This window comes from Strix uralensis, chromosome 1, assembly GCF_047716275.1.
Source record: "Strix uralensis isolate ZFMK-TIS-50842 chromosome 1, bStrUra1, whole genome shotgun sequence".
NCBI lineage: Eukaryota > Metazoa > Chordata > Aves > Strigiformes > Strigidae > Strix > Strix uralensis.
In genome coordinates, this window is record NC_133972.1 from 130,421,944 (window position 1) to 130,494,032 (window position 72,089).

At 38.1% G+C, this 72,089-nt stretch overlaps 1 protein-coding gene and 1 long non-coding RNA gene across 11 annotated transcripts; one reads left to right on the forward strand and one right to left on the reverse strand.

Annotated features, from left to right (window-relative positions):
* Positions 1–8,364: 8,364 nt before the first annotated feature.
* On the reverse strand, positions 8,365–55,049 carry PCMTD1 (protein-L-isoaspartate (D-aspartate) O-methyltransferase domain containing 1). 10 transcript variants are annotated; one of them, XM_074880954.1, is made up of 9 exons: positions 51,973–52,192; positions 51,813–51,875; positions 47,962–48,121; positions 34,363–34,789; positions 30,302–30,404; positions 18,178–18,349; positions 17,609–17,629; positions 16,468–16,591; positions 8,365–11,029 (listed from the first exon to the last, which is right to left on the reverse strand). In XM_074880954.1, the coding sequence occupies exons 4-9, from the start codon at positions 34,667–34,669 to the stop codon at positions 10,659–10,661; spliced, it is 1,098 nt and encodes a 365-aa protein (XP_074737055.1). In that variant the 5' UTR covers positions 34,670–34,789; positions 47,962–48,121; positions 51,813–51,875; positions 51,973–52,192; the 3' UTR covers positions 8,365–10,658. The 10 variants fall into 10 exon arrangements, with proteins under 10 accessions (XP_074737055.1, XP_074737037.1, XP_074737047.1 ...); XM_074880936.1 differs by lacking the exons at positions 47,962–48,121; positions 51,813–51,875; positions 51,973–52,192 and adding exons at positions 53,027–53,277; positions 53,549–53,980; XM_074880946.1 differs by lacking the exon at positions 47,962–48,121.
* Positions 55,050–55,171: 122 nt separating this feature from the next.
* LOC141948488 (uncharacterized) lies at positions 55,172–57,591 on the forward strand. The gene is made up of 2 exons (XR_012630490.1): positions 55,172–55,473; positions 57,014–57,591. It is a non-coding gene; the product is annotated as an uncharacterized LOC141948488 (long non-coding RNA).
* The last annotated feature ends 14,498 nt before the right edge of the window (positions 57,592–72,089 follow it).

A 72,089-nucleotide genomic window follows, 5' to 3' on the forward strand; every position in this document is an offset into this window, starting at 1 on the left:
CGACAATCTCTGCATATCTGGCTATCTTTCACCTGTTTACATTCAGAATGGTCTCTATTTTTGTGGCTCTGCCCCTGCCTTGTTCCCACCACATTCCCCATCTCTAGCTTCCATCACCCCTGCTAGGAACTACATTTAGAGATGTCTCAACCAAACCCTTGTCTCTCCATTACTCATTCTCCCCTTTTTGGATAGAAAACCTGCCTGGCTTTTTCTGGATTTAGTTTGTTTCTTGTGAGGGTGTTTAAAATAAAATATTTAAACACACATTGGATTGCAGGTTGAAATTCAAGTCCCTTCTCTCCCAGTGAGGAACCTATCCACCAAAAAAGTTGTTAGTTGTCTCTGACCTAATGCTTCCTGAATTATTCCATTAAAATGAAAATAATTTCAGTTGAAGAGACTCAGAAAAATCGTATTTTCATCTTCCACACAGAATAATCTACAGCTCAAAAGTTAGCACATTCAAAAGACAAAGAGGATTTTCAAGCACTCTGATCTAGCACAGAAGTGCAAGGGCACATCACATACATTCAGTGGGCTATTGTTTCAGGTTTTTTTCTTTGAGGCGTTACATTTTAGATTGGATGCTGAAAGCAATAGAGTTGGAGAAATGAAATTTGCAAAACTGCGGGGTTTCAATGCGAACAAGACCAACCCACTTAAGATGTAAAGACTTGTGTTAGTGAAATGTTTTAAGTATCTGAATAAACTTTCTTGCCGTCCTCCAAGTTATTTGGATAAATCTGGGAGAATTAATTGGTATCCCTTTTAGATAGAATAGGTCAGAAGTCAAGCAAAGCTGTGCCACAGCAGCCCAACGACCGCCTACCAGAGTCAACAGGTCCCGCTGGGGCTTACTGAGCCTCAGGAGCTTCCCATGCAGGGTACAAAAATCGGCAGCTTGCTCTTCCAAACTACTATGCTATCAACACCATTTTGCATCTTCTTTCATGTTCATTGGTCCCACTCGTCTCCTACTAGTAGAATCCTGGAGAAAACCAGGTCCATCCTTTGTGCGTGTTACAGTTCCCTCTCCCATTTTCCTCCTTCTCACTTTCTGCTTCATCTGCTCAGCTCATATTCTAGTGAAACCCTCATGCTTCTATGAAGGCTCCAGTTCACATACTTAAGAAAAGGCCTTGCTTTAAATTTGAACAAATTATTTTAAGAAAAAATGAAACATAAAAACAAATGTGACATTGAACTGGTTACACACTACTTGCATACTGTATTCCTTTCCTACATACTTCATCTCTTCTTTGTCTTATACTATAAACTCTTCAGAGACAGAAAATATTTTTTGAATGGTGAAATCCAGTATTTATTGGAGGTAATAGTAGAATCCCTAATGACTCAAATGGCATCAGGATTTCATCTTTCTCAGTTACTCCTGAATAGACTGCTCCTCTTTATCAAAATAATTTAGATTTATATTTGCAACTGCTAGCACACTGATGTTATAGGTAAAATTCAAGCCAGAAATTTATATTCTGCTTAAAGAGGTAAAGTTTCTAGAATATTTATTTCTAATATGTCAGAAAATAACAGTGAGAAGCTTACTGTTCAGCTATTTTCGTTAATGATTTTATTGTCTGTTCTTAGCTATATCCCCAAGCACTAATTAGGAAATTGCTTTGACACAGGGTTTTAAAAATTGTCAAAGAAGCATAGTTGGCATTTTTGTCATTCTTGTGACCAAATGCTTTCAACAGTCTTTTCAATCTCTCTTTTTTTATATTGATTCTGAAATATACCAGCAACGCAAGGCTGCATCATTAAAGACAATTGACTTTTTTTTCCTCCAGAGATGATAGCTTTGTATTTGAACCTAACATAAAGCACATGCAAGCAGATACACATTTTGTTCTGTGGTGCAAAGGCTATGGTGGGCCTTTTTTCCCCCAGAAGGGTTAAATAGATTGAGACCTGGTATCCTGCTACCTGTCCACCACACATCTGAGATAACCTTTGGGTAACAGCATATGATTCACTGCAATTAGCATGATGACACGGGAACTAATTCAACCAGCCACAAATATTGAAACCTAAGAGAGGAAAAGATGGCCGTCATTCGCTTCCATAAATTCTCCCAACGTGGAAGTTAGATCTCTTACCTGTCACATGGGAACTTTCATTGAAGACCTTTGTCTTCCTGGTTTTGAGAGAGCACTTGCATCAGTATCTCTCTGTTTGCAATAGCATAATTCACCTTTTCCGAGGTCTGAGGCCTAATTCAGGAGTGTTTTGAGCTTTCAGGACAAACTGAACTGGGGAATACCTGCTCTGTGACCCTTCTTGGGACTTAGGTGACAATTAAGTTATATTAAACCCCATGGCAGGCAGTTGGGAATTGGAGGTGGCAGTTGAAAAGCTATGGACATACAAAATTTTATTTTAGGTGCCTCAAGAGACAGCTGGACACTTGAACTCTTTTGTGGACCTCCACGTATATGATTTGCAAGTCCTTTGATCATTATTTTAATTTGTGTTTGCCTGAAAAGGATCTCGTAACTCCAGTATCCACTGGCATTCAATGTTTCATCTGTGCTCAGTTCCTAGAGATGACGTTCTCCTCCCAGCATCTTACACAGGCACTGGCTTACAATTAGTGACCACTGGAGTCCATAGATTAAAGTGAAAGATCAGTAATGCATAAAAAAAAAAAAGCAAGGTTCCTGTGACAGAACTAAATCTGTCTCACCACAATTGCTACCACCACTGCAGAGAAAAGGACATTAGTGTGATGATTTTAATAGCAGTAAAAGGAGGTATGTTTACAGGAAAATAGTTATATCAGAATTTATTATTAATTTCAAGTTAGTATTACATCACTATCACTCCTCAAAACGGCAGTTACCTCCCCTTCTCCACAAAAAAAAAAAAAAAAAAAAAAAAAGGGATTTATTTTTGTGCTCAAGGGGAAACAAAATAGTGTGGTTGATCTTTAAACCAAATTTCTTGAAGTGAGTTACAGTCATGGAGATGCATGTCACTATTGAATATATTTAGTAAGGGTTAAAGAAAACTTAAAATCCCAGTTTCTGGATAGAGGAGAAGTCACTGAGTGCAGGTACTGAAGAGGATGATCCTGTAACAGCTTTCCACAACATATCCACACTATCCCTATTTTAGGGAGAATCTGAGAGTAGAAAAGAGGAGCTGTAGAATGAAGCACTAAAGGTTTTCATAAGGAGATGGCTCTTGTTACCCCTTTCCCACATTTAAGCGTGTACAAACTCTGGTCTGAAAGCAGCTTAGCAGCACTTTGTGTACCTTGGGCTATTTGAGCTAACAAGCCTGCCAACCTTTGCATCCATGCAAAACCTCACTCTGGCCTTTGAACATTCAGCATTCATGTCCTCCCTCTGCTATCACTATAGTTTAGAAATGTGTTTTCGTTTTTCAAGAGAAGTTGAAACCGCATACGAATAAGATTGTTGCCAATGCTCATCTCAGCACTGGCATTATTAGCAAAACCGAGATTACGCTGTGGAAACAGTATGACAGATCTGCTTGACTCATGCTTTAAACACAACAGTTGCTTTTTTGGCCACCACATATTTTTCCCAATTTTCAGAAGTAAATAAGCAACTGCCAGAGACTATAAACTCTCAGGACTGCAAAACTGTCAGTTCGCATAATCCAGAGGCTTGGACAGCTAGCTTAGTTATTGCTGCAAACACTGAAGGTACGACTGGGATCTGTTTGTGGCATAACTAGAGAATCTAGAATGGACAAAATTCTTGTTGGGGCTCTTGGCAGCAGAGCAACAAGCAGTGCTCAAGGTGCTTCTCAGGTTACACCTCTTTCTCCAAGACATGTTGGCCAGGCTTTAGCGCCACACCCTTTGTAACATTTAATGCCTATTTGCTTCACAACTCCGGCCTCCCTTCCAGCCAATGCCTCTGCAACACACGCTGCTCTTCATGTCAGATGAGCAGCAGCACTGCACAGCAGGCACAGCAGCAGCTGGCTACTGCATTACACGGGTCTGTAAGAGTCACACACAGGCATAGATGGTACCATGCATGGCAGTTTTCTGCACAGCCATGCTTTCCTCACATGCCCAAATGTCCAGTACTCACATATGGTCTCAAGTAAGCATTAGTACAAATTCCGAAACAACTCTGGCAGCTGAAGACATCTAATGCCCAATTAAACAGCTAGTCAGGCCCTTACAGACCCTTTTACAGTGTGGTACCTTAAATTTCTACGAATGGAGGACTTTATCCACATCAGCAACTCTGGAAAGGTCTCATTACATTAAAGAATGCCCCAGAAAAAAAATTATAGTACTATACCCCTAAAACAGAAAATTCAGATATTTGGAAAAATCATCATGTAGATAACGTAGAAAATGATTCTACATCTTCCAGATATATATCTAAGCAAGTTACTCAAATAAATATTTCATTATAAACACATCAATGTAGGTATTTTCTCCTCTCTACTAGTTGTCAGCACAGACCTTTAAGCTTCCCATAAGGCAATACTGCCCTCTCTTGGTGTAATTTACGTTTTTGATAGAATTCTCAGCAAGGTTACAAAGCATTTCTAAAGGGATGTACTAACTTTTTATTTTGTAAAAAAAGACCCTCTGAGTTTAAAAAAAAAAGCTAAAACAAAGTACTACAAATAACAGAGTTTTGTAGGATGTTGATCTAAAAAGGTCATTACTGTTAACAGACTACTGAAAGCCAACGTCACAAAATTTGTAGATGTGGAACACAGTACAAAAATTATGCATTATACGTTTGCTCTTAGTGATTACGGCACAAATACACACTGTGGCATTTAGCAGAGACAAACCAAAGGCAGAAAGTTAAGTTACAAAGATTAAAACCAGGTATTTAAAGTGGTTAAAACACAGAGCAGAATCTCCTTTCAATCTTACACACAGAGACTATTGATTGTACAGACCCGGGAACTGGCAGAAATTAAAGATTTCGAAACAGGAATCAAAACTGGATAAATTTTTTATGATATGAACTGATCCGTTGCTACTGTTTACTTACCAGTCAGCTCCTCCTATACTAATTTCCCACCTCTCACTCCTTTATCCCTGCTACTGGCCCAACCCTTAAAAAAAAAAACAATAAATGCTTTTTTGATCACTTAAGTAAAGATACAAAAGCTTGTCTTCACCCTTGTGTAACCCTGTAATATGGTACTCACATTACCAACAGCAGGCCATATACTTTGCAAGAGTTTGCAAGGCCTCTGGACTGGCTACATAAGTTTTTCTTCACCTGCCCGTATCATTTACTCAGTTTAGCTGTAACAGCAACCTCTCTAGTTGATATGGTGTCTGTAGGTAACCCCTTCCACTCATGTTTATCTTTGTGTGGTACAAGCCTAGTTTTATCTAGATAACAGTAACAAACCATTACTGTTGTCAGAACAAGGTATTTATGATTCTCACACAATGCCATAGTGCAGAAAATGCAGCCCTAGTATGAGAGCAGAGGGACTGAGAAGTGAGAACACAGGAAGCAGCGCAGGTGAATACTGGCATGGGGTGGCAGAGATGGGGCCCACACTTAGTACTGGAGATCCCACAGCTGTACACACCTCTGTAACAGCAAGCTTAAAAAAAAATGTAGACCCAAAGCTTAGTAAAACTGGCTTTAGGATTAACAAAATATAGTTTCTAACATATACAGATTATCATATATAGAAAACCTGGATACAAGCTGTAGCTGCAGAACAATAAAGCAAGAAGTTACAAAAGCACATTATCCAACATACAAATGACTCCCAAGCTGATCCTGGGGAGAGAATGAACCAGCAACATCAACAAAATATTCCTCTGATGAAGGACTGCAGAGGCATAGAACTCTGTGCTACACTCTCCAGCAGTTGCAAACTGTGGATTTAACACTTGGGGGAAATGACGGGAGGTTGAGCATAACTCCACAACAAGGAACAGACACAAAGAAGTGCATGTGCTACAGTTTTAATTGTATTACTGTGATTTTCTTTCCTCTATATAAATGTAGTTGAACTGAACTATTCTTTTCTAAAATATTTAGATCTAGACTAACCATGATTCTTAAATGAGACTGTTAAGATCTCTGCAAGTGTATGTGTATATATACGTGTGTATAAATATTCCTCTACCTAAAACAATGATTTTGAGTGCAACACCTTCCAAAGAGAAAAACTACCTACCCCTTTCTAGAAGTACAAGTTAGTGAGCCTCTAGATCTTGACTAGGAACCAGGTGAAAGCTTCAGTAAAAATAACCATTTCAGTCATGATGGTTTATACTGTTTTACTGTTTTGGACACAGATTTGTAATAAATATCTGCAATATGCCAACACAATTTCAGAATGAGAGTCTAAAGTAATGCTCCTGAACTAGTCAGTTTCCTTACCTAAACTGCTGGATTTTCAGAGATGTGACATGAATAGAAGCCATTGGGCTTTAAAATAAAAGTATACAGAAACCTGATCAAGCTGAATATACTGGTGCAAGAAGTCAAAAGGATATGAGAGAGAAGACTACCAAAGCGTGTGTCAACAAAAAAAGGTGTAGGTCTATTTGCCTGCAAGGAACATTTCTCAGTTTGTGGAGATCATCCACATGTACTAAAGATGTCTGAAGTCAGGCAGTCAAGTCAGCAATAAAGAGTAGGAAACCTTAATGAATTATTTTTCAGTGAGAAGCGGCTAGCAAAACATCAAGGAAATGCTCATAAAAAGAAAATACAGCCTTTAGCATGTACTGATATATTTCTGCCCTCTGTTCCTTCTTCGAGCCTACGATCACCATGGCTGCTTGTGAATGCATGAAGGAAGAGGGAGAGAAAACAATTCAGTGCTTTTGCTTCTCTCCAGCACTAAAGTATTTTGCAAAATATCCTGGCAAGGTATTACATAGATTCCTAGATCACAGCAGCAGCGGATAGAGCTTTAACAGAGAGGTGCAAATTCCCTTAGCTCCCCTGACAAATCTCTTTAAAGCATCACAGAATACAAAGGATGACAAACAGAAGACTCTAGAAAGAAAATGTTACCATCATGTTAAAAAACATAAAGATTCTTGGTTCCATACTGACCATAAACACAGTGCAAGCCTGTGGCTAAACAAGCCAGCTTTACTTGAACAGAGTAATTCAACAGGTTGACATGTGACACTGAAGCTACAGAAACCAGACAGGCATTTATCAAGCCAGCCATCTAGATTTTACTGAAGTTAATTTTACTAAAGGATATCGAGAAACAGACAACTTTAAAACCTTACTGTTCCAGTTACACTCCAATGACCTTCTCAAAACATGTTTATGGAAAGGACCTCATACATGATTCAAGTGTTGTCAAAATATGTGACGGCTCATTAAGGTGGAGTTCTGTATACACCTCTAAGAGGAACATAGCACACAACTCCTTAATCTTTTATAATTGATTAGTAAATCACACAAAGGTAGAAGCCTTCAGTTTTACTCAATTACATGAATGATGAGACACTCTTGAGGAGATATGGATTAATATTTAATGAGTTAAAACAGCTTTAATTAGAACACAGAACATTTGATTACATTCCCTATTTGTTTTCAAACTGACAAGATGCATTTTAAAAAGTAGCTTGGAGAACAGATGACAATTGGAAAAAAAGGAAATAGACTAAGTTGCCAGCACCTAAACAAGCAAGAGTGCACTCAGCTGAACCGAGCTGGTCAGGTTCATTTCAATGAAAACTGTTCCCAGGTTTTTTTGAAGGCAGCTGTTCAGTTTTTCCTTAACAACATGGGCTTAAAAGCTCCAGGTCTTCTGAAATGACTGCACTGGTCTCAAGTTCTCCTCCAGACCAAAGGAAAAAAATCCCTGGAAGTTCCAATTCATCACACCCTTCCTTACAGAGACCACAATTACAGTATTGCTAGTCAGCTGAGCCTACCCACCCTGTATGAGGTAACAAAAGTAAGGCTGCACCCAAAGGGAGTTTCAATAGGAAGTGTGACTTGCTAGTTGCTCACCACCCTTGCTGTTCTTACCTCAGAGTTTTCCTTATTTATTTTCACCCAGATAGTTGCACTGTCAAGGATGAAAACAATCTCAATATTTAGGAAAAAAACCCATGAAATTGTTCTTGAGTATATAGCTCAAGTATAGCTTCTGAGCTCTGCAGAGGAAACCAACTCTCCACATGAGTACTTGAAAAGTAGTGCCGGGCCCAAAACTGCTTTCCTGTATCATGAATAAATCTCATTTTCCAACCTTTGAAAAATTCAAAGTTTAGCAAGAGGGTGTATTACTCTATTTCTAAACTTCAAGAACACCCTTTATTAAGAAGTTACTGACCTAAATATGAACTGGTATCTGAGTTTCCAAATAAATACTTGCACAGAAACACAGAACTTCAAGCAAGCAGAAACCACAATAAATGTTTTATTGCAACAATGTCCCCATCATCAACTGAGATGGCAAAAATTAAGTTTTACATCATTTTGCGTTTTTACCTTTTTATTTATGTAAATATAAATTCAAGAGTGTAAAATAAATCCACATATAAAACACAGGAGAAACATTCTCTTTCAGTGACTCCAAAAAAAACTTACATACTGAAGAATCATGACAAGTCATCCGCTGTCCATTTTTCCAAGTATACAGGCATGAAAGAAAGCAGAAATTTATTCCCCAAAAGCATCCTGTATAAAGTCCTTAAAGTATTTAAGTAATATTTAGTAATCTCATACTCTTGAGTTTATGGATGTAGATTCCAAGAAAAGGAGAGACAAGAAACATCTCACACTTCAGATTATTTAAACTCCATCTAAAATAATCCGTTTAAAACAAGATTATGTTCAATTCTTATAGCTGAAGCATCACAATTACTTTATTAATATCACTGGTTTGGAAAACTTTATTAGTTTTTCTTGCCTTTAAAATAAAGTCAGAATATTTATTCCAAATAGTTTTGTTTACTTATACTGTAAATCTATTGCGGAAAGTAACTCCACATGCTGGTACAACAGGCCTTCATGAATTTCCACTTAAACATTACTATGATGTACCTTAAAAAACAGGGACTACAGCATAAAATGCACCATAAAGAATCAAGTGTCATGGGATTATGGTATTATCTTCCTTCTCAGATGCAACAAAATGCTTATATATTTTGAAGTCAACATTGGACTGTTAGACCATGTGAATATTGGCTCGTTATAAATACTTGGACTAGGAACGTTTATTGTTTCAGAAATATGTAACTATTTTTATTGTTATTACACAAGAAAATTGTTACCAGTATTATAAAACGTATTGTGCAGGATATTTCAAGAGGAATGTTTTTCACTGGGTCCAACGGGCATGTGTTTCCGACGACTGTGGCTTTTAATGCGTATCATGGCAAGTTCTTAATAAACAGTGTTTTGCCCCTCATGGTTACTTTACAACAGAATGAAGAAATTAAGATGGTAAAAGCAAACAAAGTTATGAGAACTGCAAGTAACTCCACAACTAGAAGAGGAAAAAAATCATAGAAGGATTTAAATCAGCACTATTGTGGGTCCCCACAGTTGCACTGCTACTCTTAGGTTTCCAGGAGATGCATATGATTTTATAAATACTTTTGTGCTAAGAGCCATGCTCAGAAACAAAATATAGGCTAGCACAAGTCTACCTTTTTGAAGATGCATGTTAAGTATAAAATTCACTTACTAAAGTGCATTTGCTGAACAAACTCTAACTTCTACTATTATAGCTATCCCAATAAGCAATACAAACTAAACTTTGTTGAAATTCTACCTCTACTTAAAAGCAGTAAATATAGATGACTGAAATCTAAATTACAATCTTGTATTACCAAACATTACTCAATGCTGTGAGCTGTAGAAATAAACAAAATGTACTGTCCCAAGCTTCCCACAAATGAGGAAGTGCCTCTAGTTAGAAATACTGAAAGTGTAGAATGGAGTTAAATATAAGCAGAGCTGAAGTAAGCATTGCTTTCTTATTCAATATGATGTTTCTTTAAGGCTCTGAGAGAAGCTGTTACTTTTCTCAAGATCTTTTGGCAAAAGATAAATGCAGAAATAGGAGGGTCGTCTGACATTTCAGAACTTGTATTTTCATATTTCATTAAAGCCCGCTCATTCAGTGTCTGTATACATTTATTGCACTTGTGTTGTTGGAATACATCTATACCAACATAGTAATAATGATTGCAACAAAGCCGTAGTAAAATAAACTTTAAAAGGGTCTGATTCTGACATTAGAGGATAAGTGTCTGCATGTTTAAAATGTTCCCCTAATAATTACATACAAATTGTTCATCAAGTCAGATGCACATTTTTAACAATTATTTAGCATATATAAAATTTCACTCATCCTTTTATCAATACAAATCTGTTAGGGATCAAAAAAGACTTACCATGCAAAATATTGATTAGTGCTGCATAATGGAATATATATTTCTATCAGAGTTAAAACAGCATTTTCAAAATTTAAAGAAAAATAGATTTTTAAAAAGGGATTCTACTGTTGAATGCAAGTCTTCCTTGTAGCAAAGACCGGATAGACACAAGTTATGATTTATCGCTGTACTTCAGTCTTGATGAAAAACTAATAATAATTTGTCCACCTACTTAATAAATGCTACATTTTCAAGAATAAAGGAACTATCAGTAGGCATTATTTCTACTTAAAACAAGTTATTTCTCTCTGTAATAGGTCAAGTATGCTTTTAAAGATTCAGGTAATGGTAGACTCATAATTTTCTCTCTCAACAGATTTCGAGGAGGCTCTTCGGGCTTCAAGGTCTCACTGTGATCTTTATCCTCCTCCTCTTTGTTATCATCTTCCATTCTTTCATCTTCTTCACTATCTAGAGGCTGAGGAATGAGCTGATTACCAACAAACACATAGGTGTTAATCCTGCGTCTACGACATCTCCTGCGTTTTCGTTTCGGAGGAGCCTTCTGAGTAATACCCTTGGCTTTCATCTCCTCATTTATGAAGTTTCTAAGGGTGCGTCTGATATATATTCGAGCTAGGTCCTGCAGATTCCTAACAGCACATGGAGCTAAAATGAAAGAAAAGTAAGTTTACTAAGTGAAATTTCCCTCTAGCAAAAAAAAACCACAGATGCACGGCAGTAAGACTAATGTTCAAGAACAATTGAAATTTTAGTCCATGATACAATATGCAAATGAAACAAGGGTAGAGTCACCTTGACAAACCCTGTGGCACAATCCAAGAAATTAAGAGGTCTTTTGACAGATGTGCAAGGTAAGTAGTAAGCACAAATATAAGAAAGCATACAACAAATACTGTCACCTTTTAGCACCTGGCATGTCTTGGGACCGACTGCTGGCAGTGTTAAGATACTGCTGCTGGAAAACAATTTCTACCCCTACGTCACATTTGTTTAGGCAAGTTCCTTTCTTCTGCCTTTTTCTTCCACTCACTATGCTTTTCCCTACTTCCTACTGAAACCAACTGATGAGGGAGGGTCATGTCAACTTCACAGCTGATCAACCACGTAAGTCACCCATATCTTTACAGCAGAAAAGGAATCAAAATTACTGAAGCCCTGAAGAAAAAATAAAAGCAAGTAACAAAAAGCCAAAAGCCACGTATTTTCCAATGACAGATAGGCAGGTGATGACTAAGTATTGCTGGGCTGGTGGATGCCTGCCCTTGATGAGCTACGGCTGGCTAATTCCATGGAAAACAATAACAAAAAAAGCACACCAACCAAAACTGAAGCATGTTCAACTTACTTTCTTGTTATCTTTCTTCCTATATGAAATAGCATAAAATTAATGGTGACTACACAGCAGGAAAGAAGGTAGTGAAGAAGTAAGTTTGATAATTACACTTCCAATATTGCATTCAGCTTAGAAAACACTCAGCGTATTTCAAACAAAATCTGCTGTTTCATACACTGACTTCAGTTGCATGCTAGTTGCTCATATCTGAGACAGAAAGAATGTTTATGACTGATAATACTGATTTTAGCTGATGCCAACAGAAATAAAAATCCCCAAGCCCCATTTGTTTAATATAAAACCAACTCAAAATTCATGAACAAAACCCTAACCATACAAAACACATTTACAAGATCAGGCTAAACAAGCCGTGATTGCAGATTTATGCCAATCATAGTAAATGCAAACACAAGGTATATAAAGTTGAAGTAATGGACTAGCAAGCATTCATCCCATATACAGAATTGTGTAAGACAGACTTCATAAAATCAGAAGAAGAAAAAAATTATTTCTTTCAAAAAAGGATGGAATAAAATTTTCAAAACACTGAGTCCTGAAAAAGGTGTAAAAGCAGTAAGCTCTCAGCTTTCTTATCCTGTAAGATAGTATTAAACAACCATACTCTTTTTAGTGGTAGTTATGATTGATTTGATATTCTATTTGATTTTGAAGACAACAGAATCTAAAATGTTTAGACAAAATAAGCTCCTCACAGTCACATCCCAGATCGTAAGCTGTAACTGGTAAGTACCAACAATTCATAAAGGAAGTCAAGGCCTAAAGCTCCTGCACTTCTGTTCAGGAATCCCAGACACTCACACAGATAGCATAAAGAAAATGAGCTTTTAGAAAGCTTCAGACTTGCTGCATTTTTGAAAAAAAAAATAAAAATCTTGGTAGTAGGACAGATAGTTAGAAGTCCTACAGCGAGACAGTCAGAAAGCTTTCCTATGCAAGGTAATATAAAATCTGTTTGAATACAGAACTACTCAGAAGGACACCTAGGGAAGATGTCAAACCACAGGAGTAGCCTTAAGTTCCACTGATATTCATGAATTTAAGCCAAATTGACCAAGAAATCCAACTCACTTTTGTTTTGATTAGTGATCTCAAACTTGCTTGATGTTTGTAAACATAGTAAAATTGAACTGAATCTAAGAAGTTTCAGCTTTTCTCCGTTATGATTATATAAAAAAGAGAATTAGACTTCAATAAAAAAATCTATCACTGTGACATATCAGTGAGGTATTGGGCTCATGATCAGAGTTTTTAGCATCTACAGTACGCTGTGGGTCAACACAAGTCTACTTCCCACACTAAGTTAAGCATGAAGCTATACAATCATGTTAACATCTTGCTCAAACGTAAAACTTTGTTGAGATGCAGAGAAACTTTACCAACGCTAGTGGTGCTTGATATTTATCACATAGCTTACAGTCTACCCACCACAGAGTTCATCCTTGCTTCCAACATGCCACACAGGTGTAACCACTCTAGTGTTTAATAAGCCATCTTAAATCATTTACATGTAACATGAGAATCTGAATGCGACTTACTGCCAATCTGTCTTAGTTTCTCTCCTAAAAGCATTCATCAAGCTATTCACATAGTGGATTTTTTTTTTTGAATGAGAGGAACAGGATGCAATTTTTTGATGTTTAATGTCCACTTCTTCCCAACTGTCTAGCAGCAGTGAACTGTGTCTTAACCAATAACTAAGATGGTAAAAAGATCCTATTAGCAACACCTCTGTAGTTCTCTGTGAGATTCTACTTTGAGAATGACTGGCTTACAGATATTTTACTAAGTCCTACGTACATATGAGAGTTATAACTGTAGTCTACATATAACATTACATATGTGTCAGAAGGCATTCAAGGGTTGTCCAAGTATGGCAGATTCCATGTTTACTTAGTAGTGACATCTGCAATTTCTGGCTAAAGTTTACAGCAAGGTAACATTTACTAGACTACTCTGAACTTTTTAGATAATTTAGAGCTGTGTGGATTTGAAACAAATAGGCAGTGTTACTATAAAAGAGAAATTAGATAGAATTTGTATTTCTTGAGCTTCAGATCACTACTTTTTGGGGGGTTTTGTTTGGGTTTTTGGGGGGTTTTTTGTTTGGTGTGGTTTTGGGTTTTGTGTGGTGGGGTTTTTTTGGTTGTTGTTGGTTTTGTTTTTTTTTTTTTTTTTACATACACACCCCACCCGCCCTTTTTTTTTTTTTTAAAGCTTCATGATAAAGCTAGACCAGACTGAGCAGTGGAAAGAAGCCTATCTTACCGATTTCATTTTACAATGCAAATTCAAGCCCCTAATGTGTGGGTTTTTTGTTTCTTTTAAATAGTGCCAATTTAGTAGCACATTTGCATGTCATTTTCTTCTTCTCAATAAAAAGTCGTTTTTGAAGTTATTATACTAAGCTACCTACAAGAAACACCTTATTGTACTACAGTTCAGTTCTGAATGCCACTGGTCTGCACTATTTTCATTCTGAAAATTCAGGGATGGTGGATAGAGAACACTTGAAAATTCTCTTCTGTCTTCTAGGGATTAGACTATACAAGATCATAGTAAGATCAGAAGGTTTGACAAGCCACCTCTGAATTTCACCATTAGCCATGATACAGCCTATCTATTATGGACTACATCTAAAGCAAAGAACAGAGGAAAAAAATAAACATGTATTAACACATGTATTTCAGGAAATAACTTAAGTCTTTTCAAAAAGCAAGTGTTGACACAACCAGAATTAATTATTTCTGCAAAAGAACTGATTACATAAAGGAAAGGGCCTTCTATACTTTGAACAAAAAAAAAGATAACTATAATAAGGAATTATCCTTGTCAAGCTCACACACACTCTCAAAATTAATAGCCACATCAGTAGTTATAGACAATACAACCCGATAGGACATCCTAGACTCCTGAGGGTTTATACCTGTTTCACGGTTAAAAAAATGTGCATGGAGGCAAGAAACATGTGAAGAGGACAGGGGGATTGGCTCCCTTTGGTTATATGTTAACACAACAAAACAGGAGAGAAAAACTGTTATCTTCTAGGTTCTTTGTTGCATTTAAGTTCCCACATGCTACTGAAGCTTTGTGTATTATTCTACTCCTAGCCCTGACTATTCTGACAGAAAATTTCAACTCTACACCTTTCTCTGCCACTTTTTCCACCCCTTATCATAAAATCATAGAATGGTTTGGGTTGGAAGGGACCTGATCTCCCTGCCATGGGCAGGGACACCTTCCACTAGATCAGGTTGCTCAAAGCCCCATCCAGCCTGGCCTTGAACACTTCCAGGGAGGGGGCAGCCACAACCTCTCTGGGCAACCTGTTCCAGAGTCTCACCACCCTCACAGTGAAGAATTTCTTCCTTGTATCTAATCTAAATCTACCTTCTTTCAGTTTAATACCATTACCCCTCATCCTATCACTACACTCCCTGACAGAGTCCCTCCCCATCTTTCCTGTAGGCCCCCTTTAAGTACTGGAAGGCCGCTATAAGGTCTCCCTGAAGCCTTCTCTTCTCCAGGCTGAACAACCCCAACTCTCTCACAGCCTGTCTTTGAGGTGCTCCATCCCCCCAGTCATCTTCATGGCCCTCCCCTGGACTCACTGCAACAGGTCTATGTCCTTCTTATGTTGGGGGCCCCAGAGCTGGACACAGTACTCCAGGTGGGGTCTCATGAGAGCAGAGTATAGGGGAAGAATCACCTCCCTTGACCTGCTGGTCATGCTTCTTTTGATGCAGCTCAGGACACAGTTGGCTTTCTGGTCTGCGAGTGCACATTGCTGGCTCATAGTCAGTTTTTCATCCACCAATACCCCCAAGTCCTTCTCCACAGGGCTGCTCTCAATCCACTCATTGCCCAGCTTGTATTTGTGCTTGGGATTGCTCTGACCCATGTGCAGGACCTTGCCCTTGACCTTGTTGAACTTCATGAGGTTTGCATGGTCCCACCTCTCAAGCCTGTCCAGGTCACTCTGGATGACATCCCTTCCCTCCAGCATGTTGGACGGCACCACACAGCTTGGTGTCATTGCCAAACTTGCTGAGGGTGCACTCAATCCCACTATCCATGTCACCAACACAGACGTTAAACAGCGCCGGTCCCAATGCTGACCCCTGAGGAATGGCACTCATCTCTGGTCTCCACTTACCATGCTGTCTTATCTTGGCAGACGGGCCTTCAGAGACTTTCTAAATACCTTTACTAACCTAATTCAAAGCATTGCAGCTAGAAAGCCAACCCCAATGACTAATAAAATACAGCTATGCATGACTATCAGTTGCAGACAAGACACAAGCACACTCAGCTATTAATATCCTACCATACCACAGCTGCAGTTTAGACCTGTTCCTTCCATTTCAGGGGAAAGAGAAAAAAACATTTTTCTCTGAGAGACCATCAGAAAGTTAGCACTCCTGACAGACCTTAATATTAGCTTGCTATTTTATCTATACCTTGCTAGAAACAGAGAAGCTGAACCTAAAAGGGAAAGAAATCTGGAAAAATAAGCTGGAAACACTATCATTTTAATTCAGGATATTGTTTAGCAACACAGAACATGTGCCAGAAGCAGAAAATTATATCAGCGAGCTACTGCTTTGCTGAACTATGTTCCTGTTCTATCATACCATGTCTGTATAGCATAGTCTTCCCACTTTCAAAACACCACCGGCAGGCACTACAACAACCCATCAAGCCAAAGGGAGCGAGCACAAATGACACTTACGCAGTCCCACAGTGTCATGCTTGCCATTGTCATTTCTGTTTGGTTGCACTAGTGGAGCAAATGAAACAGCAAGGATATTTTTACTTTCCCACGTGTTCTGTCCTGTTCTCAAGATCTGTGTTAGCTGCATAAAAACAAAAACAAAATAAATCAGTGGTTACAGTTTTGTCATACTCAATACTATTCAGAGATTGGTGTTCAAACACACTGCTATTTTGTCTTGCTTCAAAATTAACTTATAAAGGCTGTTTTACAAACAATATGGACTTTCATATTCCTTGAAGTATTACTTGGTTGTTACAGTACTGAATAACGCTCTTTGGCAATGGGAAGAGATGCAGCTAGAAAATTAAGGCTCCAGGTAAGTTTTGCTCTTTCTGATTTTTTTCAAAACACCACTGAATACTTTTGATTGGAAGCAACTTCTGGAGTCCTACCTCCTGCTTGAACAAGACCAACTTCAAAGTTAAATCAGGCAACTCAGAAGCTTTTCCGATGTTAAAAAAGATCTCCTAGGACTGAGATTTCCCAACATGTCTAGGCAACCTCCTATAGTGTTCAACTACTCATCATGAAAAATTGTTCTCCCTATATGTAGGCAGAATGCCCTCTTGTTGCCATTTGTAACATTCTTCTTTCAGTTTGCTGTGCACGTGCGAGGAGTGGATTCCTACCTATTAGGTAAATTCTCCACCCCTTAGGATGCCAAATCAGGAATTACATGTTCCCTTAGCTGTTTCTCTGCACACTAGTTTAACCCAGATCTTTCAGCTGCTCCTTATACTTTACATGCTCTTAGTCCCCTAACCATTTGTATATAAGGTAGAAATATTCACAGTTTTAATTTTGCTTTTAAACTGTGACTACTTTTAGGTTGGATCCCATCAATTTCAACAGACAGTATCTTAGTCCAATAAATACTGAAAAAAAGTATTTATGGAACTGAATCATGCAAGCTACATTTAAAACACTTTGGTATTTTGAGAAAGCAGATACATAATAATCCTTTTTGGAAGATAAAGTAACTAGCATGTTTATCAACAAGCATTTCAGTAATTATCTGTATTTAGGAGGACATCAACTTAAGTCACATCATCTTTCTCAATTTCCCTATTAGTAAAACAGGGAGAATAATACTTACGTTTGTAAAGCGTTTTGAGATCTAAGGATGAAAAGTGATAAAAGTGTGAAGTATTATTAAAATAATACACCTGTCAAACGTTTAATCTAACATGGAAAAGCAATACTAAAACCTGCTAGAAGTACTTTTTCCTTCCTTTTTCTCCTCCCGATATCCCACTAATCACAGCTATTTGATATACCTCTGAAATAAATTCTCTTGGTTTAGAGGGTGGTTTCTTTGTTGGAAGTACTGACTGAAAACATCTGTGTGGCAAGGATATTTCAAAGCAGTTCTGCGACTGGTATAATACACTGAAAATACTATAAATGGAGTTCTAGTTTCACTGAAGACACAGTTTTGCCACAGACTTTGTTGGAAGTGGGATATTGATGCTTTCCTACAAGTTTAAGTGAAAAAAGTTCAAGACCTCATTAAAGAGACTAGCATCTGCTTAACTGCAACAATACACTGAATCAAGATATCATTAGCTGAACATTAACTTGGTCATATATACATTTAAAAGCATTCCTTAAATATATATATTTCTCATACTAAAAGATAAAAACGGGAAATTGTCACTAAGTCACCTGATCTTCTATAGGCATTACTAAAATGCCTCCAACTTTCAATAAAATTTTCATGTAGTTTTCATGGTCTTTCTGGACTCCAGCTCCACAGTAAATCCGGTCATACTGATGACTGTCTGAGGCTATTTCCAAACAATTACCAACCACAAAGGCAGGTTCACAGAACTCAAATCTAAGGGGAAGAAAAAAAAAAAAAAACAACAAAGAAAGAGGGGACATGTTTCAAATTAGGATTTTTAAGAAAAGCCAGTCCAGATAAAGACAGAAAAATATTTTTTATATCTTCCTTTATGTAATGAAGAAAGATTATCATACATACTTTAGAAGTCTGTATTAAGGTAATATTACTTTGAAAATAATCTGGTTTCTCATGCCACATCAGGGACCACCGAAGAAAAACTCTTAAGCAGTTACAATTATGTATTATGCAAAACAGAAAAGGCCTCAAAGCATCACCAGACTTCCTAACTGCAAGCAAATAGATTTGTCTAAAGAAACCTTACAAGCCATAGAGTAAAAGTGCCTTTAAAATAGTACATGTATCAACAATGTGTGATATCCAGGCTGTTGAATAAATATTAAAACAGTTCATTTCCTAACAGCCCCCCTTCATTTTTTTGAATTAGGCTTTCCAAAGACTCATTTCCCTCTACCTCCCAATCTTCCACCTTGAGCCCAATCCACTTTTCCCCAAAAAATAAATTTAATGGAAAAGTCCATCATTTTTTTTGACCACACACAAGCAAGAAAGGAAAAAAATTCTCAGAAACATCTGTTCTAATTTCATCAGCAAATGAAAGCTATACAACTGCTTTTAAGCAGACCTAAGTTTATAACAGAAGTTGCAAGGTCTGTAAGTACTCTTTGTCACTGCATAAAATACCAAAGGAAAGATGTACAGGATAGAGCTTTATTGTCAAGGCTGCACATATCCTCCATTACACTGATATTTTCTGTTATTTTTCAAATCACTGTAGCACCTTACTGCTTCAGCTGTTAATACCATAATAAAAGTAATTTACCTTTTTTGTAAAAAAATTCCTTCAGCAACTAACTTTTCGTTTCCCCCAAGCACTTAAAAATTAAGAAGAGAGGTTACAAAGTAGCTCATAAAAAGGATTTATGGTTTTCTTTGAAAAAATACTAAGTAAAACCTAAAACCTTGTTGTTGCATGAAATAGTTCATAAACTCCATCTGGCAGTATCAGAACTCAGTGTATCTCAAACTTCATCCAGAAGGAATGAATTTTTCTAAAAACTTCTTCAAATACATGTAGCCATTTTATGAACTTTACAGCTGATTGTCATTGGAAAAGAACTTTTTTTACTTGGCTAGCAGTAGCAAATCCCAGTACAACACCTGACAAAATTCAAATCAATATTTCTTCAGTTACAGTGAAGCTTGGCAGCTTTCACTGCTTAGGGATACTGCCTGTAAGGCTTGGCTGACTTTCCTATCTACAGCACTGCCATTAAGAAATCAGCATTCCATTAAACTGAAGTTTTTGCTCAAAGTATATTTCTCACCGACACACCCCCCCCCCCCCCCCCCCCCCCAAGATGGGATGCTTGGTCTTGAAAATAATGCAATGCTTCCTTCGACTAGTCACAGACAGATCCCAGAATACTTTACCAACTATTGCATAGCTCATGTTATATGTAGCCAACAGTCCGTAATGGTGTTTCCTCATCCAAATCTAGAGGAAAAACTTAAAACTACAAGCAACACTGGTAGATTAAAAAGAAAAGGGAGAGGGAGTGGGGAATGACTGCCTTCTGGCACACAACTGGGCAGCTAGCCCAGCCTGAACTGTGGTTGAAGTCATTTCAGATTAACACAAAGATCTAGAAATACATTAGGTAAGGTTAAAATGCTGGGAAGAAAATTAAATCCAATGCACTGACCATTTTGCTGAAGAAGCAATCTCATTTCATAGGCACTTGGTTTATTGTGTAGTTTTTTACATTCACTGAAGGTCAATCAGGCAGTTCATGATACAGTTTTCATTTCAGGTTGCCTACAGTTTAAGTCAAGCATCACTACATCAATTTAATTTTAAAGTTTGAGCAAAGTACCTTTGTGGGCTTCAAAAATACAAGGGGGAGGCAGAGAGACAGAGAATACGGTACTTTTCTAAAATGCAGTTTTAAATCTTGAGACAGTCCCTAGTTCCAGAAAAACTAAGGCAGCTTGCCTGCCTAACCTGGCAGCTTCCACAACTTCTTCTGGTCTTCTCAGAATCCTCCTCTAAAAGCTGGCAAACTGATTACCAGATACTCCTTCATCTACTAGAAACCACCCTAAAGGTCATGAAGCCACTGGTCACACCCTCTTAAACCAAGTGGATCACTAAACTCTCTAAGGAATCAAAAATACAAGACAAAACAAAACCCCACAAAACATTCCCCAGACACAAAATACTCTATACATCAGCTGTGAATGAAAATCCACAGTGGTCTTTACAAATACAGTAAAAGACAATTTCTCATTTAGCTCCACAGCTTGTAACCAGAAGGCCACAAAGTGCAAACGAAGACACAGAAGCAACTTCCCCTTACACCTGTAATAATGAGATGGGTTAAGCTCTTAGAGACCAACTCTGTCTATAGGCATTTTAAATTGGCTGGACTTGTGTTCTACAGTTTTGTGTAGACATGAGGCTTATGACCAAAACAGCAAGTTATTTATTAGTCCATTTACTTCAAAAAATACTTTTCCCCCCCACATATCTTCACTTAGCTTCGACACAATTTGTCAACAGCTGGAGTTTCCTGAAAGACCAATTTCCCACTGCAAACCTAGACACCGTATGGACTAGGTTGTAATTCCTGAAGACTCTTTAGTCCATGTCAGGTGAAAACCAAGCAGGTCTAACTCAGCTCACCTGAGCATGCAATGGTAACACCCAGCTGGCCTTCACTGGTATTTTAGCTGCCTGCTCCACTTAGGAAGCTACATATGGCAATTCCTTAACTACCTGTTACCCAGAAAGCTGAAAGTAGAAGAAATGGGAGGAAAAGGTGGTAAACTGTCTCTGGTCATAGCAATATTTGAGTTCAAAGGCCAACCCTCTTCATTCATCCTTCCCACAGAACTGATTTGTGTTATGGTACAAGCAATGACAGAATACCTGAAATAAAGGCATACAGACTTCGGAAGTAGAGCATTATGGGCTTTTTAAACCTAGTTAAGTTGTACAACGGTGAACCTTACTCCTCCACACTCTCACATAAAGTAAAGCTCAGCAGTGATGCAACAAGACTCTGCCTACTCCCGGAATCCTCAGCTGATTCCACTTTCACAAAAAAATACACACACCTCTGAATCAGAAAGAGCTGATAAATGCATGTACCATGTTCTTGTATTTACCTAACCCCATCAATTTGTGAGGCCCTTCCAACAGAGACTAAAGTATAATTTTGAGTATTTGTTCTAACTTGCCCAAATAATTTTCAAAATAAACAAAGTTAAGTTCAGTTTTATTCAAGTACAGAAGACTCAATTTGATCAGGAAATGTTCTAAAACAAATACAAAGGTTCTGCAAATACAAGGGAGCAAGTGATTTTAAGAGTACCTACCAAAAGCATCGCAAGCCTGTTAGTCTTACAGTGTCAAAGTAGTATCAACTACATTGTTTTACAATGGTACCTGACCTAATCAAACCCAAATTCTTTTAGTCCTAATCATCACTATATCCAACAAGTTTATTTCATTCCTATTGCCTTTGGGATATCAAACCAGATCAGAAATTCAATTTCCTTCTGTGTTACACTGTGCTATCTTTTATTAGATTAATGGCACTACCGAAAATAAGTGATTTATTGCTTTAACATGCAGTATTAACTATCACATAATATACCTATCAAGATGAGGTAATATTTCTTTTTTTTTTTTTTTTTTTTTTTTAGTTTCTGAATTGACATGTAACTAAGAAATGCTAAGTGGTTTTTGCCATTTGTGCACCTCTACCAAATGGCCAGGGTGGCCTTGCAGAGCATTATGTAGGTAACACAAAAAAACCCTCTTATTTCACACATCAGAAGCCAAAAAAGGCAAAAATAAAGTGCTGGAACAATCTGGAGACTTTTAATCCCATTAAGTTCTTCAGCTGAATCTGCTCTCTTGATTACAAGAGAATCAACAGCCATCAGAACAGAAATTAAGAGTTCCCATTATAGATAACATAGCAACAGAAAATTTGTTTAAACAAGCACTTGCCATAGGACAAATTTAAGCACAGAGAGATCACATTTAGCAATGGCCCAAGATAATCAAGCAGCTTCAAGCACATAAAACATCTGTTGACCTGATTCTGCCCTTCCATCTTTTGCATTTTTGTAATCTATCCCTCAAGGATGGGCATTTCAAGTTCATTCTCATCACAGCCACAGTACTTTTTTTCCAGCTAAATGTAAAAAAAAATTCTGTAGAATTTAAAGTGCATTTCTATCTTTGCTGCAGCAACTTAAGGAAACTATCAATAGATTGTTACTGCCTATGTTCTTTTAAGCAAGATTCCCCATAGATATCAACTCAATGAAGTATTACTATTGTAATAAAGTGAACATCCATTAAAAAACACATTTATAGCAAAGAACTAAGATTAAAGTTTGTTGCTCCTGTATCCATATCCACCAATCTAGTATTTGTGTGATAGCAAGATAATAATAAAAAAATAAGAGAGCATAGTACAATGACCTTTCCTAATAACATGTTTGGTTTTTTTAACAAGGGGATTCATTGGATGGTCATACCATTAATACCTACCCACAGAACCTACCCTTTAATTACTTCCAACTCTGAAGATGTACAGGATGCTTCTTGGGCTAAGCTCTTCTATCTATACAACCTTCATGAATGCAGGATTTCATCCTGATGTCTCTTGAAGACTTGAAGATGAAACTAGATGGAAGTAGGCATGTTTTGTTTTTTGGTGGGTTTTTTTTTGTTTTTTTTTTGTTTTTTTAGTAGTATACATACCTGATTCTTTAAAAAGGAACAAGTTCAATAAAATTGGGGATAAAAGTCAAGTAATTTGAAGGAAAAACAACCGTCAACATCCACAGGCTTGTGTTTGAAGGAAACATGTTACAAGATGCTTAAAATAAAAGCAATACTGAGGAACCACTTAAACCTGTCTTTTGCTAAGAGAAAAATTAATTAGTTCTTAAAACTAGCATCACTCCAGCTACATTTTATACCTCTCAGCTACTACATTCATACCAGGCTATCACCTAATAGTACACTTCTGTCTATCCATATATTTACTAACCAGACTCAAATCTCAGCTTGCTGCTCAACACCACTTACAGGAAGAAAACCTATTTCAGTACAAATTTAATATACTGTTCTCCCATCCACATTCATTTCCTTTAGTCAGTCAACTCAAACCCTCCAAAAAGCCTGAAATCTCATTCAGTACCATCAAGCTGCTCCAATTAATTCCCCTCTAGTATGAAATATATTTAAATTTATTTAAATTTAGGGCACAAAGAATGACTCTTCAACTTTAATGATGTATAAGAAAAGGCTGGCAAGTTGTTAACACTCGCCATTTGAACTACAGTAACACTACATTGGAACAAAGACTTCAAAAGCATTGCAAGGCAAATTTCACACTCTTCATGAAAAAAAACAGGTTTTAATACATATCCCAAAACAGAATAGTAAATCCAGCATAAGAACTCATGAAATTAACTTTATATCAAACTTCCCTTAAAACATCAAATACACTAATAACCAGACATTGAAATGAATCTGCAGTATGTGTAGACTCTGAAAAAGTATGATAAAACATTAAACTATTTTTGCTACTGTGACAAGGAAATAATACTCACTTTTGTTCTATACTAATATACTGCTGACCATATTTTCAGCAAAAGGACTTCTCAGGACAGAGAAAGAAGGAAAGAAAAAAATCAGTTCGGGCAGTCTGGTTAAGAAGTTTCTTACTCTTTTCACCAACAAAAAACTGGCCTATCTTTTTAAAACACAGCTACAGCAGCTGAAAAGTAAGTGTTTCCTGTGGTTATTTTAAGACACAGACTGAAAAGCTACACATAATTTAATCCAGGAAGTTCTGACTCCTTTCTCCATTTGCATCAAAGACACAACACTCTCAGAGCTTCTCCTATGTCAAACATAAGAATTTCGTAAATCAGTAATCCTACTTCAAGTACTCCTAGAACCTGTTTAAACACTAACGCATTCACTGAAAGAAACCTCGAAAAGCTTCCAGATCATTTAGTCGATTTTTCAGGCTTTAAACTGACATAAGACTTCTCTTCTTTGAAAACCACAGATGACGGTCAATACTCACATGGCTTTGTGTGATGTAACATGCCACAACACATAACAGAATGACAATTTCTATGCTTCATTAGCCTTTCTCATTTCACTCTACTGCAAGTGTTTTAGAACTAATATCAATCAGATTTAAAGGTACTACTTGTATATTTCAGTAAAAGGTTTTCCTATTTGTTTCTCCATAAATACTTCCTATGTTATGTCCTGTCAGTCTATTTAAGATTAAAACACTAGCTAAGTAACTTAAAACCTGCATCAGTTAACACGGGAAAATAATTTTTAAAGAGTGTTAATTCTTTTCCTATTAAGTGAGACAATAGCAGGGCAAAATGGCAATTTCTTTACACTTTTTTTGTATTTTTTTCCCCTCAATTGTTCATTCCATTTCATCTAAACATTTTTTTTCAAGCTCTCTGAACATGTCTTTGGTTCATGCATATTCATGGATTGCTAGCATGTTTTGTTGACAAGTTACACATATTTTACCTATTAGTATTATTGTTATTTGTGAGACCCTCTGCATGTACACTACAAATATTAAATAAAAACAAATAAAAATACGAAATCTTTGACAACAAAATCTACCATGACTACTTTTAAGTCCCCTGCACCCAATTACAGTAACAGTAATTTTAATCAGCATTAGAGTAATAGCCAAAAGTGATGATGTAAAACTTTTATTCAGTAATTTTGTCCTGAACATTTTTTCAGCCCCCAGGCAATGCTACAGGGACAGTAAGAAACTTGTATCTCTACTTCACTTGTATTTGTCATCTCCCATTTTTCAATAAAATTGTCTTGGTTCTTCTATTATATAACCTCTGCTATCTTGTTTATAATTTCTGATGTTCTCATCAGTTTCACTGAAGTGGACCAAAACACATTACTCTTAATTACTTCTGAAGAAAAATTCAAACACTGGTTCTTAAAAATACTTATGACTAATCTTACTTTCCCTTCAACACTGGTTTATAAAATTTTAAACTTCATTATGTACTACATCTAAATGTTGGTGGTAAAATAAAGAATTATACTGAAGGAATACTTTTTATCAATTCCATGGTGAATTTTAAGAAAAGTGGATGAGGAGGTGAGAAAAAAAAAATTTCTGTCACTTCTGTTTATTGTCAGGGCCCTAATACATCCATGGATAGGAGTCTGGAAAACAACTTACTGGTTTAACAAAAACAGAAGAGTATTTGCTTTCTTTTCTTACTGAAGCAGAAAAATGGTTTTATAGGTTGAAATTGTTGTATTTTATACTGCGGTTTTTGTGAAACAACAGACTTCGTAGGAACAGTGCACTGAGCATTGTTATCACTTGCTTTAATGCAACAAACGTTCTAAATAATATCCAAACTTGTAGCAATGAAAGACTTCCAAAGAAATGCAGTGTCCACCATGGAATTTCTTTCTTTATTTCTAAAAGGTATTTATGTGTGGTTCTGAGAGGGCAAGAGTATGTATTTCTCCTGGTATCATATACTCAAAAACTTCAGGTTTAGTTCCTTTCTAGATATGAGTAGATTCAACTGTCATTTTTGGAGCCTTCTGGTTTACGAGGTGTAGAATTTGAAACAGTACTCTTTAATATCTGTAAAAAAAAAGGGATATTCCGAAAGCCTATTTTCCTTTCCTTTTTAACATAACCTCTGGTATCAAAGAATCCCATTGGAATTTTTGTAGTCTCTGTGTTGTTCCGGTTAGACTAAATCTCAGTAAGAATTCATTCAGCACTAAAAAAAAAAAATACATTATTTGAAACTAGGACTAAGTTATCAGTAAGATTTAAACCAAGAAAGCCATCAGTGAGTTTTGGAGAGACAGTCTGCTTTTCCTGGTTAGATTTTTTTACTGCAATCATTAACCAGCTGCACAGGCAGGCAGGAGCTTTGTTTTCTTTGTGTATAAGGAACTTCCTGTTTCAAATCTGTTTAAACGAAAGAGAGTGAACCTTCAGAGTCCTAGCAGAAGCCCTGAATTGCGATGAAATAAAATATTCTGTTGGAAGATTAAGCTTACTGTTTTTTAATGACAACACAATCTACTACAGGACTTCAGGAAGAAGTTTCACCCGTAACAGTTATCCCACAAGTAGTACTAGGGTTCTTGTCACTTACCATTGAAGTGGTTTCTTTTGATCCTGAGAAGGGTTGGTGATTTTCTTTCACAGCAGGGACTTCACCAGCTTACCCACGTTTGGTTTTTGATAGGGTGCTAGGAGATGGGCAACCTAGCCTTGCCCTGTGGCTCTCTCTCCAAGCTGGATATTCTAGGTCTAGAAGTTGACTGGGAGCAGAAAAGACAACACATTCCCCTTCAATAAACAGGTGAAGCGGGGCCTGGTACTTGCACATATGTGTTTTAGATAGAGCCTTCTTAAGGAATGATTTTTTTTTTCCCCCTTAATTGGCATGCATTCCCTGAAGGTTTTAAGATCGAAAGAGAGCCTTATACATATTTCAGACTCAAGAGAACTTTTAGTCTACACCTAAAATCTTTGCACCTCAACCATGACACTTTCAGATGCTTTCAGATGGAACTCCTTTCCTTCTACCGGCAAACATGTTGTCAACTAAAATCAAGGCAGCAGTTTACCTCTCAGAATGAACAACTCCACCTCCATTTAGAGGAAAACTATTTTTATAGATTGGTGGAATATGGATACAGATACAAATGATTACTGGAATTATTTGTCCTTCTGAAACTGGTATCTGAAAAGGTTTTCCTCCGATGAACAGTTCAAGAGGCCGAAACTGAGAGAAGTCCAGACACCAGAAGTAGACAACCCTCCCTTTGGGCAGAGAGAATGTCTCAAATCCTTCTGGACATGCTATTTTTACATTGCTTCCAGTCTTTGGTCAAGCACCTACCCCAAAAAAGTAAGTTTTTAATTACATTTCAACAACATTCTTATCAGGAATCAAGAAAAAAAGTTGTATTACACCACAACACTGGATCATTCCCCCATAAAAATGGCATCAAAGCAGTATTTCATCTTGCTTTATCAGGCAAAAACCCACCTAAACCATCATGACTCAGCTCCACACAAAAGTCAGATACAAAGCCAATGGCCTATTGCTCCAAACAAAGGAGCACCACAAAGGATTTATTTAGGATCAAGGTTGATGCTCTCCAAGTACCTACCCATAAGGTTAAAACCCTGGGTTTTTGTTTCAAAATGAGATTGCTTAAAATATTCAGAACAGACTGAAGAACATTATACGCTAACAAAAGAACGCAGGGAAGTAGCAATGCAAAGTTTTACAGAATTTCCCATCCACGTAACTCTTAATGCCAGGAAAACAGATCGTGGTCTCTGTGCTCCTTCTGTCCCCCACATGCCTCATTAGAGATTGCTGGCAAGTGTAAAGTATTTTTCCCCCATCAAACACACACACCCACTCAGACAATTAACTTCTTTCGTACCAGTCTGCCACATAAAATCTATTTTCAAACAGTAAGGACGCCTGCTAGGTATACACCAGTGTTCAACAGTAGACAGACACCGCACACCTTTTTCTTGGGTGGTCTTTCGTCCAAATACTAAGCTGACCAAATCAGTAGTTAAGTTCAGATGCCACAGTCCGCACAATTTTGGGTAAATATCTTTCACTTATAAATGAAGATGCAGGAAAAAGTTACTGAAACAAGAATCAAAACCAGACTTACTGACCCAAAGCACATTACTTTGAAAGGCAGATTAAAATTTAAGACATGCTGTAGAAATTCGCTCGTATTAGAAAGAATATAGAAGGACCCCATCACAGAAAACCCCACACACCATCTTTATTAACTACATTAAAACACAGATTATTTACAAAGAAAGCAGTTAGCCAGCAGCAGCAAAGTTACAAATCCCCCCACAAAACACAAAATACATCCAGCCAATCAGTACCATGTCAGCTGCAGTACAGCTATTACCAAGTAGGTTTGTATGAAATTTCACAGAAATGTAATTTTTGTTAGGTCAGTGAGGAGGGTGCTTCTGTAGCCACTGCTTAGTATTTTACTGTTGTGAGAAAAAGGTGGATTGTTAAACAGCATATGCCAAAACAGAATATACAAATTAGTGATAAAGTTTAGATCATATTCACCAACCTGCTTTTTCCCCTCATTGGAATAATGCTGTATAACTAAAGATCAATTTAACTATCATTGTAAATAGCACACAGCACTTAACACTGTCCCCAGAGTTGATCTTTGCTGAATTAGGGGAAAATGCACCTCTTCTCCTTCAAGAATATTTAGATCATTTACTATGTATGATCACTTATTTCCTTCAAACACAATATGCATACAACACTGACATTCACTTATGCAGTTTAGCAGCTTTCATTTTTTTTTTCCAGTTCTTGCATGTTTTAAAGTGTAAACCCCAATGTTCTGATATTCATTTACATAAATACCCTAATCAGATTCTGTTTAAACAGTAAGACATTTCCTTGCTACCCCTTCGCTCAATTTATCTCAATTTCTGTACATAAACCTATCAACAGATGGGAAAGACGTTTCAATCAAACCCAGCTTTTTGTGTCTGAGGACACACAGGAATGCAGGAGTACAGGTATGTGCAGGAATTGATTTGCTGGCAGGTACATCTAACTTAATAGAACCACCAATGCAGTATCCATAATGACCACAAGTGATCAACCTCAGCTAACATAAGTGCCTGTATTAAGACAGTAGTAATGAAACATACATATTTTGTCTTATATAATTTTATTTATTCTAATGGGGGAACATAGTACTAAAATCATCTAGCCAATACCAGAAGTACAGAATTGAATTCAGATACAGTCAACAGTAGGATGATACTTTAAACTTAACATTATACTCTAATTAAGAGCCTTCTGTTACTTAGAAGCGTAAGGAGGAAGGCCTGTGGTCAGACAAGAGCTCCAAAGTTTGGCGTATGGAAGAAAGTAGACTGACTCCAGTCAACATAACCAAGAGCATAGCAGTTTCTAACACACATTACAACAAAGGTAAAGGAGTAGAAAGAATTGCATAGGACATGCAATTCTTATGCTACTCCTACAATTCAAAAGCTTTTCTGAATTTCCAGAAGCTACCTTATAATCACTGTTGGAGAACTTACTACTGCCTGTAAAGAAAAAAGTCTTTACAGAGAACAGTACTAGCTAGAACCTTGCTCTCCCTTTCACAGAGGCAGAGAAGCCGAAGACTCAGATTCTTATGAGCCAGCTTAAAACTAATAATAAAAAATTGCTGAGTAGGTAGAACCAGTAAAGTTCAAAGACCTGTAACCCAGAAGTATACCAGTAAAAATGAGTGGTGTATGAGCATAGATGAATACTTCTAAGTCCATCTCTTCAGGTAATAACATGAAGACAATCAGACGTTTACTTATATCTAGATCAATAGTGGTAGATTAGAAAAAAGTTAATACTGTACAGAAAGATGATGTACAATTATATAACAAAAAATGACTTAATGTATAAAAATTAACTCTATACATGCAAAGACACCTGCATATCACATCATTCTCTTAAGTACGTATGTATATATGCATGTACGTGCACATACATATGTGTGCATGTGTATGTATACACACCACCAAAATGCAGGGAAATCAATTTTGTTAAGTATTACACAGCAGGAATACTCCCACACTTCCAGAGTGCTTTCTTAAGCCTTAACTTACCTCATGAACTAGTGTCACAAACTGGAAGTTTTATGTTTTGGTTGTGTTATGCCATTCTTCTCCCCTCCCTAAACTTGTAAGCAATGACGCACTCAGTTTAAAAACAAAAACATTGCTGCCAAGTGTACTAGACAAATTAGATACTTACTTATCAAAGCTATCACTATATTTTATGAAGCTCTCCAATTTTTCCTTGGCATATTCTACCACATCTGAATGAAGCTCTATTCCATGATTTATCCCAAAAGGTCCTGTAAATAAAAACAGCAGGGTGTTTTTTGGTTTTTTCTTCTTTATGCACAGCACAACAGCATGGAACAGCATTATACCTTTCATCTCTGAAAGCACTAACATCACATAAAACACAGAAGTCTCCCAACAGTGCCAAAGTTATTTTTTGCAACTGCATTACCGATGCTTAAGAGAAAGGTAAAAGGCCAATGAAAGAACAATGATCAGAAGAAAAAGATCAATGGAAGAACAGGGACAGAACTATGGCAAAACAATTTTACAGAATGAATTTTCTTCATAAGCATGCAGAAGAAAAATGAATCTAAGTAAGTCAGTCTGAGAAACTTCTTTTTCAACACAGTATTTAGTTGGAATACAACTATTTCAAAGTATAATTTAGTCTGTATTTTGGTATTTAGATTTTGAAGTTTTCTTATGGCAAACTTCTCAGCTTTTGAAAATTCAGAGATGGGTTATTATTTCCCTTAGCCACACCTCTCTTGCAGGTTCCAAAATCTGCTCCTGATTTACTTACATAGTAATTAATTTCCATCTAGAACATTGAAACTGACCACGTTATATCCACTTATCACAAGATTGCAACACTGCTTTCCTGCAATCAAATCCAAGTATACTTCCAAGTCAATTTGTGTGCCAAAAGTTAATGCTGTTTTTCAGGAACAAGAAGAAATCATGAGACAGTATTATGAGGATTATCCATATCAGGAAGGAATCTGAATCAGATAGTCACATTTGCTGTGGGGATTCTATATTTAACACGCACTCATAGCCCAGGGACTTTAGTCATTGGAGCACAGAATTGGAAAAAGGAGAGGAAAGGGGAAGAAGGGAAAGTAAACATCAATAAGATTAGACAAAACTTGTATTTATATCCTCTACTGTATTCTAAATCTTTCCTAAATATTTAGCTCAAAGATGTTACTTCAATGAAACAGAATCTGTCTTTTCTAGGACACCAATTATCAAAACAGACCTAGAGTTTCATTTACTGCAAGGAAAAAAAGTATATGTCATTAAGCTGATTAACGAGTGCAATTCTTAACACAGTTTAGAACATTTTCTACTAGGTGAAATAAAACCAATCCACTAGGTTACCACAGGCAGGGCTCGTAAGACCTCTCTGGTGGCAGGCAAGAGGTAGGTGGACCATTCAAGTATGTTCTTAGAACTTGTGAAAACATTTACCTCCTGTTGACACTTATACCTACTGCGAATTTAGTTTATTATCTATCACATTAAGAAAAGCATTAGCATAGGCAATCCCTTCCTAGCTGTTTCATTATTTAATGCTCCCTTGCACAATAATAGGCTATGAGGTTTCTAACCAGTGTAGTTACAGTTCTACAGCATGTAGCAGCATCCAAGGTATGTTTTCTTTAATTAAAGATTAATTGCCATTCCTTTAACCTCATAACTTAAAAAATGCATTGACACGTGCCAAAATTTCAATACTCAATTTTGAAAAAGAGAACTAAAAAAAATGTAAACGTCTGTTGCTCCAACAGCTTGAAATTAAATCTATGAATGCAAGACACCACCATATCATGATACACCAGAGTATTCATAATTTGAACAGAAATACGAGAAACATGTTCTCTTCTTTAATCAGGAAAGTCACAGCTGTACATTTAAGCAAAGGGTCAGCCATTCCAGAAGCCTGAAACCAACTTCTCTGCTACTCTCCAAAGTAAACTGGCCGCTTTCAGCATAACGAGCTAGCAATTCCACCATCTAGTCTGAACTACATTTGATTTTAACGGTACCAGCAATAGTTAATTTAATCTCTGTGGAGCAGTGGGGGTTTTTTTAGTATGTTGCTATACTTTCAAATTATTTGCTAATTTAATCTAGTCATTTTGACACTGCCAAAGTGGCAAAAATACTGCTCACTACATTGTCAAATGAAAAGATACCCAACTGCTGTCAAGAAACACATGGTTCTGTTACCAATTGCGGTGCACACTGAAATCGATTTAAAAAAAAAAAGCTTTTAAAAATATATATGGTTTGTTTGTCAGAAAATTATGTCTGTTCTTCTTTGTTAAAGCAGCTGTTCCCTGGTTTAAAACAAACACTAAAATAAAGAATGATTATATGTAACCAGTAATTTTATCAAAGGCAACAGAGTACAGAAAATAAAGGCACACAAATTGTATTTATACCTTCTATGCCTCAGCCTAGCACTCAAACCACATTACAACACTAAGCAGACTTTGGAGACTGGGTACAGCACTACAGAAATACAGGAAGTCTACTTCTGTAAGTAGCTGAGCAGTCACTGCTCCAGGTTCCTCAGCACTTCTAGAGAAGTATCAGCACCTGAGCTGGCTCTGTGGGAGCATCTGCAGTGTAACTGGCTGACAGCCCCCAAGGAGCAAAATCTCACCCTCTGTAGAAGACAAGTCTTTTCCTGTTTAATTTCTTCAGCTCTGCGTATAATATTCTGAAGGACAGGAATTCTGCTTGATAAGGAGAGGTCAAACCCAGGAGCCATTCAACAGTCAACCAACAGTCACATGATATAGATTAGATAAATACACAGATACAAGTGCAATATACATATGTCAATTTCTTTTTTGAACATTATGATTAAGAGAGAATAATAAAATAACAAAGCTTTCCACAAGGCAGAGAAATAAGTGAAGACCATTACTTAATACCTGGAGCAAACGCTTTAGAGAAAAAAATGCAGCAATATTTACTAATTGTTTTAATACTGAAAGAGAACACCAAGTGTAAAAATCTAACTGAAATTATCTACTCTCAAACAAAAACACTCTTGAAAAGGGCAAAGCAACACTATCAGATCAGGTATCTTGTTATTTTTTACCTGTGAAGGAACATAATTTCTATTTCCACAAGACAACGGTGGAATCTGTTGAATTTACTGGCATTAACTGAAACAAAACACGCTGGCGGATATGCCAACAAATGATGTTTGTTATGTACTATTAGGGGTAATTGCTACTCTTTAATAAATAAGAACAGATGACAGAAAGTACCTAACTAATTGAAAATTAACAAACCAACTCCTCACACCCCAGTTGTGTATGTAAATAAATATACGCAAAATCTGTATATTACCTGCCAGCAAGGTTTCCGCAACCAAGGAAATATGAAAACTCCATGTAATACAGTCAATAAAATTGTATCTATGAAAACTACATATTAAAATAAAGATTTCAGATAATGAAATTCATCTGTAAAAAAAATTATTTGTTGGTACACATGCTCTGGATTCTAAATATTGGGGAGGGGGAACAATTAAAGCATTTTTCTCTCTAAGGTAGGTTTTAAAATTTAAATTTAGACAGCAATATTTCATTCCATCTTTTTTCCATACAGGAAATGTATTTGAAAACAGAAGAAAAAACACACTGCTAATCTGTTAAAATAGTTTTAAAAACCTATGGACCTGCAGTGCTTAGACAATCTTATCAGTCTATATCCCCAAATTTTCTCACTAATAAAACAATTAAATAAATGTATTTTAAAATAGTTGTTTGCACACTGATAGAGATTTTTCAATTAAGTTTCTTCAAGATCCATTAGTCTTTATAATTTAGATTTTTCTTTCCGTAAACTGAAGATCAAAACAGTAACCTAGAGTAAGGGCATAAACGTGGTACAAATGCAGACTAAAATTTTAGTCCTCAGAAATTGTTCCTCTATGCCTTTTCCTTTTAAGCAAAAAAGAGAGCTATATTTCCTTTCAAATGAGAATTTTAGCCTATAGAAAGGCAAGCAGGAACAATTGGCTCTTCCAAAACAGTCCATGAAATGTCACTGAACAACAGTGGCAGTGAACAGCTTGTAGGTAACATACAGTATTTTAACAACACAAACACCCAGTCTTAAGTATTAGTACTGTCATTTTTAAAGAAGTAAAAGTAAAGTTTTACAGAGATTCTAAAAATATGCAGAAACACTATATTAAAATAAAAATATTCAAGTTACCTAATATTAATCCCACCATTGTACTCAAGTATCCGGTTCCACTACCCAGATTTAGAAAAGATAATCCAGGCTGAAGCTTCAGTGCTTCCATGACTTCAGAATAAATGCAAGGTGCTGACAAGTGTATATTTCCATGCTTCCAGGCCAAGTCTTTATAAGCATTGTCCCTGTATCCTTCCAGATAATAATCACCACGATCAATTGCTCTGAAGGCTTGCTCCACACTCTCAGTGCGAATGTACTGAGCTTCTTTCAAGTTATCAATTAAGTCATCATTGTCTTCTCCAGCACTCACAGCTCCTCCCATGATGAATTTCTATGATAATTCAGTTAGTTTGCAAAATACATTAGGAGAAAAGCTTTCCCAAAATTGTAAGTACGTAACAGATTCTCAGTTCTTCTTTCAGACGTACATCACAAACGAATCCTGGAAAATAGATATGTTTACATAACTTGAGTTTCAAGAGAGAAACAAATCAACAACTATTAGAGGGTAAAGAAATGTTGTTAGTATTGGATCACTTTACGAAGAAGAACTATTGAGTCAGGACAACTAGTATTTAATCAGAACTCTGCCCTTCAGATTTTAACTCAATCCAATGTTTTCCAGTTTACCTTTAATATGTCAACATGGGCTGTCTCCATTAGCAAGCAAAGCAGCATAAGAGTTTACACAGACACTGAAAACACTACAGTGCTAAGAACCTACCACCCATGTTATATACATTTGGGTGGGGGACAGCAACTGCCTTTGGACTAGATCTAGTCCCAAACTGAGAACTAAGTGTCCAACTCCAGTTGGAGCGTGTACCAGCTTAGTTACATTTGAAAGGAACTGGGTTTACATGCTCTGAAATCACCTCACAGGGGAAGACAGAGCCAGGTGAGTTGTGATGTCCAGCAGATGCTTCTCAGATGTTCACTTTTGAGTTGAACCAGAGTACTAATGCAGACACAACCACATATTGCTCTTTTCCGGATTCAGCACAGGAAACCCCTCTGAATATCCCAGCTCCTCTGAATGTCTTCCACATTTACTAGAGGAGTATGAATTCCTTAAGTACCTAGAAGTTTTCAACGTCCTTCAGATCTGTATTTTGTCTGCAGTTATTATATTATTAATCACTAAACTCATAGAATCCAGATGTTAAAAATTTTAATATTGCACAAATTACCAGCAAAATAGCAACAGAAGACTGGAAGAAAGGAAAGCGAAAAAGTTTAATCCACTGCTTCTAGATGAATGGAGGACCTATAGTGAGATAGTCGTTAACATTAATTACAGCCAGCTTAGCCTAAAGACAATGACCATCATGAATCTTGTTGCACATTCTAGGTAACTAGTTAAAGAAAAAAGCAAAACAAAAGAACAAAAACACACACTCACCCCTGACTCTTTTAATTGCATTGCTGAGTATCACCTCTTAAAAAAATTCCACCTGCCTCTTCAAACTAGCCTATTTCACCGAGCATTCTTTTTAATAATATGAATATAATCTTTTATCTGAGAATACTCCAACACAATTCAGCAAATACCTGTTTTGTACATACCTATTTGTGCAAATTCATGAGTCGGGAATTTACAAACACAATCAGGATGCCCAAGATCATTTAAGTCACCAGAATGAAGCTGGTTCTTAAGTTTACATTGTGGGGATCACTGCAACACTATTTTTATGGTTAAATACTTTAAATTAAGAATCTTCTTAGAACACTGATGAATCCTTTTCCACATGTTTAACAGGTCTCTATCAAAACAGTACTAATAAACCTTTACATAAAACCAAATGGAAACATCCAGAAACTATGAGCAACTTCAAGTTTGGTGGGTTTTTTTCCCCCCACTGCAACATTAAACAAAGACTTTTGGAATTTGAACCATTTTCCTGAGAAATTAAAATGTAAACAGGAAAAGTTCTGAAGTAAAGCACTGAAACATCCTTGCAAATGCAAAAAATGTACTTACCTGCTGGACTGCAGTCCAACGAGTAAATTCACTTTTCTGAACACTAAATTCAGAATCAAAGAGTACTAAAACTATTAAAGATCAGTTCTGAAAAGGGCACATATAAAGATGTACATAATTTTAATCTTGGTTTTCCCTTATTTAAGCTTTAAAATTTGTTTTGGCCTGCTATTTTCTTTTTACTTTAAAAAAAAAGTTTCTACAGCATCCAGCACCAGAAGTTGTACAATTTTTACCCCTCCCATCTAGATGGCCATCACAAAACAGTCTTCCAACAAAGGAAACCTCATTTATATTTGCAATTCTGACCTACAGAAGTGTCTCCTTATCCTTGCCTTTATTAATTTACATAAAACACCAAGTCACTAATAAAGATGAATAACCATGTAGTACCAGTGCTAAGATACATAGCTAGGTTTAAAATTTCAACCACACAAGCTCAAATTTACCAGATGATGCAGTCACAATGCTTCTCCTTAACTTCAAACATACTTAAAGAAAGAGTGGGGGAAAGCTCAGGGCTGCTAGAGCCCTGATAAAATCATGTGTGAAATTATTACTGTTCACCACTCAGCTGTGTGCTTCTGTCTGAAGCAAAACCAATTCTCACTGACATGCTGGAGTAGGAAGATGTAAAAAGTCACGAGGTGCAATTATCAACCAGCAGGAAAACCTTTGATGAAAGTAAAAAACCACACTTCTCAACATCCTAGTGTTCCACAGCAGAATTAAGCAGGCCTGTGTATGTTCAATCACATGGGAACATCTCTTCCGATTTGTGAAAAAACTGACAGACTATTTAGACAGGAAATGTGGAACTGGTGAGAACATTTTTTTTTTTTGTAAAGTTAAAAATAATTTATAAAAATATTCCAGCCCTGCTCGGTTGTCTGCACTTGCATCAAACCTAGAAGTTCAATGAACTACTGAATCCAATGATAGTTAACAAGTTAAATAATCTACAGTAACTAAAGCAATAGTTTTTGCCATCCCTCCATCCTAAAGGTTCATGATTGTCTTGAGATACATTTGGAAACTATTTTAACTAAAAAGCAAATGTAAGGACTGAGTTTCTTGAAAACTAATGCAGCTGCTACATTCGAGAAACAGAAATACCACTTCCAGTCCTACTCGCAGAGTGCATCCACCACCTCGCACCAGCAGATGGAGAACTTCACCAACTATCTACACTCAACTAGTGAGCAGGCAAATACACAAACGGCTGATGGAAAAAGGCTGTTCTTTCAACCTAAAGCTTTACAGTTTCTATCAAAAAATGTCTTTACTCGTTTCACATAAAATTTCTTTCCTATAAATAACGTTTTCTAATTTCAATAGTCACTACTTTAAATCAAAATTAATTTCTTCCAGTATTTTGTAATTTTATATTCTTTGTATTATCTGACAGTTAAAGTTAATATAGTATCAACAAGATTTTTCTCCTGATGATGCCCACCAAGCATTTCACCTTCATTAGGGTTAGCACACAATCTCAAAGGTAAGAACAAAAAAGGTCTGGCACACAGCATGATGTTGTGGGACGCAGGGGAGAAAAACAGAAAGCTTCCTCTCAAGAATGGGATGCTTATGCAGCAAAACAGAGGGGCTAGTCGGAAATGCAGTTGAAGGTCCTGTCTTATTCAGGATACACTGCCCCAGATGAAAAAGGTAACATTACGTAGACAGTGATACTGTTTGCTTTTTAGATACCTTGCTTTTGGTTTGTTTTCATTAATCAACTATGGTGCTCTACTCTGGACTCTACAACTATAGGTAAGTAAAAATTATACTCAAGTGGTAAGTATTTTTGTTACAAAAAAAAACAAAAAACCACCCTAGGAAGTTGAAGGAAAGTGACCTTTTCATTAAAAGTGACCTCTTGGCTGCAGAGAAAAGGTTTTTTATATTTTACTTTCCTCCAGTGCTTTTTATATTTGCAAGCTTTTACCTTACAGAAGTAAAATTACTTGCTTCTAACAGAGGCAATAGACATGTGAAGTCAAATACATTTTCTACTATTTTAAACACACAAAAGAAGCCACCTCACAAGCTATTTTAACACAGCTGGAGAAAAAGGGCAAGTTAGTGAACGTGCCCTTGTGACATCTGACCCAGGACCAAGATAAAGACAGCAAAGCATACTATGATAAAAGTTTCTACGCAGCTGCAAAGCTCACAGAAAGCATCCTGTGAAGCTCACCAATACCTAAATTGAGACACACACTGTCCACAAAGAGCACGAGCAGCATTCTGATGCCTATTCCACCAAGAGATGTAGAAATTTCAGGAGAAAAGAGAACAGTGCGTACCATTAACAAAATGCAGCAATTGCCTTTAGCCTTAGGAATCTTTGGAATACAGAAGCCAACAGAAATTGTAGTTTACGAGTTAAAATTTCAATATAGTCTTGAATAAAAAAAAGTTCGTTCACTGATTAAAACCAACTATAATTTAAAAAAGCCCTCTGTTTCTCATTCCACACTAATTTATTTTTACAAGTTGGAACATTTTATCTTGAAGTTTCTTATATTCACAATAAAAATGAAATGTCAACATACAATTTCTGTAAAAATCCACACAACTGTATCACAACAACTCTGACCTGTTTCCGACCTAACTTGCAACCAGTTTTACTGGAATTCCTTATCATAAATAATTTTATTTTTTTAATCTTGTCCCATTACTTGAACAGTTGTTCTTTGGCTATATGAATATAAGTGCTGATAATTTGAGTGCATTTTAATCCTTCACCATCTTATAAGCTATGCAAAACTCTTATCTGCGAAGTTAGTAACCAGATGTAATGTTTGCCAAGCTTTTTTTGCCAGCTCTCAAACAGACACAAGTTTTGCACAATTCAGAATTTTTAAAAATACGTTCACTCTTCAAATCAATTCCTTAGGTCACTAAGGACTTGCACACTCTCTTAAATAGAGATTAAATACCATGCTAGCAAGGTATCCAGTTAATTTGACAGACAAAACCTCACCTTTGCTAAATACATACAATGTCAAGTATCTTACAAATTTAGTATCTTGTAATACTGACACATCCTGACTCTACATAGAGGACTCCTTAAAAATACAAGTATTGACAAGAGTCAACACTAACTTGACTCTTATTTTGTTTCAAAGGATGAAAAATAGAAAACGTAATAAATGCTATCAGCCATATTTCAAGTCTGTTCCTCAGAACTACAGCAAGTCTCCTCCTAGGAACTACTTTCACTAGGATATCAACTTGGAGCACACCACACCACACAGAATCAAGACTAAGATACATTACTTTAAACTCATGGATGGCACACAAAATTGCTTGGTCAACCTTTCCCATTACCCAGGAGAGGAGGAGGGGGAAGACACAACAATAAACCACTGAACTACTCATCAATATAGACATAAGAGTCAGCTGTTAAGTTTCCCCAAACAGGAATATTCTGAGACTGGCAATAGGAGGGAATTAACTACAAATGCACACAAGTGCCTGAAACACTTCAGTCCATTTAACAGTTTCAGTTTACTCATGGCAGAAGTCAGCAACACCACTCTGATCAGCAGAGGTTTAACGTTTCCCAGGCCACCAACCAAGCGTCAGACCTACTTCTGCTCAGACTGAATTCGTGCCACTCATGCAGCCATAATGAACTCAAGATCACGTTTTGCCTGTCCTTGTCCCGTCCAGCGACTCCTACAACAAAAGGATTCCATTTTTAGTTTAGCTTCCCCTTTCCTCCCAAGTATTGTAACAGTGCCACACGAGAGGAAATTCAACTCCAAACTGCAGAGCTGAGTGTAAGATTTCAGCTTTTGAATAAGCAGAATGATTGATTACTATCTGAAAGGAAAAGAGAAATTGTAACATTAGCTTCACCAGGCAAAGGCTGGAGAAAACCAAAATATGAACCGTGTGCTTGATGTAATCATAGCAGATGACAATAAAAATCAGAATAAACTGTGGGACACAGAGGTATTTCAGAATGAAGTCTTTACAAACATTTTTTTAAACTTTTATACATATGCCTTGCTGCTAAACTGTTACTACAGGCAATAAAAAGTCCAAGTGCTCTGGAAAATTAGCTGCCACTTGAACTGCCTTCTCTTCCACAGCTATTTGTTTTGTCATTCCAAATAGTTCAGGAAAAAGTAAAACTATTGTTTTCAGGATAGACTAACATACTGCTTGGTGCATTAAGGAAAACTCTACCAGAAACACTGCATGTTTTTGAAGCCTAGACTCATCTCACTCCAAAAACATTCACTCGTAACCTACTGTTCAGTAGATCATTTCAAGAAGCTTTTCAAGTTAAACAGAAACAAGTACAAAAACAAGTACAGTCAGCTCTTCAATGTAATACACTCCACAAAGCATACTTCAAGGTTCTGTATAATATAGCAATGGAACAAGAAACAGATCACAGGATTAACGCTAAGCCAAATGAATGTAAACAGCTACAACTACTGACTTAACCTGAATTGCATTGACCTACTTGGGCAGAAAATGTTTGTCAAGTCTGATGTAAGCTTGAGCCCTGATCCTGTTTAGGCCTTCAACAGCTGTTTATACAAGATTCCAGGTGTGTGCTCTCACTCTTCCTCCACCACCAGTCACCTGAGCATACCAAAACAGCACACATGGTACTGCATTTCTCTCAGAAGATGCACTGAGAGAAATGCACTCCACAAATGTATGAGTAGCGACAAGCACATCAGCACAGATTTCATGATCAAATGACCTTAACCCTGGTAGTTATACAAGGGTGTAATTTTTGGACCAACCTTGCTGAATGTCTACTGAACCTTTTGACTTTTTCTTACTTTTCTTTTTTAAATAGAGACAGCTCACAGGAACTTAAAAGTAAAACAGCAAAGAATTTTGTTGGTTGTCCACCCAGAAAAGAAACAAAACTTTTTTCCCCCCTTTCTTTGGACTGGGATACATTCCTTTCTCAGTCTATGTTTTCTTCTGTACTGGATTTGTTTTTTTATCTGAAATTCTATCTACCCTCTTCACACGATGGCAAGGACTGAATGCTGAAAGGAACGTTTTCTATATACCTGGTTCTATATGCCAGACCTCTTTTCAGGTATGCTGATAAAGACTTTAAAATTAATTACCTTTTATTGTGAAGCTAAGCAAAGAATCCTATGTATTTCCTGGATGGAACTTTTAATGCATAGCTTAACACCACATCCTGACTCAGTTCTCCTTACTGCTTAAAATCTGGGCAACCAAAAAATGTTTGCAAAGCTGAGCCTCCCAGGCTTCAGAAGCCGTTCCTTCCTCAAACAAAATCTCCCACCTGTGACACCACATAAACATGTTCTGAATGCCTACTTCAAAACAAAGAAACAAGATTCACCATTTCCACAGCAGTGTAGTTTGCCATGCTGGGGTGAAACGTAGAGTACAGAATAGTTTCTCAAATTTAAAGACATAGATCTACACCCTGCAAGTACTAAAGCAGCCCTATACCCTCAGAGAGCAGCAAGTCCTCAGCTGTTGGTCTCTATTTAGGGCTATGCTTATGAGTCTCCAATAGTTACCACTACGGTCACCAGACCCAGCTTCAGTGCTCACATTGTAGAATGCCCTCTGGGCCACTAACTGACCTTTCTTAATTACATCCTGCAAAAATTCCCTGCTGAGACACAGGAAAGCTGTCTCACCACCCTAGTTTACTGACTTACTAATCACTAGTAAAGAGCATTTGTTGGTCATCTACACAAAACTATTCCCCACCCCCCCCCCCCCCATCATGAGATCTTTGGGATTTGCATACCTACAAACATTGTAAATCTAGTAATTCATCTTACAAAAAGCTTTAAATTGGGACTATAAGCATAGAAACACTCCCTTCTCAAAAGGGTTTCCTAGTATGCAATTTCACAGTAAATTTTAATTTAGCCAGTATCTGCCATAAAACTTTTGTTAAGAAATGCTCTTATTTGTAAAATGAAAAAGCCTCCATGGATGAGAGGTTGATGAGATGATAAACAGCCCTGGAATACTCTGATTAGCCCGGCTTTGTAAAAGTGTCATAAGACTTTAAGCACCTGCCATTATGACCTGTGCAGAAGACATTAGTCTGTCAGGCATAAAGAGTTTGTCCATTACTGATGGACAGTATTAATAAACAGGAGCTGCTGCTCAGCTCCCAGAACTAGCTCCTCCTCATATTCTGAAGCAGATGAAGAGAAGACTGATAATAGCCTCTTCAATGCTCTGAAAATCATTTTCCAAAGCAGCAAGATGCTGTTAACTACCATCATCAGAAAAAAAGAACTAAAATTTATGTGTCAATCCAGTGATACCGTCTACAAGATTTTTAAAAAAATTCTAAATTATTTCAATAATTTCAGAGAGCAGTGTTAACTGCTAACAGAAGTCTGAACACCTGATTGACAATGACAAGAATTGATGTCTATGGCAGCATACAATGCAGCTTGAGTGGTGGAGCTAGACAGTTCCTGGTAATAGTACTTGATCAGAGCAGCATGGCATGCTTTTTTCACAGTACAAGGTGATAAGATGTCAGCAAAACAATAGTTGCCAGTCTCTTGCTTACCATTAGAGGTCAGCTACATGTAAACCAGTGATTACATCAAAAGGCTGTATGTATACCTTTATGAGTGAATGAACACTAGTTCTGCCCCAATTCTGCATACCCTATAGTATCCATCAACTGTAGATTTCAAAACATTTAATATTGCTTCTCTACCCACACCTGTCCAAAACATTTGGTGGTGCTTGTTTGTAACACACTGCAGAAAATCCTCTCATCTCTGGGGAGCCTAAGATGGCTTAGTGAGCTGTCGCAGTTACAATGAAAGATCTCATAAGCAAAGGATGTCAGCTTAACCCAATGTCCAACACACAGAAGATCCCCTATCCTTCCTCTGACAGCAGTGTCCATGAAAGAACCTGGCAGTCCTCCTACAGCACACTTTGTGAAGGTCTCAGCTCCTGACAGGTGTGCCTACAGCTCTGCCTATTCTCAGTTTACAACTATTTTAAGTCTGTCCAGAATAAACTAGTCAAAGAGTACTGCTTTATCACAGACTGGCTGAGAGAAAGATGAGAAGCTTCTCTAGAGGGCCTAACACACCCACAGGAACAGGAGATACCAGGTAATAGCAGCTTGTTCACTGACAAGACTAAAATATCAGGACTTCATAAGACAGATATGAATCAGTGATGCTTAATACTACAGATGTCTGATATTCACTGAGTCTGTATCATGCACCTGTTTTTCAGAAGAGAAACTGCTGTCTGTGCACATATTTCACAGGAATTAGTGAGCTACAGAGTGACCAGGCTGCAAAACTCATTGCCACAATACACAGCTTTGTACAAGGGTATTTAACAGAGAATACTCATTTCAAGCAGGTTTATATAAGCCGTAACAGTCAAATGTTAAGAATTAGAAGAGCTGCAGAGACATGTAAAAAAAAAAAAACCCAACACCAAACCACCAACCACTTGAATAACTAATTCTATTTAGTCTGAAAAGGCGAAAGGCACATGAGACACAAATATTTCTGCAAATTTTAACATTATCCTGATCAAAAGCCAACTAAGACACCCTGACATAAAGGCCAAGCCAAATACTCAACAGTTTTAAAACAAAACCTGTTTCTCTTCATGAAATTAAATGCTTGATACTCTAGTTTGTCTTAACCAGAAAGTAACAAACCACAGTAAAATATGATGCTCCTTTACCTTCTATCACTTTCACAGAGCAACCAGTAACAGCTGGAGAGGGGGACCGAGGAGGGAGAATCCTCTTTTATAATAATGAAATACAAAGCATGTTCAGTAGAACTGAAACATACTTTCATAACCTTTTACCACAAATGTAGTTTCCACAGCTACAGTTCTTAAGCAGACCAAGTCACAGTTCATGTAATTTCTGAGTAGGCAAAATGTGGCCCATGACAAAATAGTGAATATTTCAGCCAATGCTGAAGTTAAAAAGCTTATCACATATAAACATTTCAAGTTTAAATAACTCACTTCCAGCAGTAACAGAACAACATACGCCTGTTGCCTTTAGCAAAAGAAAATAGAAATGAGGTCAAGTGCAAAAATAGAAGATGGTTACATTCCTGACACTTGAAACCTCATCTTAGAGCTATGCATCTACTGCAGTCTCTACAGAAAAACCCAGGCCCAAATAAAAAACAAAGATATCAATCAACTTTATCAAGCTCCAAGTGCAATAAAACCTTTGGGTTTTCAGATCTTTAGAAATATATCTAAAAGCATCAAAACAGTATGCAATAATCACAGCATAAACAACTTTTACTACTGTATTATCAAAATGTTTACTTTCACAGCCTGAGAATCTCAACTTATTTCTTGTGTCCTCCTCTTATGAGACACTAAAAATTTTTAAAAAATTCAAATTCTGATCCTTTTTACCAGATTCTTAAAATAGTCCAGTGTAATACAACAGTATGTTTTGAGAAGTTACTTTACTATTTAGGCCTGTAATCCTCAAGTGGGAAGAATGAGTAAGGCCTGCTCCTGTTTCCTGCTTCTCTTCCTCAGCACAACACAAAATTGTTTCACTAATGCAATCTTCCAGAAGCATCACACTGAATTCACCAAGTTCTTAAAGTGTAACATGTTTACTAAAACACATTCACACTAACAGTTACTTTTCTCTTGTCAAAGAAAGCAATGGATATCTATTTGCACCTAACTTTCTTCTTTTTAGTCCCCAAATCCTGCATATCTCCAAGTGCCTCACACCATAAGGCCCATATCATAATCTTCCTCATTCTCCAGACATACCATAAATCGATAAACAGCATACCCTAAAAAGATGTGACCTTGTCCATAAATCCCTATTTTTTAAGATGTCCAATGCTTACTTTATACAAAACAGAGATTAACTATCCCTTCATGGCTTCTTACCAAAGTGATGATTTATCAAAACTTTCAAAACATAAAAATCAAGTATGAACTAAATCTGTTTTAAAAATCTACCGAAGTCTCTACAAAATGCAAATCATCCAGAAAAAAAAAAATCAACTCATTTTATAATTTAAAAGCTTACAGCATTAGTACTATTACCAAAGCCTATTCCAGAAAGTTTCATCCAATTATTCTAGCAAGCTCCCTCTCTTCCTGTTGCTATTAAAATACCCTGCTTTGAGGTGACATTTCAAAGTACTGCTTTTGTAACAGTATCACTCTAATTCTACCCCTGTGGCCAGCCAGTAACTTCTCCCATAAATTTTCAACTGGGCTTGCAAATGATTAAACAGATTATCTGCCAGCACATATCAAAGCTAACCCTGATAGGTTATGTGATAAAAAGCTATTCTGCACGCAGACAAAGGAACAGAGGGCCACACTTGAGGGTGGGGAACCCACCCAAATATCCTGACCCAGCTGCTTCCAGGGCTACCACAGGAGAACCATCGGCTGTTTTTTTTGAGGTGTAATTGCTTACAGGGCTACCAGATTTATCATGAGGTGCAAGGGAAAGGCACTTGGGGATTGCATAAGTCCTGTTATGGGATGTTTAGGGAAGGAACATAAGGTGGGGAAAAGGAGGGATCAAAGTGGGGAGAAACAAGCATGGGAAAACAGAGGGCTAAGGTGACAAGAGGGAACGGTCACCTGTGAACAGGTTGCAGGTCAGTATGCGTGTCTAGCTGTGCTCTTCCCTGAATCACAGAATCATCCAGGTTGGAAAAGACCTTGAAGATCACCTAGTCCAACCATTAAATCCCACTGTCTGTCCTTAATCTCCTTTTGTAACTCTTCTCCTGGGGTTCTATTCAGTGTGCATGTGTGTCTACATGACAAATGGAATCAGACCACAGGTCACAGGGACCTGTGGGTCTGTGGTGCCAGCAAAGGAGGAGGGGGTGAGCTTTTGCAGGCCAGGGTGTGATCACAGGGAGTACCAAGCTGGACCAGCCAGCAAACTGGCAGCATGGCCTGAGAACCAGGGATGGGGCAGACTGTCCAAGTGAGGCAACTGAAGAAGTTGGCTGCTGGAGGAAAAGAGGGGTCCAAGCAAGCTGCTGTAGAACCTGGGGTGTTTAGGGTTGGTGGCTGAGCCTGAGCATGTGTATGCAAGTGGCAGTGGGGGATAAACGGACCCAAGGGCCAGTTTCAGGGTAGAAAAGACTGTCTAAACGTAGTAACTGGAAGGATCCATACTATATACATGCATGTGTTTGCCACTAGCAGACATTCAGCTTGACCATCCAGAAAGGGCAACAGGATAAGCCCACTGGCAATGTTTGTGCTTGCAGTGGTGCTGTGTTTTCTGTGTTGATGTGGTGGCCAACTATGTATTTATACACGTACATGCCGAATATGTGTGTTTGTGTGCTACTGAGAATACGTGCTTAGCCTCACAGTGGCTGGACCCGAGGCCATGCATGTCTAAACTAAGAACTAGAAATACCTGAATAAAACCACTTATAGGCCTTCTTTAAGAGTCAAAACCAATATACATAAGCACATTTCTAACTTGAAAATGTTTCTGCACTATTGTTTTTCTTTGTCTCCAGGTATGAATCAAGTACTATTGCAAATATGGTTCCAAAGTTATGAACTACTTTCAGTACAAACATCAGCAGATGTCATCTGGAGGGGATGTGGAGCATTTGGTAAAGCGTCAGTGACCATTTCAAGATACTCATACAAATATTTCACCAAGAAATGGAAGTTGAGAACTTTTTATCATTGCTTATGCAGCAGCTGTGCACTTGCACAGCATAACTTTATCTTGATCCCCATAATCCTATCCCATCAGTTTTCTTTCAGTCATAAAAAGCAAATGTTTCTTACCTGAGAGGAGTGTAGTTTACAGATATAACACAAGAGGCTGCTACAATCACATAACCTGCCGTAGTTGTATCTTGAAGCAACTCCAGTTTATCCAGAGCATCCCACAATGGAAGTCAAATCCTACACTGACTTTTTCTGACAATTACTCTAGAAAACATCACAGAATCTCAGGAAACTCAGAATAATGAGTCTTAGTCATAATGAACGCATAATTAACCAAAGTAAATAATCAGAGACTAAGGCATATGGGCTTTATAATGTTGCAACTGTCAACTCAGCAAAAGTCATAAACTCAGCAACTCAACTTTCCTGTGTCCTGCCAGTTTCACTGACCTCCTGACTGCAATAATGCCAAAGTTAGCACTTCCTGAAGAAAGAACACAGCAAAGCTTAAGAAACTGGATAGCAGGTGACTACACTGAATGGAAAGAAAATCAGAGTTCATTCACAAAAGGGTAAAGGGAAGAGTTTTGCAAATAAACAGCAGGGTCACCTGCCCCAGCAGAAGACAGTAAAACACCACCTGACAGAATCCAACATGAACAAGAGTAAACAAGAACTTCATGAGTCTCAGGCAAAGATTTTCAGATGGAAATCAAATCTTTTAATGGCAAACTGATGTCCTAGCAGAAATACCCACAGCATTCCTGATTACTTGAAATTATTAGTACTGAAGGAATATTAACCTTTTGCTTTGTTTGCTGAAATTAAGCATCTCCTTCAGTGAACTTCAGAGTTCATTCTTTCAGCAGTGGTAACTTGCATATATTGTAGCCATACCTATTAAGCAAAACCCATTGTGTTGAAAATATGTTTACCAAGATAGTGGCTCCAGTTCTCTTCTCTTTTTTAACTTCGATATATAGACCATTATATAGCACAGTGGTCCTGACTGGGTTGAGCAGTATTACTTCGCTTTTTCTTTCCAATGTCCAGTACACCACATGGTAATTCCTGAATATCCACTGAAAATATCTGCTACAGAAATAACACAAATGAATTCTCAAAATAGTAACCACTTCTCAATTTCTCCCAACCACATGGTCCTAATTCCTCTTTGAATGTTAAAACAACCATTTACAGGAATCAAGCCTTTCATTTGAACAGGAACACCACAGGCATATCAATTGCTGGATGTGATTCAGTAACTGACTATTATCATAAACAATTCCAATTACTTTATCACTTCACTTATGGAAGCCATATATTGATGTAGGTATTTCTTTTTGGAGAAGCAGTCTTTTTGTCATTTTTTTAAAAAATAAGACATGTCAACTCAGAGATGTTCTCTTTGAAATTTAGCTCCCTTTCACTCCTGAAGACAACAGGAACTGACAGCAAATGCTATTCGTTTTGCTTGAAGAATAGTACCAATACACATACTTTAAATAGTTACATTGAGGAGCACATGTATGTTGTGTCTACTATATTACTGCATACTGCCTTTCACTACATCTTAAACTACTACTGTATAAGAACTCTGATTTGACTCTAACACTACAAAAACATTTGTTGACATCAGTTGGAGAAAAAGAAAAACACCACCCCGATGACAGTCAGATGCCTCCTGGTGGAACATTATCCAGTATCACAAAGTTGCTGCTGTTAATCCTGCAAGTACTTTTCAAGATTGCTCAATTTGCCATTAGAAATATGCACCTATCATGTAAGACTTTAACAAGCCAATTGTTAAAAAAAAGAAGAAATAATCATAATTACTGACAGCTTTAATAAGCATTATCTATTTAGAAATCATGCAAAGAAAATTTTTTGTAATAATAACAAGCAGCCTTTTGATACTTGCTTTGTGACTCGGGTGCTTAAACACAGACCTCTAGTGCTATTTTAGGTGCTCATGCTAACTACAGGCTACTTGGCCTATGACATAGCAACAATTAGTGTTAGGAAACATAACAGAAAACTCTTCTGCCCACATCCTGTCCTTACTTCCCCACAAATAAGCAAGAAGAGCTGCTATTGTTGTGTGACTTAAGACTCCTAGACAGAACATAAACTGCATAAAGCTGAGGGATGTGTCCTTCAAAAGGAATGCAACAGTTGGAACTGAAAAAACAACCATCTGAAAAGTTAAGGCACCATCGGCCAAAAGACTCATAAGAAGAGAGACCAAAAGAACAAACCTGGAGACACTGACTTGTAACCAGAACTGAACGTGCAATGTGTCATCACCAGGTTGTAAAAACTCTCAGGACAGAAAACCTGTTCACAGCCACTACACTGACACACAACTGGTTGGTTGGGCATGCATCCTTTGTGCATGTGTGCATATAAACTCACACTATCTCCAGTAAAACGTGCATGTTAGCAACCAAGACAAAGACTGTCCCTTCTCTTAACTGCTCAGCTACCTCTACTGAGATTTATCCTGCCTGCCATTTTTTTTAACTTCAAAAGAATGTAGGTCTTCAGTTATCCCTACCTCCTATTCTAACAGCTCCATGCTGATAACTCAAGATGGCCTATAGCATCTTCATGTAAATGTATTTCACACAGGATTTCAAACATCCCATATTGCTGCCAAACCATTTGCTCTAAACCTCATAGCTTTTAAACTTAATTTTAAGGTTTTGTCAGCAAGTTCTGGACTGTTTCCTCAGATTTTTTAAACCTTAATTCCATTTGTCTTTTACATCCTAGAAACACTGCAAATCCAAATTCATTTGTTTTGCAACTGTATGCTGAGCAAATACTAATTTGAGAAAATCTGGAGTGAAATGCAATACTTGAGAGAAACTCTAAGCCTCAATGTTTTACATCACCTTAACACTCACGATATCTTAAATCTCCAACTCCATGCAACTCATAAAACAAAAATGTTCTGCAGTTGTAACAATCTTATCTTTACATCCTTTCTTCATGAGTTATACAAAACAAAGCCAGAACTCCAAAATTAGCCTTCATTAAATGCATCTTCTAAGCAGTGGGCCCCAAATCTTTTTCTGCCACAAGACAGCCCTCTAAGCAGAAGAGCGGTTTACCCCTGCTCCACGGTCACCTCCCCACTCTAGAACTCCCCCACATGAGAATACACCAGAATCTGCAGCCTGAGAGTTACCATGGTGACTCCTGATGTCACATCTAACTATTTTAGGGCTGTGGAGTTTGGGGTTTTGTCTTTTTTTTTTTTTTTTAACTGCTCTATGTTGAGTTCTAAACTAGTGTTTTCTCCTCACGATGAAGGGCAATTTAAACTTTTGTGCTTCAGTTTAAAGGACTGGTAAAATTCACTGAGAAATAAGTCACATACCAATTGCAGTCACAACATACAAGTGATGGACACCACTGCTGCTCTCTAGATACAGCTCCTAATACTTCTTGCTTTCAGAAATAAGCTTCTTCAGACCAACTGACATTTTTTAAAGGCATCTTTACTTTCAGTTTACTTCTTACTTTCAATGTTTCAAATAAGCTTCTGGTCAGAAGTAACAAGAATCCACACACATAAATTCATCAGAATCTGAAGCTCCTTGTGATTAGTTAACATCACCATCAACTGTGCAGCAGCAACACTAACTCTGAAACATGAAGTTGGCATGATGTGCCAGGACAAAAAGGACAGAGAACTAACACTACTGCTCTGAACAGCAGTCAGCTAATCTTTCAGTCCCGCAAAAAAATTATACTCAGCATCCTAAACTGCTACAAATTCTATCCTTTCTTCAAGACTCAGAAGTCCAGCCTTATTTTCTTAAGCAACACAGCAGCAGCAACTGTTTTAAGAGCTTGCATTAAGCTGGCCTGAAGGCTCTCATTATCATCCAGTGCACACAAATAAGTCCCAAAGGAATTGGAGCACAGTAGTTATTTCCTGATGTTTTAATGTAATTATACCCATAATATTTAACATACACTACTTCACTTTACTACCTAGAACTCAATGAAAGAAAGAAGTAGAACAGTGTGACCACACTTCTGCAAAGCAGATACATTAAAAGAATTCTCCATCCAAAAAATCCACACTCTTTGGTTGGAGAAGATGAAGCATACAGATCAACTTCTGACCCTACCAGAAGATTCCTGGAGTGTCTTAGTCCAGTCCTATACCTGATTATTCATTTGCAAAACAAGATGGCACATATATTCTTTCCACTCCTGCTTTGAGGAATTTACATTTTAAGTATGTAAAATAAATGAGGTGATATTCAATGATGTTTGCATTCAAGAGTGCCAGGTGCTGTACTCTTCAAGGCACTTTTCTTACACAGCTAATTAATGATCAGCTACAGAGCATCACTTTCAGTTCAGCAGGGTAAAACAGCAGATCTCCAACATTCCTGCTGAAAATGGAAACAAAGCAGGAAATGAAAAGAACCGGTACATGTAAAGACACTTCTCATCCAGAAACCATAACTGTAATCTCAGGTGTTTCTCACCATGCACTGAAGACTGGGATGAGTATTCCCATACTGCCTAACTATATCAGAATTGGTTTTAATCACAGAATCATCTAGGTTGGAAAAGACCCTGAAGATCATCTAGTCCAACCATTAACATAACACTGTCCGTAAAAATGTATTGGTTTGGGGGAACTCTTAACAGTCCTGGCATAAACCTTTCTGTAACACTGCAAGAAAAACCTATCTTGCCTATATTGAGTTTTGCAAGCATTTCTGGGGAAAAAAAAAAAAAACAAACGTGTATTACTAACCATGTCTTGCAGTAGAAACTTCAAATTTCATCCTTGTGTTACTGTTTTTTCTTTCAGGTTTGCCTAAGAAAAGTCACAGGCAAGATGCTCTTTAGAGACTTCCATCTGCACTGGTATGCTTAAGCTTAAGACTCCCTTTAGCTTCAGAATACAGACTTACCATCTCAGCAATCACATTTCAAGTTTACAGAAACACAGCCAAGTGACTGCTCTGGTATGGTCCAACACACGCACAGAAAACTACAATACATGTCTGGCAGTCAGGTCCTGTTCCGAGTCTCCTATTCAGCAGAAGCCTCTTCAAAAGGAGCTGCTGCAGCTTGGGGCAGTGACTGACAGCAAACAGCCGAGCAATAAAAATCACCAATCTGCCAAGATTAGAACTATAAAAATGGCAAGACTTCATAAATTTATAAACAGAGCACTGCAAAATTGAAACTGACTGGTCAAATATCTAAAGCAAGTCACAACACGAAGTCTGACATTGGATGAAGAAAACCCACAGGAAGGCAGTTAGGAGAGGCAGAAAGATTTTTACAAGAATTCTGGACTGAAGATCAGAGATTACGCAGGGAAGGAGCCTAATCCTTCACAGACCCGGTGATAACATTTGGCCATCCAGTATTACATACTTTTTCTGTTTCTGTGATTTCATGACATTCTCCTCACTGTAGACCTCCCAACAACATCCAATTGTTTTTCCCTGCATTTCTGAGGGACACTGACTGTTGTAAAGAACATTGACTAAGTGTCCATCTCCAAAGCCGTCATTGTGGCTCTCTGACCTCACTCATGTACTTCTTACATTCCTATCATTATATTTATTCACCCAAAGTCAGTTAAAATACCAATAGATCTTTCACACATTTGTCCACCTACACATCGAAAATATTTTTCAAACTTTCCCAGCAAATCAGGCAGGAGTTCTGCAGAAGACAGCTCCATTTATCCAAGCCTGATTCCTTCCAGAGACAGTCTGCCCGGAGTACGGTAAGAGTCCTGTGGGGGGCAAAAAATGTACCACACAAATTATGATCCATATGCAAAAATGGTTACAAAGGCATTCCCACAATACACCTTTCATTATTTACAAACTGTAAGCATTAGATTTTTTGCATCTTGCATCTGAAGATCATTCTCTGTAATACAGATGACATATGGTCAGCAGGGATTGGGTATCTTCATTAATTCACTGAAGTGCTGACTAGCCTTACCTGTGTCTCTTTTTTGAGTGTGTCTCAAAGTTTACTGCTCTTTATCAGAAGAAACCTTACTTCCTTGCTAAAGTCTGCAGTTCAGCTGTGCTTGACTTTTACTTGACAGCAGTAAAAAATACCCACTAGGAAAACAGTAGCTATGTGGGCACCGGTAAGTACTGCAAGGACACAAGCATTCTCCACACACTGCAGCAGTTCAGTACTTCCATCGCTTCTCTTGGGCAGACCCTAAAGATGTTCTCCTTCGTCTTCCACCAAGGGAAAAAAAAAAAAGAAATTAACACCCCCCGCCCTTCCACCAGAGGGTTTTTCTTTTTTTCCCTTTTGCTGTCAAAGACGACAGGGCTGTACAAAGCAGGCCCAGGCTGCTGACTGCGTATCAAATAAATGCCAAGATTCCTTCCCCCTCCGCCCTCCCTTCCCCTTCCTCCAACTTCACTGCGAGCCGCTGACAACTGCCGAGGCGGGGGGGCGGGGGGGGGGGGAGCAGAGGAGGGCGACGAGGAGGGAAGACCAGACCTGCACACGCACAGAGAAGGCGGCCTGAGGTTTCGGGCCGAAGAGGAATCGCACTAACCGCAGCTCATCCACAGGCAGACGTGACCCCACGACGCCTCCCCCGAACAGATAACAACAAAGAAAACAGAGGGGAGGCGGCGGCTGCCCCGGAGCGAGTTCCTGCCCCTCCCCTTACGCTGCTCCCAGCCAAAACAGAGACCACAATGTAAACAGAGACAAAATGTGCGTTTATGGCCAAGCGGGGGGCAGAGGCAGCTTTCTCCTTCTCCCTCCCCGGCGGCTGCCGCCAGCACCGCTCACCAGCTCCGACCGCCCCCGACTGACCGTGGCTTACGGGGCGAAAAGCGAAGTTTCCGTGCATTTTACACGCTTCATTTACGTAAACAAAGTATTGTCCCCTCGCTGCTGCCACACCACCTCCTCTCTCGAAAGGAGACGTACCCTTCCTCAGCCCATAGGTTCTTCTTGAAACAAAACAAAGTGTTGTCTCACACTCCCTTTTGCCTCCTCCAAAATGCCTCGGCCTGGAAGACGCAGACCCCACAAGACCCTGAAGTTATATGGACTCCGGAGAGGAGGAAAAAAAAAAGGAAAAAAGGCAAGCTCCCGCTTTCTCACTGCATTTCCTCGAAGGGAAACCCCCAGCCGTCACGGGGAGGAGGCAGGGCGCTGAGCCGCAGCGGGGCACGAGCGCTGCCCTCACCTTGCCTCTACCCCTTCTCGCCCGGATCTCCAGGCTGGAACCTTCATGCTTGTCCCCGTCCCCTCACACCTGCCCCGAGCCCGCGACAGCTACACCAACCACCTCTCCTCCTTCCCGACCCTTTTTGGGCCAGAGATTATTTATTACGCAGGCGGCGAAAGGCCACAGGGGGTGGAGGGGGGATCGGGCTGAGGAGGAGAAGGAGAAGGAACGGGCTGCCGAGGGCGGACGCACACTCTCCCCCCTCCCGCCCCTCCCCACCTCGCAGACGCGAGCGGCAGCGAGTCCTCACCCTGTCCCGGCTGCACGAAAACAACCTTCCCCCCCCCGCGCGCCTCACAAGGGCGCGCGCGTGCGTGCGGGGCCAACGGACAATGGGACCCGAAGCGCCCGGGGAGGCGAGAGGGGGGCAGGGGGCCGGCGGGCCGCGCTCCCCGCTCCGTCCTCCACCCCCACCGCAACTCACCGTCCCGGCTGTCCGACGGCGGCCTCCACGCCGCACAGGGCAGCCGGGGAGTGCGGGTCTACCCGCCCCCCCCGCGACACTCACCCGTTCTGCAGCGGGCCCCGGACCCTGCGCGGGGCGGCACGGTGGCGAGACCTGCCTGGGGGGGGAGGGGGGGGGCGGGAAGCGCAGGCGGGAGAGCGCTCCCGGTTACCTGGGCGGAGCGCAGCGGGGGCGATCGACGAGAGAGGGGGAGCCGGCGCAAGCGGAGGGCGGCCCGCGCGTCGGAGGGGTCCGCGGGTCGCGGCCAGTGTCGGTGCGAGAGACGGCGAGGGGAGGAGGGGCCGCCACAGCTGAGAGGATGTAAACAGAAGGTCACGTGACCCTGCCTCCGCAGGCGGCCGAACCCCCTCCGCGCCACGGGGCGGGGGGCGGGGGCGAGCCGCTCCGCTTCGAGCCGCGATTGGCCGAGCTCCGCCAGCCCGCGAGCCAATGGGAGGCCGGCGTTCACGGCGCTCGTCACCAGTCGCCTGGGGACGTGGGGATCCTTGTCCTCGCGGTAGTGCCCGGCCACGGGCTCTCCCCTCCCCCACCAGGCTGCAAGCTCCTTCGTGGGGCCGGGCAGGCCCCGCCGCCCGCGTCCCGCCGCCCGGGAGCCGCTGAGGAAGGAAAGCAGGAGCGGATGGAGGGGCGGGGGCCGGCCGGGAGCACCGGCACCGCAGGAGGGCGAAAGGAGACGCGCAGCTTCTCAGGCCCGGTTTTGAACAAATGCGCAAGGTGCCTCGTGCCCCCCACCCCTTCCGAAATTGCCCCATCCGAAATTGCTCTGCTGTTACGGGGCCTTCTGACTGTACGGGGGTCGCGCCTTTCTCTGACGAGCAGAGGCAAGGCGGAGGCCGGTATCTCTTCAGGTCCGCCTTCTGTGGGGCCTCTCACAAGCGGCACTGCCCCCCTCCGAGAGAGAGGGGCTTCAGGCTTTGATGCTGCCGATGCTCTGAAAGAGGAGCTGTTTTTTCAAACTGCAGGGAGGAAGAGAGATTGCAAGGAAAACTCAGAGGAATTTGGGAAAGGAGGAAGTACTGTGGAAGGGAATAAGTGGAGGTCAAGACAGCCTGGGGCCCCGGCACAGGCTGGTGAAGCCTGAGGTGATCAAAAGTCTTGGGTCAGTTGAGCCCAGGTCTTCAGTGAGGTTTCTAAGGTATCGTCCCATGTTTGGTTTCAAAGAGGGCTGGAGGAATGACGTGAGATTTGGGGAGTTAGAGAGTGGGTAAAGTAGGCTGCTTCTGGTGTTTTGAAGAATTAAAAGTACGCAGGTGTCAGGACTTGCAGGAGCTTGGCTAATCAGTTTTCCATTGAGGAAAGGAATGAGAAAGACCAGAGATCATTATCAGAAAATGGATGATATTCACACTTACGGAACAGTAAGTTCATATTCACCAAATGATCAGACAAAAGGTGTAGTGTTTATGGATTTCAGGCTACTGGATATGAACACCTGAAGATCTAGAGCGGATGTTACAATAAAAAGCAATTTAGGTAACTTGGTGACATTTACAATGATAATTTAATCTGGAGTGGTTTAAGCATTGAGAGTTTTGCAAAATGCAGCTGAGAGGCATAAAGTTTTGAGCTTTAGCCAAAGTTTGAGTACTGGTGGAACAGGATTTCTTAAGTAAAAGCCCTGAGAAATGAAGTACACAAAAATGCAGCTGGTAGGAGGCCAGGAGTGAGTATTACTCTGTTGGGGGGTGGAATTAGTTAATACCTGCAGCACACAATGAATGTAGATGGCAACAACTGAGGTGGAGATAATTGGCAACATAAGGGGGAGAGTTTCTGCTAGGCTGTGACTGAGAAATAATTCTGTCTTTTGTTAGGTGTACTGAGGGATTCAAATAATCCTACAAATCAACATACTGCTGTAACTGATGCCCCCTTGCATAAGAGAAATGGAGGGGAGGAGAAACAAATAAATTCTATTTTTACATTTAAATATGCCTTGCCCTCAGATAATTTTTGCTGGCTTTGAGCATTGAATATTATTTCTATTAAGAATTTTTAGATAGATTTAATAAGTGTGCATAATTCCATGCCTGTTGTAGGTATGAGGGTTTCCTGTTTTTCATTCCCTCTCTTTCCATCACATCCTATATCTTTTTGCACCTGACCAACACATGCTCATTACCTGTCAGACAAGGTGCACTTAATCAGTCTTCATTCAAGAAAGAAGTTATGGCCATATTTTCTCATTTAATTTTAAGATAATTTTTCCCTTTAAATTACCATGTTAACTGATACAATTTTTTTCCATTTACAGTGGACACGGACATCCAGTTAGGAAGGTCATTCTGCCATCTTCTCTCAGAGCTGAAAAGAAGCTTCAGCATTTAGGTGTAGCAGACAATTCTGCTCAAGCATGTACGATTCTCCAAATCTGCTCTAACTCCCGTCATCCATTGTCAAAATAGAAGTGAAGTACATATTTTCTGTTGCAGTATGTAACTTCTGAATCATGATGTGAAATATATTTGTCACAATTATTTTAAATTTGAGATGTCCACAATTGGGGCAACTTTTCATTTGAGCGTAAGTTAAGATTCTCAAAAAAACATAGCTTAAGTATTACGTGACAGGACCATCAAACCTCATTATAAATTAGCTGAGTTCAAAACCTGTGTAGAGCACTTCTTAATTGAAGCACAGTGAACGTCCTTTCACCCTCATAAAATAAAGGGTTGTGTAGGCTAACATGCACCCAAAACTTCATTATTTTGTGAAAGTTTGGGCATTTTTACTCTCTGTAGATTTAAGCATTATTTATTCTTTTGATACTATGTCCTCATACTGTTATTTTTTCATGATCATGCAAATAAAGGAAGTCTGAACTAGGTAGAAGACTCCAGTTTGTCTTAATTCTCTACTGCTGGTAAAGGTTATAACATTCAGATGCCTAATAGAAGAGTATGCACTCAAGACTGCCATTTTTTAGATAAATTTGACATTTACTACTAGGGATCATTAAGGTTAAGTATTGCGCAGAAAATTAGATATGCATGGCAATTCATAATGAAAACTGTTCTAAATAAAGATGTTGTCAATATATATTAAGTAGTTAGGTGTATTTAATTTCTTATTTATGTAGAAAAAAGTTGTTCTTGAGACTAAAAAAGCATTTTGGCCTTCCTGAAAATGGCATTAGCCTAAAAGTATGGTGCAAACTGCATTCCTTGAATGTAATCTTGTTAACATAAAATTAACAAATAATGCATAATTTACATTGCTTATATTTTTTGCACATCTCAGTTTAGTTAATGAAAACCATTTACTTACTGCATTTAAGTTGGCTTGATTTGAGTCAGTTTCAACTTGTATGTTCTGTATTGCTGAATAGCCATTTTAAAATATTTTCAGATGCCACAGAAAATATATACAAAACAAGTATTTTTCTTGAAAATTTATTTTTAGAGATGTATGCCATTTTAGTAATTGAATAAAGCTTAAACTTGCAAAAATTTTGACAGAGCTTTAGGTGACTTTAAAATATTTTTGATGTTCTGCAAAACAGTCTAATTTTATTAAAGTTATAACAGTATAATGTTTTGTTGGATTTGTTAAAGTTTGGATTTCTTAAGCATTATCCATACCAAGTAAGAATTTCTTTACTTGCTTGTTCTGCTATGGAAAGCTAATGCCAGGGGAGGGATAGAAGAGATGTACACCTTGGCTCTACTTCTAATTAGTTATTTCACATTGCAGTGCAAGCATTTTAATGTTGACACAACTTTTTAGAAAATATTCATAACTTACTATCATTTTAAACAGTTATCATTTTCTGATTCTGTTTTTCTGTAGTTAATGAAACCAGATTTTTCTAGTAATTTTTCATTCTATCTTTCCCTATTTGCCTTGGCTTTCATTTTAGATGAGTGAAAAAGACACTGTGTGCAAAGACATAGAAATGAATTCTAATGTAGTTGTTTTAATTATGGATATTTACTGTTCTGTGGGTTACCTGCCATTCATTTCCCTACTGACAAATATCTGAAGAAGTGTTCTGAATGTCAGCACTTAACTTCTTCAACCACATTTGTTATAACTAGTATCTAGTTATATAGAAGTTCAGTCACCTCTAGAAAAAAATAATTAAGAAGTAATAGATGGTGGCCCTGAGATCTAAACAATCAGAATTTCTTCTTTATTGGAAGTTACTTCTGCCTGAGTTTTTCAACTGATGTTTTTTGAAGGCCATAAAATTAAATAAAAAAATAAACCAGGATGCCATGTTGGGTCTGCATGTAGTCCAGAAAGCCCATCTAAAAAAATACCCCAGTAGAGTAGTAAAATAGAGCTGAACCAATGTAGAATATGTTACAATCAAAATACTATGGAAATGTAAACAGATAACCTGATCCATAAAGCTAAGGCTAAATTTCTGTTTAAAGCATAGACCCTCTCTGTATATTCAGATGAATTGGCTTGAGTGGGATGATACAAAGATCTGAGTAAGTAGTAATTGATATTACATCATAGGTGAACAAGAAGCTAAGACAAAAATTGAAAGTAATTTTTAAAATAAGAAATGTTAAGGTTATAAATTTTTAATTCAGCAAATAATTCCAATTGTTAGGGGTTCAACTAAACAAAATAATTGTGAAATATATAAAATTGCCAGTTCTTCATAAGTAATGGATTTTTTTCTCACATATTTTTCCCTTACTGAAAATATCTGTCATCTTCCATTATACCAATGAAGCAGGACCAAAAAGTTGTCCTCAGAAAGATGGTAGGACCAGAGTTTTCAGAGTTTATGGTAGTTGCTCTTTCTTTTATTATTCTCATCAGAGGGACAATACATGGCCAATGTAACACAGTCATTAGAAATTAAAAATGTTGTAGCTGAAGAACTTCAGCTGAAAAACTGGACAAAGAGTTTCACCGAGAGCAGCCATAAGTAAGATGAGAAGAATCCACTGTTTTCTGAACTTAATCCAATGTTTAGACCTATGTGGAGATCAGAAGCTGCTGCTTTCCTTCTATTCCAAAAATTTAAGAAAATAGCATCTTCATACTGAAACTGCAGTGAAGGCTCATATATTTTTAATTTATTTTAAAATTTACAACTTTTGGTGAGTCTTTGTGTAACATCCTGTTTCTCATTCATTTTACATGTAACTAATTTTTTTCTCTAGTTTCCACAATCTTGCTAGACTTCCTTCCCCCAATCTAATCTTACTCTGCTCATTCTGTTTCATCTTTAATTATAAGGCATTTTAAAATAGTTGATTTACTGTGTCTGGTTTGTATGCCTTCTCATATTGGTATTTTCCTGATATCCTTGCCTTCATACAGTACATGCACTGGGCTTTTTCTTTGTCTTTTTAATTTTTCTTTCCATTGCCTTTCTTTTTCTTTAATTTTTGGTGGATTTTCTTTCTTGACAAGTTTTGACTAGTCAGTTTTACAGGTGTAGAACACAAAAAGTGTGTGCTATATAAGTAGCAGTTACAGTTCTCAGATATCGTCCTCTTCTCCTTACAATAGATACCACTTCTGGCAATGGAATACAGTGAGCACATACTTCACGCCGTATCATATGTTGTCATTGGTGTAGCCTGTTTCAGGAAGAGGGCTCTGAAATGGAGGAGTGCTACAGTGGCTTTCTCCTGTCTTACAGACTTGGTCTTCCCACATTAAGGTCGTGTTTCAGAGCCAAAAATACTGTAGTATTGAGAAAATTGCAAGTAACATAAAAGAAAAAAGTAATGAAATAACTGCTGGAAAGCAGTTTCTTTTACCCCTGATGTTTGGCCTGCCTATCATACTTTTAAAATTTTAAATGTTTTATTTTTCATTCTTTGCTCACAGATAATTGGAGTGTACTTTCTGTGGCTCTCATCTGTACCTCAGCAGCCATCAGGCCATTTCCAAAGATTTATAGTAAGTGGTGTTCAGGTTCCCAGGAATGGAACTGGATCACCCCCCAAACCCAAGCTGAGTCCGTTCGGTTGCACGTTCAGCACCAAGCCACTCATAGTTAAGCTGTAATGGCCTAGTCTGACTGCACGGTCATGTATCACATTGTAGCCCCCAGTTCTGATGAGTAGCGAAACATCAAGCTGGCTCCTGAGGCCCTTGATGTGGACCTCTGAAACCGGCTGTGCAGCTATGCAGCTGCGCTTCTTTCAGGTGTGCCCTGGCTCTGGAAGTGGTTTAGTCACATTTGTGTGGTGTTGCTTTGACAGGTGAGACTTGAAAGATACTGACTGTAAGAGTGGTAAGATCTGCATATTCAAGCTCTAGCATCTCTGCATCTTTGGCCGTCTTAATCTGCAATTGGGGTAAACCAGCCGAGCATAACTGTTTTAGATAAAAGTGGTTGTATGCTGACCAAGCTTTAGATCAGAATAACATTTCCTGAAAGGTCCAGAGCTAGTTGATTGGAAAACGCATCTTTAGAAGGAGTAAATCATCATTTACTCCAGACCATGTCTATATGCCAGGTTACTTCAGAGAGTATTTATTCCTACTGGTCTTTAAGACTTACTTGCCACTTTAATTTTCTTTTAGAGCTGCACCCTCTGTACCTCTCCCGCCCCCTTCAGAGAGGCAGTTGGTACTGTAACCTTGCTAAGGCATTTGTAATTTTTTAGGAATATTTTCATTGCTGTAGATTTTGAAATACACTCTTCTCAGACATGAATTGCATTAAGCAGTTGAACAGTGTTACACATGCTGTGGATCACGATCATGCTCCTCTGAAGCACACGGAATCAGTTCCAAACAAAATGTGTTGAGGTTTGAGTCACATACATTTATTTGGGATGCCTGTAATGTATCCCTGCATCCCACTTCTCATGCCCCATTTAAGTGATCACAACTCTTATCTGATTTATCAGAGGAAATGTGATACAATAGTAGCAGAAACGTCTTCTTTTGTTGCCCTAGGTAAGCAGAAATAGCAGTGATAATTACCAAAAGTGATATGCCCACATACATCTGGTTAGGAGAGTGCAGGAGGCTTTTTTTTCCCTTGCCATGAAATCCTCTGCTAGGGCGGTGTTAACACTCTCAGGCCCCCTGGAGCAGTCATGTTGGGAGTGCTCCTGGCTGCAGGCAAAGGATGGCGCAGAGCCATAAGTATTATTTTAGCTGCCAGAACATAAGCTATGCTCAGTTCATATTTTAAAACATTGAAAGAACATGCTAGAAAAAAAAATATTTTAGAGATGAAAATGACTGAAATGAAATGAAAATAAATGGAATCTGTGGTCACAGACATTGGTCTCAAGCTGTCATGATCAGCTGTCTGGCCTTCCTTGGATTACTTTTCCGATTTACTGCTTGTGTCTTCATGTTTGTTTCTTCTGTTAAGAACAAGCCTGAGATTGTAGCAATGGAAGGGTTCCATTGGCCTGTAGTCACTGATACATGTAGAACCAAGTGTTGTTCATAAGCATAACAAACTGATCACATCTAGATAACAGTTGACATACTATTAAATGTAGTCACACAATCAAATGCTAAAAAAATCTTTTAGACTTTGGTACCAAGGCAAGTGTTTGTCTTTTAGATTTCATGTATAGAAGTAATCTATTCATCTGTAATGATATTTTACAAATAATAGGGTATATTAAGCCATTCTTCTCTTTCAAAAAGTTATGGATACCTACTTTCATTACTTCTTTTTTTCCCATGACCCATGATGGGAAATGTCTTCCTTCCTATTTCTGCTTTCAGCCATTTGTAACTTGTCTTAGAGGTATATTAGGTTACAAAATGAATGTGTCAGCAGAAAATGTCATATATTATCACCTCTGTCCTACTCATTGATTGTAAACTGCAAGCACGAGACATTCTCCATGGAAATATGTTGATTTGTCTCTGGCTGTAGCTGACAGTGAGTCAACAACAGACTATGTCATCCTTTTCTTAAATCAATAGGGTGTTTTGCTAAATTTATAATGCTATTTTTTTAGAAACAACACAGTCCTTCGAACTGAGAAAAATTATATGCCACCATGATTAGTAGTTTGAAACCAAACAGTCTATGAGCTTCCCTTGAATGAGTCATGTTGAAAGGAAGTTACTGTATTTTGTATCTTAAATAATAGCAAAAATTTTATTCTGAAATTAATAAATGTTGGGAATTTGCCTGTAATTTTGCCTGATTTTGTTAATCAAACATGGAGCAATATGTGATTTAATTTATATGAATTAACATTTAACCTGTAGAGCATCTCTTCTGTTATATATGGATTGATAATACACTATCATTAGTCCTCTTACTGATAGTCAGCTGGCCTATGCGCAATAATTTCAGCGGCTTTTAAGACCAACTATTTACTTAGAGTGACAATCTATTAGGTATCTATTTCTTACATGCTGCTTTTATCTTTAAGTAGGAAAGATGAGGAAAGCTATCTGTATGTTGTAAATATGTCAAAAATCTGAATGTCTCTAGTTTCATTTCTAACACATTTAATATTTTGGCAAAGTGGGAAGGTTAACTTTATAGGATTTTTTTCCTAAGAGAATTTAAATCTTAATCAAGAGGATTGAGTTGTTTTAGTCTTCTTTTTTTTGATTTAGTCTTCTTTTGGAATGTATAAAACCATCCTTTACCAACAGGCTACCAAAAAGACATGGAAACAATCATTTATTGTATTGAGATTATTAAAATTAACATGTGCTTTTTGTTCATAGGGTATAATATTCTATGGTTTAAGTGATTTTTATGAGAAATGGATAAAGAATATATTAGATCCAACAGACTTACCAAAAGATTTGTGCTTAATATTCATCATGCAGATTGCTTTTTAAAGGTCTTTTAACAGAACATAATCTTTTCTTTTAGCCTCCTCCAAACTCTTGATGCTTTCCAAAAAAACCAATTGTTTTTCTCCAAATTTGGCAGAGGTTTTACACCTTTTTTTTTGATTGCTTTTGCTTTTTGGATGATGTAGTTGACTATTATTAAGTCTTTGACATATGCACAGATGGCTGGGGCAGTAAAAGTGAAACTTCACAACTGTGAGGAGCACATTAGTTAGTAAGTTATATGAAACTAGATTGTTAGGAGAGATGTAAAGGATCTCTGGAAGAGATCTGTTCTCAGCCAGTTAATTAGAGTGCTTTCCTAGAATCCCTCATCCATGGTTGTACACCATACTTTTAGGTATATAGTAGAAGAAATTAAATGGCCTGAATATTCTGCCCTGTTTATTCCTCCAGCTCTTGGAGCAATGGTGAGAAAGGTAAAAAATATGAGATGGTAGCTAGGTAAGATATCGCTGTTGAAATTAATTAATTGAATATGTCTATGTGGAATAATATGCATATGAGTGAACTATATGGCAGTAGCAAGCATTGGGTTAGTTTCACAACTTTATGGCATGTAGGTAGGAGAAGATTAATTGAAGAGTGAAGGAAAGAAGAGGAATAAAAGGACAAGGCAGGAAACAAAAGGATGAGAGAGAGACAAGAAAAAGGGTATAACACGAAACTGGGATCTGAGAAGTTACAGAAGGTTACAGAAAATAGCTAACGATCATAGTGCAAAAAAAAGCTTGAGATTTTAACTTTTTTTTTTTTTTGACTATACAAATTTCTGTCCATTTCTGCAGCTGTTTCCGCTAGCACTAACTGCAAGATATTTTCTGCCTTCAGCTATTCTCATACAAAGCCATATAGATTGAAGCACAGCTACACCCTAGTCTCTGCATCATGTCGGAAGTGTCACTAGCACATTTTGGAAAGGTTCTGAAAAGCAAGGGCGGCTAAAGAAGGAAAATAAAGAAAAAAGATACTCAAGGCAAATCTTTTAAGTGAAGTACACTGATAGTGAGTGAGAGCGGTAGACTTGGGCTCCTCCACGCATACTTATTTGCATGATACGCTGAATGCTTTCAGGTGCCTCACTTCTAAGAGAGGTTCATTCTTGACAGGAATGGTGGCCACTGAGTACCAGGGAGCAGCAAGAGCAGGACTCTAAGGTTAAAAGCAAACTAGGAGCTGAGAGCAGCCACAGCACAGGATGAGCAGTGCCCTCGTTGCCAGGGCACAGTCTGATAGCCCCTGAGCTGGATGAGCAAAGCAGGCTGGTAACAGTAACAGATCCTATGAACAGTCCAGGGATCATAAAGCAAAAGCAAGGCAACGAGCCAGATCTAAGGTGAATCCAGGAAATCCAAACAACGCTGCAGGGATGGGGATGGTAGGTACACCTAATACCATAGCACACAGCCTGAGGCTAAATGGATCTTCTGGGGCCATGGGCTGGGGTTGTGAGTGGAGGTCCCAGGTGGGGCTCATCAGGGCAATTACAGCCTGTTGGTGCACTTAGCTCTGACATTGAGCTTTTCAACTGATGAAGCCCAAATGAAGCTCTTTCATGACATAACTTGGTAGGCCAGACTTTGCAGTGAGTACATCAGTGCAGGGTATAATAACCAGATTAAGATTGTACTGATTAGTCCTGTTTAAGGTACGCCCAGTTAAAAAGCTGACCTTAGATAGGCATTAGGTCTCTTGTAGAAGTTACACGGTTAACTGTTGTGATAAGAAATAGGTTTGTGATCTTTCTCATTTGTTTTATTTGGCCTAATGCATATATCTTAATGTGCAAGACAAGGACAAGTAAGCAGACTCCTGCTTGTGTTAAGCCTTGAGTAAATGCCGAAGGCCAATGTCTTCCCTTTACTGCATATTGATGGTGGTAGAAGATCTTGTTAAAGCGAACTCATTCTTGCGTGCAGCTATAGGACTGAGCATTTTGTACTCCAGAAGATCTGAATAAATACCTGAGTCTCCACCCTTTAAATCATGTGAAAGATTGTTTCATCTTGATTCCTGACAGTTTGCAATTTCCTACTAACCCAATGAAATAAAAAAATTAAATAATCAAACATTTGGCAATAAAACAACTATAAATCTTCATAGGGATTATATGCCTATAACTGTTTTACTCAATCTCTAATTTTTCATACAATTACATGAAAAGAAAAAAATCCATTGAAGAAAACCCAGGTATGAGAAAGGAAGATTTATTTGATTGTTTTTTTTATAGTGTGAAAATTGCTCTGCTAAAGTCTACAACTTCTCAAGTAAAATGACAGCCTGAAATCAATAGGGCTACATGCAAGTGTGAGGGTATACCTACATGACATTTCTTCTTCTGTGTGTTGAGCCTTTCAGTGGCAAGAAAGTTTGCAGTGGACTCTGAGATAGAAAGTATAAGTATATTGTGCTAACATTATGCTATGCATTATAGCAATGGCAGAATCTGATCCTGGAACAAATAAAATCTCAGTATATTAAAGAAAAAGAATATAACTTTATTTTATGTAGTAAGTTTGCCTCTGTATGACTTAATACCCTGCTACTGAAGCAGGCAAAAATGCAAGGATAATACAAACCTTTTGTTCCTCCCCCAAGGAATGAACTGTATTTAACTGAAATTGCTCTGCCTTTTTGCGTTTTCTGGGATATAATCAGAATCTGCAGTTTTGCAGTGTATAGGCAACAATGTGTTAATATTAGAGAATGCCCACTAATTATTTTTGTTGGCTTTGCTGTTTTTAAAGTCTGTATCTAGCTAATTTTTAGGTGTTTCAGTGCCTCACATAACCATGTCCTATTGCAAAAACAGAACTCAAAGCATACTCTAGATCACACATAAATCTATGTGGCAGGTAAACATGCATATTTAGATTGTGCCAGCATCAACATCAATAAACAAAGTTTACACCTAAATCTCAACTGGTTTCTAAGTAGTCAGTAATTGCAGAGGCCTGCTGATTTAACACTCTTGTTCTCTGGAAAGAAGGCTTCTGCTGCAGAATGGGAAGTGAAGCTCAAGAACTTTGCTTTCAATAAGAAAGTAACTGATACTTTTTCTCAGTATGTTTTAATTCACCTGAATAAAGCCACTTGTATTTTTGGCATATAATAGCAAACTGAATCCATAATGAACACAAAGTTAGTGATTAAGACATGTGAACAGAATAGCATCCAAATGGTTTCAAGTCTCTAGGGCAGAAGAAGCCACTAGAAACTACCCAGCATGTAAATAAGCACGTAGCTAAAAGTTATATGACAAATGAAATTATTTGGTATCCAGCTGGGTTCATGGTGTTTCTTCATATATGACTGTATTAAGGATAAAGTTATAGATATATAAAAAATAAATATACAAACCAGAAAGACCCCAGCCAACTAAGGCTCCTTAATCACATTCCACTCTGTTTGTACACATCTTTTAACATTAAAATTATATGAAGGTGACTGCATAGCTCTTCATATATTTAATGATAGTCTTCTACCTTCCAAAAGTTGTCAGAATCTGTAGAGGAATATGAAAGAAAAAGGGATTGTGTTCCTGAACCCCAGCTGTGAAGAGGAGAGGGTAAAAGCAACTTATTTTCTGGAACAGTTCACTAGAAACAGATTTTAGAAAGCCACAATGAAAGATGCATCATAGACATCTAAGAGTTCTGAATAATTTTACAAATGGCACACTTTCTTGGATACTAGTTTAGGATTTTTTCTTCTCTGTTATGACACAGAAGCAGCTTTAGACATTGTTCAATCCAACTTTATCCCAGATCCTTAAAAATTTCTGTGAAATTTCTTGCTCAGAACTTTTGGACCCTTTAGACCTTGACTGTCAGGGTAGCTTAAATTCCTTGTGTAATGTGGGTATGCTGCTCTTGCAAGTTCATCTAGCCAAGTGACCCTGAGGCTTTTTCGTAGCCTTTCATTTGGTACTATCTTTACTATCACTGACGTTAATAAAGTCAATGTATTACCTTTATTCTGACTTTCTACCCTGCAGCCAGGAAGGATCATTTCAGAAGATAACAGTAGCTCTTCTTCTGGTGATTAAATGTGAGAGAAGTCTTACAGAACCTTCATTTAATTCATTCACTGACCCCATTCAACATTATCATTAATTTCTTTTATCACAGGCTAATCTTTTTTCTACAACAGAAACAAACTGAGTATATGGTTGTCATGTTTGTGTGGATTTTTAAAACTAGCTGTTGCAGAAGAGCAACACCATTCATTGCAATCAAAACTTGGGAATCAAAACACAATCAGATACTGAGAGTCCAGACTGTAATAAGTACATGATTTGTGACTCGGAGTTGCAGGGAATTGTAATGTCTGAAGACATTTATAGTTAGAGGATGAAATATGCTCTTCTTTTCACAGAAAGGAAAAGACATGGAAACAGGGAAAGGTAAAGACCCAGTGTTTGAATAATGCCAATTGCCTTCTTAGTGAGACATGATGTAAACCTGCCAGCATGCTTAGTTGTAAATCTGATCTGCTATAAGCAGTTCCCAAAATTTCAAACCAACTTACTCAATATCTACATTTTATCTGAAGCCATAAAAACTTATTAAATATAAATAAAAAAATTAACTCTGGTGAACTTCTTCCTTGATGCTTATTTTAAGCACCCTCTATTCTTAGGGTTATTCTTGCACAAATTTTTTTTTTTTTTTTTTTTTTTCCAGTGGTCACGAGAGTCAGTAAACACCCAAAGGTGTTCTTATTGCAATGTTCAGTAACATCTGAAATATCTTCATTATTTCCTCTGCCTAATAATAGAGTATAAATTCTTTGGGAACAGGGAATGTCATTATATGGTTTTATTACTGCATCTCACCTCTGTAGCTCAGCTATCACAATGCTCCCCTTTAATAGATCAAATAGCTTCTGACCTTATGATATTGCTGACAACTCTTCTGATTTTGCAAGAGTTGCTTTCAGAAACACAGACATTGGTTAGCATAAAGGAGGAAGTTATGTTGCGCTGCTCCTACTTGTTACTAATTTTCAGTGGAACCTTGGATCAGTCATAAAATAAGATTCATATTTAACAAAAAATTCTCTGAAACACCTTATTTATGTCAACACTGTATTGAGGTAGATTTATTAAAAAGCTGCAGAGAGATTTGTGTTTAGTCGGCATCCTACTGTTGTTCTCCTCCCATCTGGGACGTTAACACCAGAGAGCTTGTTTTCTTTAGCTTATTTTTAGATTTTTTTTTTTTCAGTGTAACTTCTAGAGCAGCACTGTAATGCTAGCAAAACCCAAAAGCTCCCAGACCTGAAACACTACAAAGTGGCTTGGAAGAACCTAAACTGGTGATAGGAATTTGATAGGGATTCTTCCTCCTTCAAACAGAAGATAGGTTCTGTTTAAAAGGACTCGGATCGGTGAATCAATTCATATTAGGAAACACCTTTATCCGTAGAGAAAATAAAGCACTATGGCATTCATTACTTCTGCCCACTCTTGTTATATTTAATACCAAAGACTTCAATGGAAGTTGAAGGATAGTTTTTAATACAATTAAATACCAGTGAAGTAATGATACTTTTCATTCCCATAGCTTTTCAATGTGAGATAATTATTTTCCCAGATATCTGTATAATAGGCATGTATCATTATCCTTGTTTTATAGAGAATACAGTGAAGCACAGCAAGGTTAAACAAATTTCTCAGAATTAGAAAAAATAAGGAAAACCAAGAATAGTTGTCCAATTTCTTGTCATCTATTCTGTTTTCACAAGATCAGCCTTTATTAAGTTGTAATCTGAAGCACCTTTTATCAGGTTATACCCATGAAGAATTTAAATGAGAGGCTTCTAAAGTTCATTTAGGAGATGAACTATCAAGACAGGATATAAAAAGTGTTGCACTGAAGATGAGTTTTGTCAGGTACACACAGTTTGAAGTCCCTGTCATGCTGTTTTGTTGGATGCAATTTTCTTGTGGACTTTCTTTTCAAGACGAGTGCTCACCAAAACAGAAACAAAAATGTCATTATATAGGAGAAATAGCCAGTTTGTGGTACTACTGGGTCCCTTTAAGCAGAACAAGTTTCCTGCTACTGTAGGGAGCCTGAAATACTGGTGATGTCCTTTGGTAGCTTTCGTACTACAAGCCGCACATTTTTTTACAAGGCGAAGGAGAGTGATCTGTAATTCATGGCATGCAGGGACAGAGCTCTTAGCTTTACTTTGGACCCTCTTTCACTTGCTTGTGTCTGATTATGGGGAGTTGGGCAAAACAGGGATACCCACCATTTTTTTTCATTCGTCATTAGATCTTACCAAATTTTGGAGACTTCAGGGTGAAATCACTAGAAGCAAAACAGTCTCCTGGCAAAATTATATGATAGATAACCAGTTTAGGCAGTTTTTAAAAGAAAAATCAGGATCAACACTTAAAGTCAGGGGTTTTTCCTGTGGAAAAAAAAAAACCAACTTTAATATTCAGTTGTATAGGCAGTATACCAAATGGGGTTCCTGAAGTGAGTAAAAAAATTACAATCCTGACATTTCTATTTAGATTTGTTTTTAGGGGGATGACATTTGGATGAGTTCAAAAGCTGTTTTCATGAGTTTTTGCAAATTTCTTCTACGGCAAAATTTAGCTGTTTTCACCAGGCATCACTGCAAGTTGCCAGGAAAGTGTCAGAATTCTTCTCAGTAAATCTGTTTCTACAAATTTGTCCCAGGTAGAAAAAACATTTTTGCAAAGAAAATGAGTCTTCTGACTAAAGGAAGAAAAAAAAATCTAGTGATTTGGAAAGAAAACCCTAAAAGCCTTCTCACTGAAGGCTATTTAATTTTATCTTTGTAAATTTTTAAGAATATTATTTGTATCCTTGTAGTAAGTTGTACTGTTTATTGATTTAATCATTGGTAAGAAAAAATGCCTTACAACCTCCAAAATTTTTTTGTGATGGATGAGGATGAAAAGTTTGCTACACTCTGTGAAAGAGCACTTTTTTCTGTAACTAAATGTTTCTCTTATATTTTCATCGTCTATATTGCATCTTACAGGTTGGGGGTCCCCATGCATCTTACATGGGGTCCATGCTTTAAGTCAGTACAGTTGCATCTCACACCGTGAAAACAATTATACAAATCAGTCATTCCTTAAAGTCCCGAATGCCACTAATGAGGCATACTGCTGATGGGCGAACCCCGGCCTACTGTGGTGTGATAGACCAGAGCTGCCTGCATACAAAGCCTCGTACACTTGCTCCCCAAAAGTGGCAACACTAAGGAGTATTCTGAAAAAATATTTGAGTAATTGTGGTAGGCCTTGAAAATAAAATCTTACCGCACCTCTAACAGTGGGGTTTTTTCTGAGAGACTCTATCATGGTACTTCAATTTTAGGACTGTAAAGAAGGAGTGCTTTGCTGACAGTGACTCCAGGTGTATTACAGTTTAGTTATCTGACTGTATGCCTTACTTGCCAGAGGTCTTAACCTTCTACTGTTAGAATGGCTGGTACTGTAAGGAGAGGAATGTCCAATACTTCCTCCGTAAACGTGTAGACCATGCTGGAAGGGTCTCCGAGACCCAGTTTGAGGTTCAAAGCAAATTCTGCATTCTAAATACATGAAGGAATGGTGATACTGTGTTTGCATCTCTCTCTCTGTTGAATAAAACACTCTTGTGTGGATTTTCATTTTGGGAGAGTTTTTTGAAGAGACTTGAGAGAAAGCTTTGTATAGAAGAAGAAGAAGAAGAAGAAGAAGAAGAAGAAGAAGAAGAAGAAGAAGAAGAAGAAAAGAACGACAATCTTAGACTTTGCTTGGAAAGCACGTATTCTGTAAGAACACAGTTTGATCACAAAAATACGACACTTTTTCTTGGGATTTTCCTGTCTATCATAACAGACCTGAGTCCAGATTATGTTGCAAAACCTCTGTTGCTGGACTGACCTCTGTCAAGAACCTATGTGCTTTTTTTTCTGCAGACTGATGAAGTAATCTTTCCGTTTCCAATGAGTGCAGAAGCCCTAACTCAGAACTTGCAGTTCTAGGGCTAGTCAAGCTTCTGAGTCCACTGCTCCAGGGACTTAGTGAAGGTCATGCAGGATCTGTGTCTATAAGGCACACTAGAACATGTCACAGATGGGAAGTAGAAATATGTAGACATTTCTGTCCATTTAGAAAATGATTGTGTCTGCAAGCATAATGCCATTAGTTTTCCTTCTCGGAAGTTTTCTAAGTAGAGAAATGTCAAAAGGCAAAACCCTAAGGGAACCATTCTGGTATGATTTCTTTTATATTTAAAGATAGTGTTCAGGAGAGGCAATACACTTGTTAAAAGGGTAGGTGTTTTAATCTGAAGTGAAAAATGGAAGGCATTCTGTAAAAGACTTGAAAACAAATTCATCACTTCACACATTAGGCTATCTAGAGATGAGATTTTGGCACAGCGTTTGAGGATAAATGGCATGTCTATTTGATCAAAGAAGTTTTTGGAGATTAACTGAATGTTAAATATGTAAATATACTCGCCTCTAACAGGTATGTAATTGGCAAGAATGATCAAAGTATCCTTTCAAATCTCTAGATA

Excerpts from the sequence above, each read along its gene's own strand:
- PCMTD1 (XM_074880910.1), bottom strand. The coding sequence starts at position 34,669 with ATGGGAGGAGCTGTGAGTGCTGGAGAAGACAATGATGACTTAATTGAT. Across the intron at positions 17,630-18,177 it reads TAATGCCTATAGAAGATCAG|ATCTCAAAACGCTTTACAAA; the intron begins GTGACTTAGTGA and ends TTTCATCCTTAG. Across the intron at positions 16,592-17,608 it reads TCTCAAAACGCTTTACAAAC|CTAACACAGATCTTGAGAAC; the intron begins GTAAGTATTATT and ends GTTTTTATGCAG.